This window comes from Pseudophryne corroboree, chromosome 8, assembly GCF_028390025.1.
Source record: "Pseudophryne corroboree isolate aPseCor3 chromosome 8, aPseCor3.hap2, whole genome shotgun sequence".
In the NCBI taxonomy this organism is placed as follows: domain Eukaryota; kingdom Metazoa; phylum Chordata; class Amphibia; order Anura; family Myobatrachidae; genus Pseudophryne; species Pseudophryne corroboree.
The window spans coordinates 453,723,008-453,776,956 of record NC_086451.1 but is presented as its reverse complement, the minus strand read 5'-3'; the positions used below and the strand labels follow the sequence as shown (position 1 = coordinate 453,776,956).

Below are 53,949 nucleotides of genomic sequence, written 5' to 3'. Positions count from 1 at the left end.
GCAGCAGCACTACAGGGACTGAAGACTGAAGGAGTCAGATACTAGAGGTGAGACACCCACCAGCAAACGGAGGACACATTAGGGATTGCTGCAATGGCACGAGATAATGGGGGGGCTGTAGTGATACATGGGGGTGGGCTAGAGTGACACATGGTATAGCTGGCTGGAGAGACACAGGAGGGTCCTGGCAGGAGTGACCTAGGAGGGTGCTGGCAGGAGTGACACATGGGAGAGCTGGCTGGAGTGACACAGCAGGGTCCTGGCAGTAATGACACATGGGGGAGCTGGCTGGAGTTACATAAAGTGGTAGCAAGAGGGACACATGGGAGAGCTGGCTGGAGTGACACGGGGGTGCTGGCAGTAATGACACATGGGGGAGCTGGCAGTAGTGACACATGGGAGAGCTGGCTGGAGTGACGGGGGTGCTGGCTGGAGTGACACGGGGGTGCTGGCTGGAGTGACACATGGGGGAGCTGGCAGTAGTAACACATGGGAGAGCTGGCTGGAGTGACACAGGGGTGCTGGCTGGAGTGACACATGGGAAGCTGGCTGGAGTGACAGGAGCGTTCTAGAAGGAGTGACACATGGGGGAGCTGGCTGGAGTGACAGGAGCGTTCTAGAAGGAGTGACACATGGGGGAGCTGGCTGGAGTGACACATGGGGGAGCTGAAGTTTATTATGTGAATCTGGCTTTTTTAATGGATATGGCTAGAAAAAAATTATTTTATGTCGTTCTGGCTTTTTCAATGTATTTTATACCAGGGGCGTGGTCTAGCAGGCACAAGGCGCACAAGGCACATTCCATTTTTGCATGCGCGCCATCGGCTTGATGTCGGCTCTTTAAAGTACCTAACAAGGTTTATTGGCTCTTTGTCATTGACTGGTTGGCCACCCCTGATATAAAGGTCCACCTCCCTGAACAGGTATATCTGTTTGAGATACATATTTGTCAGTAGATGGTTCAGTTGTGACTCTCATGTTTATTCCTGAAGTTATATTTTCATTTTGATGGTCAACTACTTTTAAAATGTCTGATACTCTGGTAGGCCCTACACACTGGGCGACATGAGTGAAAGATGAACGATCTCGTTCATTAATGAACGAGATACCATTCATATCTTTCAGTGTGGAGGTACCAGCGATGAACGATGTGCGGCCCCACGCTCGTTCATCGCTGGTGCCCCGTCGGCTGTGCATGCAGGCCAATATGGACGATCTCGTCCATATTTGCCTGCACTGCTATGGAGCCGGGTGACGGGGGGAGTGAAGAAACTTCACTCCCCGCGTCACTGCCCCACGCCATGTCGCCTGTTGGCCGTATCCGCCGTCGGGCAGCTCGGCGGCGCATCGCGCAGTGTGTAGGGCCCTTAAGAGTGCTGTTATCCAGGAATGTGGGAACCACGGCTGTAAACGCTAGCTCATATACATAAGGCTTTCATGCTAAGCGTTAGGCCCTAAATATGGACAGGTGTCTGTGTCTATACAGCACAGTTCCCGCCAATGGGGGTCATTCAGACCTGATCGCTCGCTAGCTATTTTTTGTAGCGCTGCGATCAGATAGTCACCGCCTATAGGGGAGTGCATTTTCGCTGTGCAAGTGTGCGAACGCTTGTGCAGCCGAGCGGTACAAAAAGATCTTTTGCAGTCTCTGAGTAGCCCAGGACTTACTCAACCACTGCGATCACTTCAGCCTGTCCGGCTCCAGAATTGACGTCAGACACCCGCCCTGCAAAGGCTCGGACACGCCTGCGTTTTTCCAACCACTCCCAGAAAACGGTCAGTTGCCACCCACAAACACCCTCTTCCTGTCAATCTCCTTTGCGATCGGCTGTGCGAATGTATTCTTTGTTAAACCCATCGCTCAGCAACGATCCGCTTTGTACCCGTGCGGCGCGCCTGCTCAGTGTGGTGCAGGCGCAGTTCTGACCTGATCGCAGCGCAGTGAAAAAAACTAGCGTGCGATCAGGTCTGAATTACCCCCAATGTACGAATGGAGCACATGTGCGCGCCTTCATGGTGGGAGAGATCCAGTTTAGCATCATGTGACCAGTCAGCGCTTGCACCACTGAGGTTCTTCAGGCTACCAAAGCAGATAATTGGCTGAGCCTCAGCAGTGGCTTTCCACAACTGATCACAGCGCCGTCGCTATCGTGGCAAGCGGTTATCCCTGAGTAAGTGGGATGGAGTATCTCTGGAACAACAGTGCACCAAAGCGGAGGTGTCCCCTGTGGTTCTAATAGTTGGATAATTTGAAAATTTAATATTGGTAACATGTTTGGCTAGGGTTCCCCTGCAAGTGATAATCGTTCAAAAGCGCCTGTTCCCATTGTAACGTTCCAGCCACGTAACGTAAACTTCCCTGTAGTCTGAGAAGAAAAGCAATGAAAAGAAAAGCAATGAAAACAAAAAGCAAAAGAAAAGCAAAGAAAAGAAGAGCAATGAAAAGAAAAAAGTTACAAAAATAAAGACAGGCTCCGTTTATGTAAAAGAGAGAACGATACCTCACGATGTCTTCATGGTGTAAACAAAACCATCTGCGCTTACACAGCACTACAGAATGTGCAGGTGCTATATAAATCTTAGTAGCTCGCAGCTGGTGTGCCATGCAGTACAGTAACCAGTAGGTGCCGCCTGTAACACTGTTCGGTAAACGTGTCATGTTTATGAGAAGCAATGCACATGATAATTGTCTAGTAAACACAATGCTAATTACGTATAATTGTAACATAATATCAATCATTTCACATAACAAAGTGTCTAAACAGGTATGCTAATGACTGTGCGAGAGATAGGCCTGGCGATGGCGGTGATGACTCAGACAATATTATCATATCAGAGTGATTACAGTTCCGGCATCCTAAGATCACAGTGACTCATTATAATATACAATACGCTCTCTAGAGAATAAGGATCCGATTACTTTCTGTAATGGGACCAGTATATACAGAAAAATGAGACGCATGTGAGACTAAGGATAATTATGTTCCTTTATATGCCACCCATGTAGTAGATATCATGTGATATCACGTCTGAATCTATCTACATCTCAAGTGCAAGCGATAAGTGCTGATTGGCTGATGCAGGTCGGTGTACTGTTTGCACCTGAATACGATGTTAGTGTTTCGGTTCTAAAACTAAAATGCCCTTATTTATCAATGAGTGATAAATTTCACTGTGAGTGATAAATTACACCAGCCAATCCGCTCCTGTCATTTTTCAAACCCAGCCTGTGACATGGAAATTAGGAGCTGATTGGCTGGTGCAATTTATCACTCACAGTGAAATTTATCACTCATTGATAAATAAAGGTGTTTATTTGTTAACTGCTACATTCATGTGCCCCCCTCCCCATTGTGATGTCATATGTTTGGTCGCCCCCACCTTCCTGAGTCATTTTAATAATGACTTTTTCTGAAATACTGCATCTTTGGGTCTGACTTATGTCTCACGTGATAGATGTATAGGTACCTCAGGATTGTACATATTGTCTACATTTCAGTCGTTTATTTACTTTGTTATGTTAGGAAGATGTATTCAGTTATCAAGCCTGTGGTCATAACATTCACCTCACTGTTATATTGTGTAGCAGGGCTCCTCACAGTGAGTGTTGGAGGAGGAGCTTAGTGGCCGTGTGTATGATATTCTCCTTGCCATTAGTGTGTAGCAGGGCTCCTCACAGTGAGTGTTGGAGGAGGAGCTTAGTGGCAGTGTCCGTGTGTATGATATTCTCCTTGCCATTAGTGTGTAGCAGGGCTCCTCACAGTGAGTGTTGGAGGAGGAGCTTAGTGGCAGTGTCCATGTGTATGATATTCTCCTTGCCATTAGTGTGTAGCAGGGCTCCTCACAGTGAATGTTGGAGGAGGAGCTTAGTGGCCGCGTCTGTGTGTATGACATCCCCCTTGCCATTAGTGTGTAGCAGGGCTCCTCATAGTGAGTGTTAGAGGAGGAGCTTAGTGGCAGTGTGTATGATATTATCCTTGCCATTAGTGTGTAGCAGGGCTCCTCACAGTGAGTGTTAGAGGAGGAGCTTAGTGGCAGTGTCCATGTGTATGATATTCTCCTTGCCATTAGTGTGTAGCAGGGCTCCTCACAGTGAGTGTTAGAGGAGGAGCTTAGTGGCAGTGTCCATGTGTATGATATTCTCCTTGCCATTAGTGTGTAGCAGGGCTCCTCATAGTGAGTGTTAGAGGAGGAGCTTAGTGGCCGCGTCTGTGTGTATGATATTCTCCTTGCCATTAGTGTGTAGCAGGGCTCCTCATAGTGAGTGTTAGAGGAGGAGCTTAGTGGCAGTGTCCATGTGTATGATATTCTCCTTGCCATTAGTGTGTAGCAGGGCTCCTCGTAGTGAGTGTTAGAGGAGGAGCTTAGTGGCCGCGTCTGTGTGTATGACATCCCCCTTGCCATTAGTGTGTAGCAGGGCTCCTCATAGTGAGTGTTAGAGGAGGAGCTTAGTGGCAGTGTCTGTGTGTATGATATTCTCCTTGCCATTAGTGTGTAGCAGGGCTCCTCATAGTGATTGTTAGAGGAGGAGCTTAGTGGCCGCATCTGTGTGTATGACATCCCCCTTGCCATTAGTGTGTAGCAGGGCTCCTCATAGTGAGTGTTAGAGGAGGAGCTTAGTGGCAGTGTCTGTGTGTATGATATTCTCCTTGCCATTAGTGTGTAGCAGGGCTCCTCACAGTGAGTGTTAGAGGAGGAGCTTAGTGGCAGTGTGTATGATATTCTCCTTGCCATTAGTGTGTAGCAGGGCTCCTCACAGTGAGTGTTAGAGGAGGAGCTTAGTGGCAGTGTCCGTGTGTATATTCTCCTTGCCATTAGTGTGTGGCAGGGCTCCTCATAGTGAATGTTGGAGGAGGAGCTTAGTGGCCGCGTCTGTGTGTATGATATTCTCCTTGCCATTAGTGTGTAGCAGGGCTCCTCACAGTGAGTGTTAGAGGAGGAGCTTAGTGGCAGTGTCCATGTGTATGATATTCTCCTTGCCATTAGTGTGTAGCAGGGCTCCTCATAGTGAATGTTGGAGGAGGAGCTTAGTGGCCGCGTCTGTGTGTATGACATCCCCCTTGCCATTAGTGTGTAGCAGGGCTCCTCATAGTGAGTGTTAGAGGAGGAGCTTAGTGGCAGTGGCCGTGTGTATGATATTCTCCTTGCCATTAGTGTGTAGCAGGGCTCCTCATAGTGAGTGTTAGAGGAGGAGCTTAGTGGCCATGTGTATGATATTCTCCTTGCCATTAGTGTGTAGCAGGGCTCCTCACAGTGAGTGTTAGAGGAGGAGCTTAGTGGCAGTGGCCATGTGTATGATATTCTCCTTGCCATTAGTGTGTAGCAGGGCTCCTCACAGTGAGTATTAGAGGAGGAGCTTAGTGGCAGTGTCCGTGTGTATGATATTCTCCTTGGCATTAGTGTGTAGCAGGGCTCCTCACAGTGAGTGTTAGAGGAGGAGCTTAGTGGCCATGTGTATGATATTCTCCTTGCCATTAGTGTGTAGCAGGGCTCCTCATAGTGAATGTTGGAGGAGGAGCTTAGTGGCCGCGTCTGTGTGTATGATATTCTCCTTGTCATTAGTGTGTAGCAGGGCTCCTCACAGTAAGTGTTGGAGGAGGAGCTTAGTGGCAGTGTCCATGTGTATGATATTCTCCTTGCCATTAGTGTGTAGCAGGGCTCCTCACAGTGAATGTTGGAGGAGGAGCTTAGTGGCCGTGTGTATGATATTCTCCTTGCCATTAGTGTGTAGCAGGGCTCCTCACAGTGAGTGTTAGAGGAGGAGCTTAGTGGCCGCGTCTGTGTGTATGACATCCCCCTTGTCATTAGTGTGTAGCAGGGCTCCTCACAGTGAATGTTAGAGGAGGAGCTTAGTGGCCGTGTGTATGATATTCTCCTTGCCATTAGTGTGTAGCAGGGCTCCTCACAGTGAGTGTTAGAGGAGGAGCTTAGTGGCCGTGTGTATGATATTCTCCTTGCCATTAGTGTGTAGCAGGGCTCCTCATAGTGAATGTTGGAGGAGGAGCTTAGTGGCCGCGTCTGTGTTTATGACATCCCCCTTGTCATTAGTGTGTAGCAGGGCTCCTCACAGTGAGTGTTAGAGGAGGAGCTTAGTGGCCGTGTGTATGATATTCTCCTTGCCATTAGTGTGTAGCAGGGCTCCTCACAGTGAGTGTTAGAGGAGGAGCTTAGTGGCCGTGTGTATGATATTCTCCTTGCCATTAGTGTGTAGCAGGGCTCCTCATAGTGAATGTTGGAGGAGGAGCTTAGTGGCCGCGTCTGTGTGTATGACATCCCCCTTGCCATTAGTGTGTAGCAGGGCTCCTCATAGTGAATGTTAGAGGAGGAGCTTAGTGGCAGTGTCCATGTGTATGATATTCTCCTTGCCATTAGTGTGTAGCAGGGCTCCTCACAGTGAGTGTTAGAGGAGGAGCTTAGTGGCAGTGTCCATGTGTATGATATTCTCCTTGCCATTAGTGTGTAGCAGGGCTCCTCACAGTGAGTGTTAGAGGAGGAGCTTAGTGGCAGTGTCCATGTGTATTATATTCTCCTTGCCATTAGTGTGTAGCAGGGCTCCTCATAGTGAGTGTTAGAGGAGGAGCTTAGTGGCAGTGTCCGTGTGTATATTCTCCTTGCCATTAGTGTGTGGCAGGGCTCCTCATAGTGAATGTTGGAGGAGGAGCTTAGTGGCCGCGTCTGTGTGTATGATATTCTCCTTGCCATTAGTGTGTAGCAGGGCTCCTCACAGTGAGTGTTAGAGGAGGAGCTTAGTGGCCGTGTGTATGATATTCTCCTTGCCATTAGTGTGTAGCAGGGCTCCTCACAGTGAGTGTTAGAGGAGGAGCTTAGTGGCAGTGTCCGTGTGTATGATATTCTCCTTGCCATTAGTGTGTAGCAGGGCTCCTCATAGTGAATGTTGGAGGAGGAGCTTAGTGGCCGTGTGTATGATATTCTCCTTGCCATTAGTGTGTAGCAGGGCTCCTCACAGTGAGTGTTAGAGGAGCTTAGTGGCAGTGTCCATGTGTATGATATTCTCCTTGCCATTAGTGTGTAGCAGGGCTCCTCATAGTGAATGTTGGAGGAGGAGCTTAGTGGCAGTGTCCATGTGTATGATATTCTCCTTGCCATTAGTGTGTAGCAGGGCTCCTCATAGTGAGTGTTAGAGGAGGAGCTTAGTGGCAGTGTCCGTGTGTATGATATTCTCCTTGCCATTAGTGTGTAGCAGGGCTCCTCATAGTGAATGTTGGAGGAGGAGCTTAGTGGCCGTGTGTATGATATTCTCCTTGCCATTAGTGTGTAGCAGGGCTCCTCACAGTGAGTGTTAGAGGAGGAGCTTAGTGGCAGTGTCCATGTGTATGATATTCTCCTTGCCATTAGTGTGTAGCAGGGCTCCTCACAGTGAGTGTTAGAGGAGGAGCTTAGTGGCCGCGTCTGTGTGTATGATATTCTCCTTGTCATTAGTGTGTAGCAGGGCTCCTCACAGTGAGTGTTAGAGGAGGAGCTTAGTGGCCGTGTGTATGATATTCTCCTTGCCATTAGTGTGTAGCAGGGCTCCTCATAGTGAATGTTGGAGGAGGAGCTTAGTGGCAGTGTCCATGTGTATGATATTCTCCTTGCCATTAGTGTGTAGCAGGGCTCCTCATAGTGAGTGTTAGAGGAGGAGCTTAGTGGCAGTGTCCGTGTGTATGATATTCTCCTTGCCATTAGTGTGTAGCAGGGCTCCTCATAGTGAATGTTGGAGGAGGAGCTTAGTGGCCGTGTGTATGATATTCTCCTTGCCATTAGTGTGTAGCAGGGCTCCTCACAGTGAGTGTTAGAGGAGGAGCTTAGTGGCAGTGTCCATGTGTATGATATTCTCCTTGCCATTAGTGTGTAGCAGGGCTCCTCACAGTGAGTGTTAGAGGAGGAGCTTAGTGGCCGCGTCTGTATGTATGATATTCTCCTTGTCATTAGTGTGTACCAGGGCTCCTCACAGTGAGTGTTAGAGGAGGAGCTTAGTGGCCGTGTGTATGATATTCTCCTTGCCATTAGTGTGTAGCAGGGCTCCTCATAGTGAGTGTTACAGGAGGAGCTTAGTGGCAGTGTCCATGTGTATGATATTCTCCTTGCCATTAGTGTGTAGCAGGGCTCCTCACAGTGAGTGTTGGAGGAGGAGCTTAGTGGCAGTGTGTATGATATTCTCCTTGCCATTAGTGTGTAGCAGGGCTCCTCACAGTAGAGTGTTAGAGGAGGAGCTTAGTGGCAGTGTCCATGTGTATGATATTCTTGCCATTAGTGTGTAGCAGGGCTCCTCACAGTGGGTGTTAGAGGAGGAGCTTAGTGGCCGCGTCTGTGTGTATGATATTCTCCTTGTCATTAGTGTGTAGCAGGGCTCCTCACAGTGAGTGTTAGAGGAGGAGCTTAGTGGCCGTGTGTATGATATTCTCCTTGCCATTAGTGTGTAGCAGGGCTCCTCATAGTGAGTGTTAGAGGAGGAGCTTAGTGGCAGTGTCCATGTGTATGATATTCTCCTTGCCATTAGTGTGTAGCAGGGCTCCTCACAGTGAGTGTTGGAGGAGGAGCTTAGTGGCAGTGTGTATGATATTCTCCTTGCCATTAGTGTGTAGCAGGGCTCCTCACAGTGAGTGTTAGAGGAGGAGCTTAGTGGCAGTGTCCATGTGTATGATATTCTCCTTGCCATTAGTGTGTAGCAGGGCTCCTCACAGTGAATGTTAGTGGAGGAGCTTAGTGGCAGTGTCCATGTGTATGATATTCTCCTTGCCATTAGTGTGTAGCAGGGCTCCTCATAGTGAGTGTTAGAGGAGGAGCTTAGTGGCAGTGTCCATGTGTATGATATTCTCCTTGCCATTAGTGTGTAGCAGGGCTCCTCATAGTGAGTGTTAGAGGAGGAGCTTAGTGGCAGTGTCCATGTGTATGATATTCTCCTTGCCATTAGTGTGTAGCAGGGCTCCTCACAGTGAGTGTTAGAGGAGGAGCTTAGTGGCCGTGTGTATGATATTCTCCTTGCCATTAGTGTGTAGCAGGGCTCCTCATAGTGAATGTTGGAGGAGGAGCTTAGTGGCAGTGTCCGTGTGTATGACATCCCCCTTGCCATTAGTGTGTAGCAGGGCTCCTCACAGTGAGTGTTGGAGGAGGAGCTTAGTGGCAGTGTCCGTGTGTATGATATTCTCCTTGCCATTAGTGTGTAGCAGGGCTCCTCATAGTGAGTGTTAGAGGAGGAGCTTAGTGGCCGTGTGTATGATATTCTCCTTGCCATTAGTGTGTAGCAGGGCTCCTCACAGTGAGTGTTGGAGGAGGAGCTTAGTGGCAGTGTCCGTGTGTATGATATTCTCCTTGCCATTAGTGTGTAGCAGGGCTCCTCACAGTGAGTGTTGGAGGAGGAGCTTAGTGGCAGTGTCCGTGTGTATGATATTCTCCTTGCCATTAGTGTGTAGCAGGGCTCCTCACAGTGAATGTAGAAGGAGCTGCTCCGTGATCACAATATACCACCAAAATAAATAAACAAAAAATGTATCACACAATATAGAGTCTATCTACAAAACGCAGCACAATTGTGTTCTGTATAAAACTGTTTTGCACAGATTGCTTTTATTAGGTAAGAGCAGTTTTTGCACTTAATGTATTAACACAAACATCCAAATGTCACAATGACACTGACTAATAAACAGCAGTAATAATAATAATCACATTCTGTATACATATATAAGTGCTGTTCTCGGCTTGGTATGTGGGCACCCTGCTGGCTCCCTGAATTATTTAGTGCGCTGGATAAATCCTTTCTGACTGCTGGAGAGCGGCAGAGACGGAGGATGCGGCAGACGAAAGTCAGGTGAGGGGATTTTTTAACCATTTGGGCACCAGGTGGCATTTGGTGTGGGCGGTGGGAACGGGTCACAGTGGGTAATAAAGACATATATGCAGATGGGAGATACTTTTGATTAAACACAAAAGGTGACACTTCTGTAATGTGCCGCTGACACCAGACGTCTGCTACCGTATTTCTAACCGATAATAGAAAATACCAAGTGTCATATACTGTGTTGTTTTACATGCCAACAATATAAAAAACAGTGACCGTATTCAGGGGGTCATTCCGACCTGATCGTAGCTGTGCAAGGGGACGCCCCGCCTGTCAGGTCGGCCCCGCCCAAACAAGTCCAAAAGCATCGCTCAGCGGCGATGCTTTTGTACTTGTAGAGTAACTCCCGGCCAGCGCAGCTCCTGCAGCTGGCAGGGAGTTAGTCGTCGCTGGCCGTGTCGCAGGGGCTGCGGTGCATGCGCAGTTCCGACTTGATCGGCTGCTGTGCAAAAACGCACAGCACCGATCAGGTCGGAATGACCCCCTTAGTTACGCCATGGATTATACATTATATATTGTATGTATTATCCTATCTTTTACTCCTGCGAATCTCATAATTTTACATCAGCTCAGTGCCGACACCGTGCTGTATCGCCAGCTCATTCCGACACCGTGCTGTATCGCCAGCTCATGTTGACACCGTGCTGTATCGCCAGCTCATTCCGACACCGTGCTGTATCGCCAGCTCATTCTGACACCGTGCTGTATCGCCAGCTCATTGCCGCCATTGTATAATCTCACCATACAGTACAGGAGCATCTATAGATTTTGCAAGTCAGTGTCTAAGTCCTTCATTCCCATTCATACGCACGGATATACGCAGGGGGAGGGCTTTGTAACGGGGATTGTGTAAAGCTGCAGGCATGACTGCAGCAAAAGACGATTAAGCGTCAGCTTCTGCGTGCGATTCGGAGTCAGGCCCAATGAGTGAGACCCTCTGACGGGAAGAAGTGTTTCACTGACGGAACCGAGCAGGAGTTCAGAATGAACCTGGGCAATATGATGGCAATAATGCATCCAGCCGCTGCAAGTCCTCCTACTATCACAAACGTAATGAGATCCCGGTACCAACATAATAAAATCCATAAACTGGCTCAGAGAATTCATGGGTGAAGGTGTAGAGGTGATCGTAGGATTCCACGTCGTAGAATGAGACCTTTCCGTTGTCGTAGTCTAAAAACGTCCCCACTCTCTGTATTCGCCTAGGCTCATACGTTCCTCTGTCACTCAGTAAGCTAGACTCGCCCGGCACGGAGTACTGGGAGAACGTGATGGGCTCATGAGGGTCAGAGAGAGCCAAATAACCCTCATCCGTTGCCCTAATGGCCCATATTCCAGATTCGGGGCACTCACGCTGGCCCCCTGTCCGTCTCACCGACTGATTGGCTATACCAACCGACCAGAACTTTCCGTTCTGCTCCCGGATTTCGGTCTCCCAGTAGTGGCTGCCTGAGGAAATGGGGGCTTGAGTAAGTACGCAAGGCTCCGTGTCAAACCTCTCCGGCAACTGGGATTCATGATAAGCCACATCGCTGGTTGTAATGTTACGGCCGTCCGGAGAGACCACCAGGCCCCAGTAAGCGGTGAGGGGATCAAACAACATGGATTCTGTGAGGATTACAGTAACAGGCTGGTTACATAAAATGGTCATCAAACCGGAGACAAGACAAGATGTAAGTGGGTAATGTCAGGAATGGGGTCTGAAGGCAAGCCGACCAACAGAATGGAGAAGCGAGCAGAAAATGATTTACATACATACCCTTTCTGACAGAAACTTTCCTCCATTCTGGACAGAAAGAAAAATACAGTGATTAAATGACATTTGTGGTATTTTCATCTACATGAGGCCTAGCAATTCACAGAAGCTTTAGGGGCCTATTTTTGAAGATTATCTGGAGTTTTCGTGGGGGTTACCTGGGAATATGAAGCATTCCCTCCATTTCCGATCGCAAAGCATCCCCATAGGCTTCCAATGGGCGCGCTATGCTGTTACGATGACCGATGTTCACACAAAACCATCAAGTTTGCGTACAACAATGAATCAGGCCTTGCATAAGCGGCAGGATCATTGCTCAATCTTACCTACAAGTGCCCCGCAGCGGGCCGTGCCAGCTGATTCGCTCCAACGGAACAATAATCTGATATACGTCTCTTCAGCCCGATTCTTATACAGTGTGTAGCCAGCATTACTCTGCTGGGAATAGCTACACCCAGTATATATCACTGACGTGGTACATATAGCGATGGTTAATAATGAATCATTAGCCATTAATCGGTGTATTCAGGGTGAACGCAGGTATTCGCATTTACTAGTGCTAAGTAGCGGTGGGGGTTTGACCAATGCACACTTTAAAAAAACAAAACACGCTCATATTACCATGTTGCGTCACTTGCATCTTTATTATTCCAATCGTACAATTATATTATTCCAGTGGAGACACTCACCAATCTCACGTCTCAGGCGCTCTGAAAATAGAACACAGACAGCATATATCAGACATAGATACCGGAGTGCAGCACATACATACAGGTAGAGTGCAGGAAAGTACTTGCGGCTCAGGGGTCTATTTGCTAAGCTTTGGACAGAGATAAAGTACCAGCCAATCAGCTACTAACTGCCATGTCACAGGCTGGGTTTGAAAAAAATGACAGGAGCTGATTGGCTGGTACTCTATCTCCATCCAAGGCTTAGTAAATAGACCCCTAAACTTCTTAAAACAACTTATACAGATGGAGCTTTGCTCATCTAGCCTTCTCTGCTGCACCTAGGTGCACCAAGGCTTATTAGCATAAACCTTTCATCTATTGTTCTCAGCCGCAATACAATACAGAGAGGACAATACAGCAGGGGATTAAGTCCGACTGCTTCAGTGTAATACTATTGCCACAGGAAATAGAGGCTGGGGCGGCCTTCTCACCACATCCTGTGGCTGAGGGAGATATACAGTATTGGGCCGCACTGGAGTCTTATGATTTGATACTGAGAGTGACATGATACATAACCCTCATCCCCAGCATTTATCAGTCTCACTAGTGTGTCCGATTGCCAGTGTGGGGGGGGGAGGAGGGGGGGTGACTACACTTCACCTCATAAATCAGTAATCAGAGAAATAGCAGAACGCGTGAGGCTTTTTATTGGAATGCATCCAGGGCTGTAGATGATTAATATTTAATGCATGCCCTTTATTGGGTATACTTTTTAAAATGTCAAAAGATATGAATGTGAATTGGTCAAACTGCAAGATAAAAAGATAACAAACGCGGAAGGTAGGAAAAGGTGTAACCACAATACTGCGTGTAAAGTATAATTATACCTATTGCCCTGGATACTGTGTGTATTATTTCTAATTCAGAAAGGTTCACTGACACCATTTCCAGGCTTCCAAAATGTTGCACAGTGATCTTCATCTACAGCACAGGTTCTCAAACTCTGTCCTCAGGACCCCACACAGTGCATGTTTTGCAGGTCTCCTCACAGAATCGCAAGTGAAATAATTAGCTCCACCTGTGGACCTTTTAAAATGTGTCAGTGAGTAATTAATACACCTGTGCACCTGCTGGATTACCTGCAAAACATGCACTGTGTGGGGTCCTGAGGACCGAGTTTGAGAACCACTGATCTACAGTAATTGTAAGCAGCTCAAATGCAATGGCCTGATCTGCTCTGTTACAGGCATGCTGCAGTGGCACACTTTAGGGGGAGTTTCAGAGTGCCCGGTACACCCCCCTTCATACATATACACAAAACATGGACCAAAATGTATCTTTATACAGAGACAGCTTTGTCTCCCTGTCTACACTGGCCAGTAGTATATATGCCTGGGATACACCAGGAGACAGTGTCGGACTGGGGCATGAAGGGTCCACCGGGGGAATGCAGTGGTATGGGCCTATGTGTAGGGGTGTGGCCAGTCTCCACAGAGGTTTGGCTAATCATTAGAGTATATACACCCCCTGACCAAAACGTATACATCTGTGTGGTGATCTGGCTGAGTGGCATTTGCCTAAACACACCTTTACGCTTCTTACGTGCCCCCTCCCGACCCACAGTCCTTGAACTATTGGGAGCCATAAGCGCACAATGCAACTGAATCCCCCTGCGGAACGGCGAGGAACACTTCTTTGTGCTGATGTGCAAACACCCACATCTGGCCGAGACCCTGAGCTCATCGCCGGTATAGAGCGTCGAAGTGGGGATACACAGGACAGGAGTTGGACCTGGAGGGGCAGAGCGTGGCCCCAGTAGCGGATCTTGCCACGGGCAAGCAGGACTTTTGCCCGGGGCGCCGCCTTCCGGAGGGCGCCGCACCATGGCAAGATCCGCTACTGCTGTGTGCCCCCAGCTGCCCGCTGTATCCCCCGCTGGTCCCGCTGTCCCCCACTGTGAAGGGAAACTAGACGCTACGCGTCTAGTTTCCCTTTGTGTAGAGGACCATTGCTGTGCGGTGCGCGGTGACGTCATCGCGCACCGCACAGCATTGTGGGACTGACAGACGCTAGGGGTCATAATTGACCTCTAGTGTCTGTCATCCGAGGAAAGGAGCGGCGCCGGCGGAGATCTGCAGCGGACGGGAGCGGGGATAGTAAATATTTTTCAGCGGCGCTACTCCACTGTACAGGGAACGTAACTGATCACGCCCCCTGTATGAAGCCACGCCCCCCATTTTCCGCCCGGGGCGCCAAAGGGTCTTGAAGCAGCAATCCGCCCCCTATGCGCACACACCCTGGTAGCCTCACCTGTGTATATGGATCATTCATTTTTATTACATAATATCATTTAGCTTTGTCAGAACAGAAGCAGCAATGTGTACTCTAGGCTGCTTCCATACTAAAGGTGAGAACGGTGGACAAACACTGGCAGACTACAGGGATTACTGGCGAGTTTATTTTATTGCACTGCAATTCCACAGCTTAACTAGAAAAGCAACAAAACCCTTCACCATCCGGCTGTAACGAGAATGAACCAGTGCCTGCCTTCTCCAATATAAAGTATCTGCGTAACTCAGGGCAGGGCCGTGATCTGACCAAGGCAGGCCTGTTACCGACAAGGCCACGGGAAACCAGGACTGTCATACGGTAGCAATACAACACAAGTACAGCCGCCAATACGTCTAACCTATTAGTGGTGCTTAGTCCTCCCCTCAGCCAAAGCTGATTATTCGCCATGAATTAATGCACTTTGCATCTATGTTTGCAAATAACACCCTGGAGGTCGCTAACTAGGCGCAGGGCACCGTAACCGGTCTTTGTGCTGCCGCACCTAGGGGGTAATTCAGAGTTGATCGCAGCAGCAAAGTTGTTAGCAGATGGGCAAAACCATGGGGGTCATTCCAAGTTGATCGCTAGCTGCCGTTGTTCCCAGCGGAGCGAGCAGGCTGAAAATCGGCACTTGTGCGCATGCGTATGGTGCGCAGTGCGCACGCGCGATGTGCACTGCAGGGGGGGCAGATGTAACATGTGAGAGAGTTAGATTTGGATATCAAGCCTTGGATCAAGAGGAGCTGATTCCTTGTTTTGGGCAACTTCTCCACTTTATTTCTCTCCAAGGGGTATATTTACGAAATTGCTGGTTTTTAGAAGTAGAGCTGTTGCTCGTAGCAACCAGTCAGATTCAAGCTATTATCTTCTAAAATGTGCTAGATAAATAAGTAGCATCTGATTGGTTGCTATAGGCAACCGCTCCATTTCTAAAAACCCGCACTTTAGTAAATATGCCCCTTAAAGGCTTGATGCAACCTGCCCTCAGCCGCAGCCCCTATGACTGTGATACACATCAGTAATATAGGTCATACGCCGCATTGTCCCAGCAGGTGCAGACACCCAGCCACAAACACACCCACAGGCGGATACAGAGTTACTATACACACAAGCTCGTCTCACAACTTTCACATAGGTTTAAAGAAGACGTAGGCCCAGACCCTGATACAGCAACATGAAATGGGTCCAGTGTGTTGGCCTGTCTATGGAACGTATTCCATATTGTGTAATGCACACAGGCTTAATGTTTGTGTTATTTGCCGTTTTATCATCTGCTGTTACTGCGGGCCTGTCAGCCCATGGGCCAATGACTCCGGCCTAGCAGTGAGTCAGGAGACCGGGGCGGCCGCTGTGTTAGGGGGAGTACGGAACTGGTAATTACAGCTGTTGCATTATGTGTTTAGCACGTATTCCTCTATAGTCTTATTTGATGTTTTATGTGAGGATAACAGGCTCGCTTTAATGAGCCTCACCCCGACACCTGATCACTGATAATAAGCAGGTCCTAGCCATGACACAGGTCCCCCGAGAGTGACAAACATGCCCGGAATTAGGGATTAACGTTGCAACAAAGAAGTGGAGCCACCGATAGCGACAGAGCAATACTCACCGATGCAGTCATCCTTTATCATCAGTTGTCTCACTGCAATGACAAAAATATAAAAAAAAAATAACAAATTGGTAATGAGGGTAATGTCATTCAGACATCTGCGGTGTCTCAGTAGAGCAGAAAGTATCTCATTCCAGAGTTCTGTGCAAATGGGAATGCGGCCCAAACTCTGAATACTCCATTTTTGGAGTTTTGGCCGCATTTTCAAGCAGAATGTACTGCTGTGGATTTATGAAATACACTTACATTTTACACATCGAGTCACATTATTATGACCACCTCCTACATGTGACGTTGGCATGAAGTACGTCACGTGTCATGCACTGGCTTGGTGGGTGTATAAGGTGTGTGATGGGCCGTCTACACACATACCACTCGTTGCTGTCTTGGGTAAAAGGGGTGATTTCAGGATGGCTTTCGGGCCAAAGGCGGCAGTATTTCTGACACAGCGCAGTTTGTAGACTGTCCGTGTGCTGCTGTGGTGACGGTGTATCGTGACTGGACAAATGGCACCACTGCGAATAATCGTCGTGGAAACTGTGGAGAACCACGTGCCATTGATGTGAGAAGTGAACGTCGGCTAGGAAGGTGCGTGAGGGCCGACCGACACGCTACAGCAGAGCAGCTCACCGTCACAATGAACCTGGGGGTTACCAGACGTGTGTCTAAAACAACAGTTCAGTCTGTCTAGCCGCTGTCTGTGCTGCACACGGCGGTGACTCTGGCTTCTAGCCGGTGGTCATAATAATGTGACCCCACCGTGTATGAGGCATGTAAGTAATTAAGCAGTAGTATACTATGTGTATTTTTTTCAAAGTATGTAGCACTGAACTTCACAGGGACTTAACGTATGACTTTCATATATAACACAACACACTGAATAGAAAACTGACAAAATGGCTCCGGCACTACGTAATGCCCTAATTGGTCTTCCCGCGTCCCACACTACCTTTCTCCTTTCGTTTTGAGACGAAGAACCAGACCGCCACTAGGGAGGCGATGATGATGACACAAAAGAGTAGCCAGAAGCCGATCGCCCAGGAAGAGGTACGAGGAAACATGGCATCTGTGTGATATGGACAAGAAGAAGAGAGACCATCACCGGGACACAGAGTACAGTAGTCACAAGGAAGGTGACACTAACAGGAAGACTTGACAGAACTCTAACTTAGGGGTACATTTACTAAGCAGTGATAAGAGCGGAGACGTGAGCCAGTGGAGAAGTTGCCCATGGCAACCAATCAGCACTGAAGTAACATCTATAATTTGCATACTATAAAAATATACAGAGCTACTGATTGGTTGATGGGGAAATTTCTCCACTGGCTCACTTCCCTGTTCTGATCACTGCTTAGTAAATGTACCCCTTAGTATGATGTGTGTGTATTGTTTTCTGCTGTCAGGTGGGAGAGCGGGAGCCGCCTCTGAGCTTAATACCATGTGTTATCTATGCTCCCTCCACCTGTGCCCCCCACCCCAATTAAACCACCTGCGCTGTTATGTTTAAATAACTTGTTTGAAATTCCTCTTATAAATAAACTTGGGGGACGTAGGGGACATGGGGGAGGTGTATCAAATCTCTGAGGAAAATAAAGTGGAGAAATTGTCCGTAGCAAGGAATTAGCTTATAACTATCAATTCACAGCCTGTGCTAGATAAATGGTAGCTGGAATCTGAGTGGTTGCTATGGGAAACTTCTCTGCTGTCCCTGGTAATCCTTCTGATTACCAGTGGGCAGAACTGCACGCCAGGCCGGCACAGTGATAACACATTGATGAAAAATGGATGAAAAAGTCAACAAATATGTATCGGTCATCTGTGAATGTAATATACATATATAGGCACTAAGGGGTCTATTTAATAAGCCTTGGATGGAGATAAAGTCACTGATGATAAAGTACCAGCCAATCAGCTCCTCACTGCCACGTCACAGGCTGGGTTTGTAAAATGACAGGAGCCGATTGGCTGGTACTTTATCTCCAGCGACTTTATCTCCATTCAAGGCTTAGTAAATAGACCCCTAAACTTCTTAAAACAATTTATACAGATGGAGCCTCGCTCATCTAGCCTTCTCTGCTGCACCTAGGTGCACCAAGGCTTATTAACATAAACCTTTCATCTATTGTTCTCAGCTGCAATACAATACAGAGAGAACAATACAGCAGGGGATTCAGTCTGACTGCTCTGGCTCAATTAATCCCATTAAAGGCATATATGAGCAGGACTCCATCTGTATCTGAAGGAATCAATGACATGACACAGAAGCAATGGTAATCATTATAACCATAAGCTAAAAGTAAAATAATCTAGCAAAAAATATTTATAATAGAAAATGTAGCTGTTAGTGTGTACTAGTTACTAATAAAGCCTATTAAATGTATATATACATAATAACAGTATATATATTAATAACACAGTATGTTTATAGCCTATGCTTTACACACAGCGCGATAACTATAATTTCTCTGACGTCCTAGTGGATGCTGGGAACTCCGAAAGGACCATGGGGAATAGCGGCTCCGCAGGAGACTGGGCACAATTAAAGAAAGCTTTAGGTCACCTGGTGTGCACTGGCTCCTCCCACTATGACCCTCCTCCAAGCCTCAGTTAGATTTTGTGCCCGGCCGAGGTTGGATGCACACTAGGGGCTCTCCTGAGCTTCTAGAAAGAAAGTATATAATTAGGTTTTTTATTTTACAGTGAGACCTGCTGGCAACAGGCTCACTGCAGCGAGGGACTAAGGGGAGAAGAAGCGAACCTACCTGCTTGCAGCTAGCTTGGGCTTCTTAGGCTACTGGACACCATTAGCTCCAGAGGGATCGACCGCATGGAACTGGCCTTGGTGTTCAGTCCCGGAGCCGCGCCGCCGTCCCCCTTACAGAGCCAGAAGCAAGAAGAGGTCCGGAAAATCGGCGGCAGAAGACATCAGTCTTCACCAAGGTAGCGCACAGCACTGCAGCTGTGCGCCATTGCTCCTCATGCACACTTCACACTCCGGTCACTGAGGGTGCAGGGCGCTGGGGGGGGGGCGCCCTGAGCAGCAATAAAAACACCTTGGCTGGCATATATATCACAATATATAGCCCCAGAGGCTATATATGTGATAAATACCCCTGCCAGAATCCATAAAAATGCGGGAGAAAAGTCCGTGAAAAAGGGGCGGAGCTATCTCTCTCAGCACACTGGCGCCATTTTCTCTTCACAGTGCAACTGGAAGACAGCTCCCCAGGCTCTCCCCTGTAGTTTTCAGGCTCAAAGGGTTAAAAAAAGAGGGGGGGGCACTAAATTTAGGCGCAATATTGTATATACAAGCAGCTATTGGGAAAAATTCACTCAATATAGTGTTAATCCCTAAATTATATAGCGCTCTGGTGTGTGCTGGCATACTCTCTCTCTGTCTCCCCAAAGGGCTGTGTGGGGTCCTGTCCTCAGTCAGAGCATTCCCTGTGTGTGTGCGGTGTGTCGGTACGGCTGTGTCGACACGTTTGATGAGGAGGCTTATGTGATGGCAGAGCAGATGCCGATAAATGTGATGTCGCCCCCTGTGGGCCGACACCAGAATGGATGGATAGGTGGAAGGTATAAACCGACAGTGTCAACTCCTTACATAAAAGGCTGGATGACGTAACAGCTATGGGACAGCCGGCTTCTCAGCCCGCGCCTGCCCAGACGTCTCAAAGGCCATCAGGGGCTCAAAAACGCCCGCTCCCTCAGATGGCAGACACAGATGTCGACACGGAGTCTGACTCCAGTGTCGACGAGGTTGAGACATATACACAATCCACTAGGAACATCCGTTACATGATCCCGGCAAATAAAAAATGTGTTACGCATTTCTGACATTAACCCAAGTACCACTAAAAAAGGGTTTTATGTTTGGGGAGAAAAAGCAGGCAGTGTTTTGTTCCCCCATCAAATGAGTGAATGAAGTGTGAAAAAGCGTGGGTTCCCCCGATAAGAAACTGGTAATTTCTAAAAAGTCACTGATGGCGTACCCTTTCCCGCCAGAGGATAAGTTACGCTGGGAGATATCCCCTAGGGTGGATAAGGCGCTCACACGTTTGTCAAAAAAGGTGGCACTGCCGTCTTAGGATACGGCCACTTGAAGGTACCTGCTGATAAAAAGCAGGAGGCTATCCTGAAGTCTGTATTTACACACTCAGGTACTAGACTGAGACCTGCAGATAGTGCTGCTGCAGCGTGGTCTGTAACCCTGTCAAACAGGGATACTAGTTTGCGAACATAAGACGTCGTCTTATATATGAGGGATGCACAGAGGGATATTTTGCCGGCTGGCATCCAGAATTAATGCAATGTCCATTCGGTCAGGAGGTTATTAGAGACCCGACACTGGACAGGTGATGCTGACTTTAAAAGGCACATAGAGCCTTATAAGGGTGAGGAATTGTTTGGGGATGGTCTCTGGGACCTCTTATCCACAGCAACAGCTGGGAAGAAAAATTTTTACCTTAGGTTTCCTCACAGCCTCAGAAAGCACTGTATTATCAGGTACAGTCCTTTCGGCTTCAGAAATGCAAGCGTGTAAAACGAGGGAAGAGGGAAAAAGCTGCACCAGTCAGCCAGTTCCCAGAATCAAAATTCTTCCCCTGCTTCCTCTGAGTCCACCGCATGACGCGGGGGCTCCACAGGCGTAGCCAGGTACGGTGGGGGGCCGCCTCAAAAATTTCAGCGACCAGTGGGCTCGCTCACAGGTGGATCCCTAGATCCTTCAAGTAGTGTTTCAGGGGTACAAGCTGGAATTCGAGGCGTCTCCCCCCCGCCGTTTCCTCAAATCTGCCTTGCCGACAACTCCCTCAGGCAGGGAGACTGTGCTAAAGGCAATTCACAAGCTCTATTCCCAGCAGGTGATAGTCAAGGTGCCCCTACTTCAACAAGGACGGGGTTACTATTCCACACTGTTTGTGGTACCGAAACCGGACGGTTCGGTGAGACCCATTTTATATTTGAAATCCTTGAACACATACATAAAAAAATTCAAGTTCAAGATGGAATCGCTCAGGGCGATTATTGCAAGCCTGGAGGAGGGGGATTACATGGTATCCCTGGACATCAAGGAGGCTTACCTACATGTCCCCATTTACCATCCTCACCAGGAGTACCTCAGATTTGTGGTACAGGATTGCCATTACCAATTCCAAACACTGCCGTTTGGACTGTCCACGGCACCGAGGGTCTTTACCAAGGTAATGGCAGAAATGATTATACTCCTTCGAGAAAGGAAGTTTTAATTATCCCATACTTGGACGATCTCCTTATAAAAGCGAGGTCCAAGGAGCAGTTGTTGGTCGGGTGTAGCACTATCTCGGGAAGTGCTACAACAGCACGGATGGATTCTATACATTCCAAAGTCACAGCTGGTTCCTACCACACGCCTACTGTTCCTGGGGATGGTTCTGGACACAGAACAGAAAAAAGTGTTTCTCCCGCAGGAGAAAGCCAAGGAGCTGTCATCTCTAGTCAGAGACCTCCTGAAACCAAAACAGGTATCGGTGCATCACTGCACACGAGTCCTGGGAAAAATGGTAGCTTCTTACGAAGCAAAATTCCATTCGGCAGGTTCCATGCAAGAACCTTTCAGTGGGACCTCTTGGACAAGTGGTCAGGATCGCATCTTCAGATGCATCGGCTGATAACCCTGTCTCCAAGGACCAGGGTATCTCTACTGTGGTGGCTGCAGAGTGCTCATCTTCAAGAGGGCCGCAGATTCGGCATACAGGACTGGGTCCTGGAAACCACGGATGCCAGCCTTCGAGGCTGGGGGGCAGTCACACAGGGAAGAAATTTCCAAGGACTTTGGTCAAGTCAGGAGTCGTCCCTACACATAAATATTCTGGAACTGAGGGCCATTTACAATGCCCTAAGTCTGGCAAGGCCTCTGCTTCAAAACCAGCCGGTACTGATCCAATCAGACAACATCACGGCAGTCGCCCATGTAAACCGACAGGGCGGCACAAGAAGCAGGATGGTGATGGCAGAAGCCACAAGGATTCTCCGATGGGCGGAAAATCACGTCTTAGCACTGTCAGCAGTGTTCATTCCGGGAGTGGACAACTGGGAAGCAGACTTCCTCAGCGGACACGACCTACACCCGGGAGAGTGGGGACTTCATCCAGAAGTCTTCCAACTGTTGGTAAACCGTTGGGAAAGGCCACAGGTGGACATTATGGCGTCCCGCCTAAACAAAAAACTAGAGAGATATTGCGCCAGGTCAAGGGACCCTCAGGCGATAGCTGTGGACGCTCTAGTAACACCGTGGGTGTACCAGTCAGTTTATGTGTTCCCTCCTCTGCCTCTCATACCAAGGGTACTGAGAATAATAAGAAAACGAGGAGTAAGAACAATACTCGTGGTTCCGGATTGGCCAAGACGAGCGTGGTACCCGGAACTTCAAGAGATGATCTCAGAGGACCCATGGCCTCTGCCGCTCAGACAGGACCTGCTGCAGCAGGGGCCCTGTCTGTTCCAACACTTACCGCGGCTGCGTTTGACGGCATGGCGGTTGAACGCCGGATCCTGAAGGAAAAGGGCATTCCGGAGGAAGTCATTCCTACGCTGATTAAAGCCAGGAAAGATGTAACTGCAAAGCATTATCACCGCAGATGGCGGATGTATGTTGCTTGGTGTGAGGCCAAAAAGGCCCCAACAGAGGAATTTCAACTGGGTCGATTTCTGCATTTCCTACAAGCAGGAGTGACTATGGGCCTGAAATTAGGCTCCATTAAGGTACAGATCTCGGCTCTGTCGATTTTCTTCCAGAAAGAACTAGCTTCACTACCTGAAGTTCAGACGTTTGTTAAGGGAGTGCTGCATATTCCGCCCCTTTTGTGCCTCCAGTGGCACCTTGGGATCTCAACGTGGTGTTGAGTTTCTTAAAATCACATTGGTTTGAGCCACTTAAAACCGTGGATCTAAAATATCTCACGTGGAAAGTGGTCATGTTATTGGCCTTGGCTTCAGCCAGGCGTGTGTCAGAATTGGCGGCTTTGTCATGTAAAAGCCCTTATCTGATTTTCCATATGGATAGGGCAGAATTGAGGACTCGTCCCCAGTTTCTCCCTAAGGTGGTATCAGCTTTTCACTTGAACCAACCTATTGTGGTGCCTGCGGCTACTTGGGACTTGGAGGATTCCAAGTTACTGGACGTAGTCAGGGCCTTGAAAATGTATGTTTCCAGGACGGCTAGAGTCAGGAAAACTGACTCGCTATTTATCCTGTATGCACCCAACAAGCTGGGTGCTCCTGCTTCTAAGCAGACTATTGCTCGCTGGATTTGTAGCACAATTCAGCTGGCGCATTCTGCGGCTGGACTGCCGCATCCTAAATCAGTAAAAGCCCATTCCACAAGGAAGGTGGGCTCATCTTGGGCGGCTGCCCGAGGGGTTTCGGCTTTACAACTTTGCCGAGCTGCTACTTGGTCAGGGGCAAACACGTTTGCAAAATTCTACAAATTTGATACCCTGGCTGAGGAGGACCTTGAGTTCTCTCATTCGGTGCTGCAGAGTCATCCGCACTCTCCCGCCCGTTTGGGAGCTTTGGTATAATCCCCATGGTCCTTTCGGAGTTCCCAGCATCCACTAGGACGTCAGAGAAAATAAGATTTTACTCACCGGTAAATCTATTTCTCGTAGTCCGTAGTGGATGCTGGGCGCCCGTCCCAAGTGCGGATTGCCTGCAATACTTGTATATAGTTATTGCCTAACTAAAGGGTTATTGTTGAGCCATCTGTTGAGAGGCTCAGTTGTTTTCATACTGTTAAACTGGGTATTGTATCACGAGTTATACAGTGTGATTGGTGTGGCTGGTATGAGTCTTACCCGGGATTCAAAATCCTTCCTTATTGTGTCAGCTCGTCCGGGCACAATGTCCTAACTGAGGCTTGGAGGAGGGTCATAGTGGGAGGAGCCAGTGCACACCAAGTGACCTAAAGCTTTCTTTAATTGTGCCCAGTCTCCTGCGGAGCCGCTATTCCCCATGGTCCTTTCGGAGTTCCCAGCATCCACTACGGACTACGAGAAATAGATTTACCGGTGAGTAAAATCTTATTATAACATGTCGCCTGTTACAGGAAGTGCTGTCAGCCGTTTGTGCCGAGGTAAAACTAGGAACAGAACATATCTGGGAGGAAGACGGATTAAAGGTGACAGCACAGGAGGCGCTATTCTGGTATTCCGCGGTGACTCATGGCACAGTAACGGCTCAGAGTAACTGATACACCTCTGCTATAAGAGGCACTTACAGAAATGCGGCTCGCAGGTGAAAACATCCTTTCCTATTAGCACTACATGCAAAACTGGGACCAAGATACACATCTGATGAATGGTTCCCTTCGTGGAGAGGACTTTTGCTGTGCGGTGCGCGATGACGTCAACGCGCACCGCACATCATTACAGTTAAGGTCCTCTCCAGGAAGGGAAACTAGACGCGTAGCGTCTAGTTTCCCTTCACAGCGGGCAGCCCACGAAGGGAAACTAGATGCGTAGCGTCTAGTTTCCCTTCACAGGGCAGCGGGGGGCACCACAGCAGCAGCGGATCTTGCCATGGTGCGGCGCCCTCCGGATGGCGCCGGCGCCCTCCGGAAGGCGGCGCCCCGGGCAAAAGTCCTGCTTGCCCGTGGCAAGATCCGCTACTGATTGGTTGCTATGGGCAACATCACCAATATTCTGTTTTAGAAGCTTTAGTAAATTTACCCCTATGGCTCTAAACAACATGTGTGTAATAAAGCGAAACACGTTAGTCTGTTTGTTGCACTATTGCGCTGTCTGTAGTTGCATCAGTGGAGACATTGGCCCTCAATCTGAGTTGATCGCTCGCTAGCTACTTTTAGCAGCCGTGCAAATGCATAGTCGCCGCCCACGGGGGAATGTATTTTCGCTTTGCAAGTGTGCGAACGCCTGTACAACCGAGCGACACAAAAACATTTTGTGCAAAACAAGACCAGCCCTGTAGTTACTTATTCTGTGCGATGATTGCTGCGATGAAGGTCCCGGAATTGACGTCAGACACCCGCCCTGCAAACGCATGGATACGCCTGCGTTTTTCCAAACACTCCCAGAAAACGGTCAGTTGACACCCATATACTCCCACTTCCTGTCAATCTCCTTGCGATCGGCTGTGCGAATGGAATCGTCACTAGAAGCAGTGCAAAACAACGATGCTCTTTGTACCCATACGCCGCGCGTGCCCATTGCGGCCCATACGCATGCGTAGTTTTGCAGTTTTTTTAAATGATCGCTACACAGCAAACAACGGCAGCTAGCGATCAACTCGGAATGAGGGCCATTGTACATACTTAAGATAGCAGAATTGAGTCTATATATGTTTTGTACTTTTTTATGCATTTATTGTCCCCCATACTGGGAGACTTATATTATGGTATAGCCTTGCTGCTATATCATCTCTTCCTGTCATTGTACTGGAGCGGAGAGCCGCTGGATAGTAACAGGATACTCTGCTAGCTCACGTTCCGCAGCTCTCCTTCCTCCTCTGGATCTCTAAACACTGGGAAACAGGATATTTTTCAGCATATTTTTTTCCCTTACTTGTTACCTTGGAATTTATATATTTATCATTGTGATTCATTGCGTTCTGGATGTTGTGTTTCTGGAGCTTTGTTCCACATAGAGTAATACAGGCAGCAAGATGTACCACCAGCACTGGGGATTGGTTCCCTGCCAGCAGCACTACTGTATACTGAATTCAGCTTGAGGCATATTTATTATGTTTTCGGGGGATCCCCATAAAAGTATCTCCTGGTTTTGTTTCAGGGGTTCTCTTTTTCCCCTCTTACCTATGTGAGGTATTCTCCCTTTACAGTTGATTATGTCTTTTTAACATACTAACGGGTGTACAGTATTCACTAAGCCTTAGGGGGACATTTACTAAGCAGTGATAAGAGCGGAGAAGTGAGCCAGTGGAGAAGCAGCTCTGTATACTTTTATAGTATGCAAAGTATAGATGTTACTTCAGTGCTGATTGGTTGCCATGGGCATTTCTCCACTGGCTCACTTCTCCGCTCTTATCACTGCTTAGTAAATGTCCCCCTTAGAGAGATAAAGTGGACGGAGATAAAGTACCAACCAAACAGCTCCTAACTGCCATGTTACAGGTTGTGTTTGAAAAATGACAGTTAGGAACTGATTGGCTGGTACTTTAAGGCTTAGTAAATAGACCCCCTAAGAGCCTTATTGAGGATTCTTTTCTTTTGACTTTTACACACCTGAGACTGTGACATAGAGACCAGTCTCCTTCCCGGTCACGGCATGTCTCAGTCCACAGTAGACCTGGTCTTCTGAGGAGGCATTCAGCAGAATTCTGCTCTGTACAGTGTAGAGTCCATTAGCATGGTCCTTCTGTGTCTCTAGATCTGCCGGCACCGCATCTCCATCCTTTCTTCTCCAGACCGTTCTGGGCTCCGGAAACCAGCCAGACGAGGAGCAGGAGACAACCACAGCGCTGTCATGTAGCCCAACAGCTATGAGCAGGGGTGATCCCAGGCCTGTGAGATACAGAGGGTCAGAAGCAAAGTTAGGACCCAAAATCTTCACTGAGAGTTGTGTAGGAATGGTAAAGGGTTTGCCGGAAAGGGATGAGATAAGGAAAGGTGAATGGCCATAAGTGGAAATAGATAGCCCTGCTCTTACATAAAGTGCAATGAGAACTATTTGTGGGGCCCAAGGGCTGATTTCTAAATAGTGAATATACAGTATTTTGAGGAATGTTTTGTAGAAGCCCAGGTGACACTGAGAGGTTCTACCCCAAGCATAACTACGGCATTTTATCACTAACTTTGGGATTTGGAGTTGCGGTGACTTGGCACAAGTTTTTGTGGATGAATTTGGGTCTAGTCTGAATCCTGGAACACCGTTTTGGATCTAGAAGTAGAAAATATCACCAGGGAAAGAGAAATGGCGATGAGGGTGGACAGTGACAGCAACACCCCCCCCCCATTATTTCTGAATACTAAACCTTTGCTGTGACTAACCCACGACATTAAGGTCCAGGATGGCTTCCTCAAAGAATTCAGCCGTGCTGTTCTCTACAAAGCAGTGGTATCTCCCGGCGTCGGAGAGACGGACCTTGCGCAGAATAAGTGACAAGTTTCCACTGTCAGGCCCCCCCTCCAGGAAAGTTCTGCCACGGTAATCTGCGTTCTGTTGCTGTCGGTCCTCACGTCCATCTTTAAGCAAGAAGGCTACAATGTGGAGCTGATCGTGGAACCAGCGCACCTCCAGCCCCTTAGCGCTCAATGGCGGCGACACAGTACAAGGCAATAGCACATCTGATCCCACTTCTGACACCAGGGAGTTCTCTTCAGAGTTTACCCGAAACAACCCTGTAATACACAGAAAGACTCTCAGATACTGAAAAGAAAAAAAAAAGTATGAAAAAATGAATAAAACGTAGCTTTCATTATGTTACCCTCTAAAAATACCATAAAGTGGTGTATACAGATAACATTTAAAACAGTATTAAATACATGTGAAAATCACATTGTTGATGTGAAATGCAAATTTTCGCAATTATATATATTATTCAAAAATACATATCTAGGTAATATAACAGTCACTTAGGTACAGACAGTAGCAGCATCTGGTTTTTTTTTCTCCCTCTCCTAGGATTGTGTAGTCAACACTCTCTCACCCGTTGTCCAATGTGTGCAAACAGCAGACAGCAGAAGTAATGAGACACTTTCCATATCCTGACTCTGTTCTATCCCTTTCTCTCTCTCCATCCAAATGTCTGTTTATTTACAATACTGTTGAATTGATAATGCAAATTTTTTCTGCAATGCTTTATCTAACATATGCCTTTACCAATACAGGTTGAGTCTCCCTTATCCAAAATGCTTGGGACCAGAGGTACTTTGGATATGGGATTTTTCCGTATTTTGGAATAATTGCATGCTATAGTGAGATATCATGGTGATGGGACCTAAATCTAAGCACAGAATGCATTTATGTTACATATACATCTTATACACACAGCCTGAAGGTCATTTTAGCCAATATTTTTTATAACTTTGTGCATTAAACAAAGTGTGTCTACATTCATACAATTCATTTATGTTTCATATACACCTTATACACACAGCCTGAAGGTCATTTAATACAATATTTTTAATAACTTTGTGTATTAAACAAAGTTTGTGTACATTGAGACATCAAAAAAACAAAGGTTTCACTATTTCACTCTCACTCATAAAAGTCCGTATTTCGGAATATTCCGTATTTCGGAATATATGGATATGGGATACTCAACCTGTATTGCATTATAAGTACTACAAGTGTCAGATGCACTGAACAAGGACACTTACTAGCATACCCCGAATCGATAGGTGAGAACTGTTGTCAGCATTAGGATTGTGTTAAATATCAGCTAATATCTACCTGACAATAATTTACAGGTTCATAAATAACCAATGTATTAGGATGATAACAACTGCTATGTATGTGCTGTATAAAGGACTGTTTGTTCAAATACTGATTGACTACTCTGAAACACTAGAACTTATGGCATTTGCCTGCGGCCTCACTCACGTGGATGTCTGTCATTGCTCAGTGGAACTCATTTTACAAAAACAGTAGTGCCATCTAATATTGTGATGTACTGTACATTTTACACAGTACACCTTGATCACAATGGGGGTAATTCCAAGTTGATCGCAGCAGGACATTTTTTAGCAACTGGGCAAAACCATGTGCACTGCATTTGGAGGCAGATTTAAAATTTGCAGAGAGAGTTAGATTTGGGTGTGGTGTGTTCAATCTGCAATCTAATTTGCAGTGTAAAAATAAAGCAACCAGTATTTACCCTGCACAGAAACAAAATAACCCACCCAAATCTAACTCTCTCTGCACATCTTATATCGGCCTCCCCTGCAGTGCACATGGTTTTGCCCAACTGCTAAAAAAATTTCCTGCTGCGATCAACTTGGAATTACCCCCAATGTTTCTTTGTAAACAATATTTGCAGTTTTTCCTTCAGGGATTAACACAAAAAGATGGTTGGGGCTACTAACTCGTCAGCGAGCTGCGTAAAGCTGCCCATGGGAGAAGCAGCTGGTCCTGAGATATATGCCTGCAGCTCTGAGCGTTTGCGACTTGTTGATCGTCATAGCGAAGCAGGTGCTTACAGGCAGGGCCGTCTTTTCATATGGGCTCTTGCCCAAGGGCCCCATGAGTATAAGGGCCCTAGGCTGATAGCTGAGGGTCCCCTCTTTCCAGGGGTACCAGATTTTTGAAAATTGGACCTGGGGAACTTGAGATATCCGACTTGAAAGCAGTGGTCCCCATCTAAGCCTGTTAATTGCTCTTCCCAGCCAGATATGTCGGGTTCTGTCTGACTTAGATTTTTTCTGAGCATATAATCCAAAAGCTGAGACTCTCCCCTTTTGGTGGAAACTGGCAGCTTGTCTCTACTATGCCCAGAACCAGAGATATCAGCCTTCCAGCAGCTGGTCCCCGCTCCAGCTCCACATGCCTAATATGCAGTTTTAGATTTCCGTTGGTGAATTGCTCTGACTTCTAAACTCTGATCCACAAGTCCCCAGAACCTCCTGAAAGGTCGGACTCTCTAGTTTTTTTTTATCCCATTCAAAGCTATGAAATATATTTTCAGGAACTTGAGATATCTGCAGTCAAGCAAGCTACCCTCCCACTGGAAAATTATAAATATTAAGCCCACTCCACTATCCACCCCTTCCCTACGCCTACCACCATGGAAGTCATGTACCAGGGCTTCTTCATTCAACCCAATGCCCCCTCTACAGTTTAGCCCCATCTGTGCAGTAAAGGAGTAATTAGCAGAAATTACTGCTCCAGGTCCTACATGCTGAGCGGAAGATAGAACACCCCCTACCGCCCGAGGGACATCAAAGTTGCCACTGATAGCACCCCCACCCCTACCGCTGGAGGATGGGTAGGGAGCCCAGTGCATTGCTGTGCCCAGGGGCCTACACTGCTGTTAAGACGGCCCTACTTACAGGAAACTGCAGGCGCTTGAATTGAAAAGGAAAATTGTTGCGGATAAGGGGTATGCGTGGTATAAACACAGTCTCACCTGCGCCAGATCCGGTTAGAATTTCAGGCCCATCTAGTTTCCCCCCCTATCTGATGCTCTGTAAACGTCATCGTGTACTTCTCATCCCCCTCTTTGTCTTATGTCTTTCTACTTTTATCTTTTCTGTCTTTTATTGCTTTTATTTATCTTAATCAGTATTCTCTATATAGTTGTATTGATGCTGTCTGTTTATATTATGTTTTTTATACTGACAACTGCATCTCTGATTGTATAGTTATGTTCATTGGAATATTGATTGATTTTGTGTTTATCTGTTTGCAGCCTTGACGGCTCTTGACTGTTTATTTGCTTTTTCTATATTAATTAAAAATAGATTGTATAAAAAAAAAGAATTTCTGTCCCAATTAGGTTCCGGTCTCAGTCACTGTAAGTCGGGTTCCGTTGCATAACTTGGGTGGAGTCAGGTTCCGCAGAAGCATGTTTCAGAACACCAACTTTCAGTGTGCAAAGTGTCAATCGTCAGTTTTTTTCCTATTTTGCTCCTCTCCCTGATATCACATTGAGATCATACATACCTCAGTGTACTTCTAGGCCACTAAGCTATACAACAGTGAATTGTATAACATCCAGTAGTTGTAGCGTGATGCCGTGACGAGCAGAGAGACAGCTAAAAATTCACACAAAAAAAAATTCCGTCTCCATAGCTCATGAACAGTCCCTAGAAATGTATTTCTAAAAACAAAAAAAATTGCTACGTACAGACACAACCCTTAGGGTGTGTACACACGGTGAGATCCTTGCTATGCCCGATTTTCACTTGCGATTTCCCTTGAACTCCCCGGAGCCCAGCACCACCAAGTTTGACTAACTTTCTTGAGATATGGACTATAGGGGTAATTCTGAGTTGATCGCAGCAGGATTTTTGTTAGCAGTTGGGCAAAACCATGTGCACTGCAGGTGGGGCAGATGTAACATGTGCAGAGAGAGTTAGATTTGGGTGGGTTATATTGTTTCTGTGCAGGGTAAATACTGGCTTCTTTATTTTACACTGCAATTTAGATTGCAGATTGAACACACCACACCCAAATCTAACTCTCTCTGCACATGTTATATCTACCCCCCTGCAGTGCACATGGTTTTGCCCAACTGCTAACAACTTTGCTGCTGCGATCAACTCAGAATTACCCCCAATGTGTGCTTACGATTTTGTCTTATGTGAGATTTTGGTTTATGTGAGATTTTGGCTTATGTGAGATTTTGGAATATGTGAGAGGTCATTGACATGTGAGATGAACTAGATAGTACACCGATCTAGCAAGGATTGACTTGCCTGCACAGTCTATCTTTTCTTGCGATGCCGACCTGGCGGGACCGCGCATCGGGATAGAATCGGAATCGCAAGGTGACTTTCACCTTGCGATCTGCACTAACTTTTCTTGTGATTTTGACTATATAGTCAAAATCGAAAGAAAATATCTCACCGTGTGTACACACCTTTACAGTTTTATTATATGTACAGATTGGACACAAATTAAATATTATACTGTTATAACCAGTTTATGATAAACTGGATTTATTTAGATTATCTTCTGTTTTCTGGCTTCAAAGTGTGATAGAAGCCCGGTGTTATACTGAACTTAGGGCGTAATTCAGAGTTCATCGCAGCAGCAAATTTGTTAGCAGTTGGGCAAAACCATGGGGGTCATTCCGAGTTGTTCGCTCGCTAGCTACTTTTAGCAGCATTGCACACGCTAGGCCGCCGCCCTCTGGGAGGGTACCTTAGCTTAGCAGAATAGCGAACGAAAGATTAGCAGAATTGCGAATAGAAAATTCTTAGGAGTTTCTGAGTAGCTCCAGACCTACTCACAGATTGCGATCAGCTCAGGGCGTTCGTTCCTGGTTTGACGTCACATACACGCCCTGCGTTCGGCCAGCCACTCCCCCGTTTCTCCAGACACTCCCGCGTTTTTCCCTGACACGCCTGCGTTTTTCCGCACACTCCCAGAAAACGGCCAGTTTCCGCCCAGAAACACCCACTTCCTGTCAATCACACTCTGATCACTTCAACGATGGAAATTCTTCGTTCGGACGTGAGTAAATCCACTAAGTTTTGTGCTAAAATACTTACCGCATGCACACTGCATGCCATGCGCATGCGCATTTTTGCCTTAATCGCTCCGTTGCGAATATCGGCAACAAGCGAACAACTCTGAATGACCCCCCATGTGCACTGCAGGTGTGGCAGATGTAACACGTGCAGAGAGAGTTAGATTTGGGTGGGTTATATTGTTTTTGTGCAGGGTAAATACTGGCTGCTTTATTTTTACACTGCAATTTAGATTTCAGTTTGAACACACCCCGCCCAAATCTAACTCTCTCTGCACGTTACATCTGCCCCACCTGCAGTGCACATGGGGGGTCATTCCGAGTTGTTCGCTCGTTATTTTTTTGTCGCAACGGAGCGATTAGTCGCTAATGCGCATGCGCAATGTCCGCAGTGTGACTGCGCCAAGTAAATTTGCTATGCAGTTAGGTATTTTACTCACGGCATTACAAGGTTTTTTCTTCGTTCTGGTGATCGTAATGTGATTGACAGGAAGTGGGTGTTTCTGGGCGGAAACTGGCCGTTTTATGGGTGTGTGCGAAAAAACGCTACCGTTTCTGGGAAAAACGCGGGAGTGGCTGGAGAAACGGAGGAGTGTCTGGCCGAACGCTGGGTGTGTTTGTGACGTCAAACTAGGAACGACAAGCACTGAACTGATCGCAGTTGCCGAGTAAGTGTGGAGCTACTCAGAAACTGCTAAGAAGTGTCTATTCGCAATTCTGCTAATCTTTCATTCGCAATTTTACTATGCTAAGATTCACTCCCAGTAGGCGGCGGCTTAGCGTGTGCAAAGCTGCTAAAAGCAGCTTGCGAGCGAACAACTCGGAATGAGGGCCATGGTTTTGCACAACTGCTAACAAATTTGCTGCTGCGATCGACTCTGAATTAGGCCCCTAGTCTGCAATATTGCTATGTATGTGGTTACGGTATCTGTGTGTATAATATTATCTGTGACACTTTATTACCAAATTGCTATGATTTGTCAAATGCCTGTTTATGATTGAGTAACCTACTGGGGTGATGTCTTGGTGGCTGGTTCTGGAAGGGTAATATAGTTATCTATGTGATCTCTGGGTGTATAAGACTATCTGTGACTCTGTATTAATTGATATTCTCCAATTACCAAGATGTTACTATTGGTCAGTTAAGGACTAATTAAGGAGATCTATCAACCAGTAACTATAATTACATTTCTCTCGCTCATTATAACAGGACACAGATTTTATATTTGTGGTCAGTGTTATCGTAAACTACTTAGGTAGTGACATTGGGGGTAATTCAGAGTTGATCACAGCAGCAAATTTGTTAGCAGTTGGGCAAAACCATGGGGGTCATTCTGAGTTGATCGTTCGCTGCCGTTTTTCGCATCGCAGCGAACAGGTTACTACTGCGCATGCGTATGCACCGCAATGCGCAGGCGCGTTGCATGAGTACAAAGCGGATTGTAGCTGGGCGATGGATTTAAGGAAGAATCCATTCGCACAGCCGATCGCAAGGAGATTGACAGGAAGAAGGCGTTTGTGGGTGGCAACTGACCGTTTTCTGGGAGTGTTTGGAGAAACGCAGGCGTGTCCGAGCATTTGCAGGGCGGGTGTCTGACGTCAATTCCGGGACCAAAAAGACTGAAGTTATCGCAGCGGCTGAGTAAGTACAGAGCTCCTCAGAAACTGCAACAAACTTTTCGTCACGCTCGGCTGAACAGGCGTTCGCACACTTGCAAAGCGAAAACCCGTGGGCGGCGACTATGCATTTGCATGGCTGCTAAAAGTAGCTAGCGAGCGATCAACTCGGAATGACCCCCCATGTGCACTGCAGGGGGGGCAGATGTAACATGTGCAGAGAGAGTTAGATTTGGGTGGGGTGTGTTCAAACTGCAATCTAAATTGCAGTGTAAATATAAAGCAGCCAGTATTTACCCTGCACAGAAACAATATAACCCACCCAAATCTAACTCTCTCTGCACATGTTATATCTGGCCATCCCCCCCCCCCCCCCCCTCCCCACACACCCCTGCAGTGCACTGGGGGGTTTATTTACTAAGGTCCCGATTTTGTCCGAGTTTTTTTTTTTTTCTAAGTGTCATCTCGGGAATTTACTAAACACAAATCTCGGCAGTGTTGGTTCCATTCGTATTGTTTTCCTCGGCTAAGTTCACAAATACGAATGAATAGACCATCGGTCAAACACGCCTGTTGTTTGATACAACTCGGTAATTTACTAAGAATTCGTATTCTCAATCACTGCCGACAATAGCCAAACACTGCCGGGAAAGCATAGACTTCGTAAAAAAAAAAACTGTTTTAAAATAGACCTGCTTTTTCATGGCGTGTTCAGATAGGCATGCACGGATCAAAAAAAAATCAAAGAAAAAAATTGCGTGGGGTCCCCCCTCCTAAGCGTAACCAGCCTCAGGCTCTTTGAGCCGGCCCAGGTTGTAAAAATACAGGGGGGGAAATGCGTACGGTCCCCCAATATGTATATAATCAGCAACGGGCTTTACATCCAGTCCTGGTTCAAAAAATACGGGCGACAAAAGATGTAGGGGTCCCCCGTATTTTTTAAACCAGCACCGGGCTCCACTAGCAATTTCTTTCCTTGATTTTTAACTATTTAAACACTTCTCAATGTACACAATGAAGCCCTGCACGGATCTCAGTGATCCGGCCGGGCTACATTGTGTTATGTCCGGCAGTGTTTTACTAATCACTCCCGTAAAACACTGCCCGACAATACGAATCACATCGACATCGGAAAATACGAAAATAGAAAACTCGGCAGCTTAGTAAATTACCGAAAATGGATTCAAAAAGTTGCAGTAAAATACATCCGATGAAAATCGAGATTAAACTCCTATCAAATCGTCCCAATCACGAATTTTAGTAAATATACCCCATGGTTTTGCCCAACTGCTAACAAATTTGCTGCTGCGATCAACTCTGAATTAGGCCTATTGTGACCTGTGAGTATGGAACGTTGGTCAGCCGTATATACCTTTAGTGAATGGTATTTTACTTAGATATGTATCTTTGAATAAGGGATCTTAATATTCATCGCCAAGGAAAATTATAAATATTTGCATTTTGCAACCATGTAATTGTCACATGTATTTACTGCTATGATAAGTGTTATTTGTACAGTGGGGCAAAAAAGTATTTGGACAGCCACCAATTGTGCAAGTTGACCCACTTAAAAAGATGAGAGAGGTCTGTAATTCCCATCATAGGTACACTTCAACTGTGAAGGTGGGTACACACTGGAAAGATATATCTGCAGATCAATTGATCTGCAGATATATCTATGGACGGATCGGGTAGTGTGTTCAGCATACACACTGTCCGATCCGTCGGGGACTGACGTCATGAACTGGGCAGGCGTGTACACACACCCGCCCTGTTCAGCTGTCAATCACCGCCGGCCGCCGCAGCATGTGTACGGGCGGGCGGCCGACCGCCATACACACACAGCGACGCGCCAATATATCGGTAGATATATTGGCCGTCGGCTGTGCTGCGGGGCCGTCGCGATACGTCTGTGAACGACGGTGTTCACAGTCGTATCGGCCGTGCACACTGGCCGATGGACACGCGATATATCGGTCGTTCAAGAGAACGGACGATATATCGGCCAGTGTGTACGGGCCTTAAGAGACAGAATCTCATTGCCCTCTCACTGTCTCTTTATGACTCTCACTGGCCCCTCACCACTCTCACTGCCCTCTCACTGCTCTCATTTCACCCTCAGCTCACTGCCCCCTCACTGCTCTTACTGCACCCTCACAGATCTGACTGCCCCCTCACTGCTCTTACTGCACCCTCATAGATCTGACTGCCCCCTCACTGCTGTCACTGGCCCCTCACTGCACCCTCATAGCTCTCATTGGCCTCTCACTGCCCCCACATGGCTCTTGCGTTTCCCGCTGCCGCCCGCCACCACCTGCCGCCTCCCGCTACTGAGAAGGCCCTCGATCTAAGTAGAGCCGAGGGAGGGCGAAGATGGGGGTTCCCCTGACAATGAGCAAAACCCCTGACAACGAGCAGAACCCCTGAGAGCAGGTACTGTGGCATAGGGCAGTTTTACTATGTGGGCATATCATAGTGACAGTGGCATAACTGTGGGGGTATAGTATGGTGACAGGGGCATTACTGTGTGGGGCATAATATAGTGACAGGGACATAACTGTGGGGGCATAATTTGGTGACGGGGCATAACTGTGGGGGCATAATATGGTGTCAGGGGCATTACTGTGTGGGGCATAATATAGTGACAGGGACATAACTGTGGGGGCATAATTTGGTGACGGGACATAACTGTGGGGGCATAATATGGTGTCAGGGGCATTACTGTGTGGGGCATAATATAGTGACAGGGACATAACTGTGGGGGCATAATTTGGTGACGGGACATAACTGTGGGGGCATAATATGGTGTCAGGGACATTACTGTGTGGGGCATAATATAGTGACAGGGGCATAACTGTGGGGGCATCATTTGGTGACAGGGGCATAACTGTGGAGGCGTAATAGGGAGTAAGGGGCATTACTGTGGGGACTTAATATGGTGTCAGGGGAATTACTGTGGGGACTTAATATGGTGTCAGGGGAATTACTGTGGGGGCTTATTATGGTGCAGAAGGTATTAATATTTTGTCAGTCCCGGGCCCCACAATTTCTGATGCCAGCCCTGCGCCTATCATCTATACACCATAGGCTGCGAAATGCGCAACGTGACCGAGACGCTCCGTGAGGAGTGGAGCACCATCTTTATCTTTATATTATGCACATTATTTGCATCGCAGACGCAGTACAAAGCCGCTGGCAGTGTACAAAGTTCGCACATTACATTGATCAGTGTGATCTAGCGGAGCAGTGTTGCCGCTTGCAGTTGTTTTAGTTGTGCGAATAAGACTCACATTTTGAATAGAAAGGACGCTCAGAGCAGCTGAGTCGCCCGGGGACCTGGCGCACGGGGGGCTGCTTGGCGAGAGCCACAGTGTATAAGGACACATCTGTACATACTATGGGCAGACGCAGCTCTATCTGCAAAATGAAAGCGTTAGAATATCTGATACAGAGACTGCCATAGAACCCTCTGACAGCAGAGACATGCCTGGTAGTGAGAGCGTTACCTGCAGCTGCTGGGATCAGGACCAGGGCGAGATATGTGAGAGGTCTCTCCATCCTGTCTTCTCCTCCTCTCCTCTGCCCGCTCTCCTGTCTCATACACCCTGAATGTCGGGCTGATGGCAGCTTGTCCTTAGGGGAAATGAATGAGAAAACACAGGAAGCGGCAGAGAGAGAATAGTTTCACTTTCAGCGAGGGGCCAGAGCGCAAAGTGAAAGCAGTCAGATCTCACAGGGAAAGAGAGAGGAAGAAGAGATAAGAGCAGCTGTACTAAGCCTTGGAGAGAGATAGAGTACCAGACACTCGGCTCCTAACTGCCAAGTCACAGGCTGTGTTTGAAAAATGAGTGAAGAGCTGATTGGTGGGCAGTTTATCTCTCTCCACTTTATCACTCTCCAAAGCTTGGTGTTTCTGCCACAAGGAGAGGAACTGGTGAGGATGGACAGTGCTTGCTGGTGTGTTCCTGTCCATAAACGCCCTAGAGATATTTTTTTTTGTCAGCAGGAAATTAAACAACCAGGGAAAATGCATCAAACCTTGCAGAGAGAGAGATAAAGTACCAACTAATCATATACTGTCATTTTACAAAAGCAGCCAGTAGAAGTACAGTTAGGAGCTGACTGGATAGTACAGCTGGCCGATAGATCAGACGTTCTATTGAACGGGATGTTGATGGGATGTTGCCCATAGCAACCAATCGGATTCCAGGTATTATCTTCTAGAAGGTGCTAGATAAATGAGAAGTAGAACCTGATTGGTTGCTATGGGCAACATCCCATCATAAATAGATATCCCATCTTAGTAAATTTACCCCATTGCATCAGCCCTGCAGCACACACGATGACCAATATATCTACAGATATACTGGTGCATCGGAGAGTGTGTACACACGCTGCAGCAGCCGGAGGTGATTGACAGCTGAACTGGACGGGCACATGATATACAGATATATCTACCAGTATGTACCCAGCTGATCTCCTATACATCCCAATCCACCCGCCCAACCCCAGGTTTTTTTTGGGAGAGTAGGAGGAAACCAGAGCACTTGGAGGAAACTCACAAACAGAGGGAGGACATACAAACCCTGCACAGAAAGAACCTTGGTGGGACTCAAACCCAAGACCTCAGTGCTGTGAGGGAGCAATGCTAACCACTACACCAAACTTGAATATAACATACCCGCCAACATTTTACACATAAAAATCGGTACAAATTAGAAAAGGGGGCGTGGCCACGGGTAAATACCACGCCCCTTTTCCTATACTTTCAATGGACGTTTGGAGAGCCAAAAATCGGTACAGACCATAAAAAAATGGTTCTGTACCTGCCAAAAAGGTGCAGCTGGAGGGTATGATATAACTGAGAGCTTTCATGAAAATCGTGCAGCATATGTGGATACTTGAATATAGCCTTTAGCTGTATAGTATTTATTTATGGAGATTACATGTTACAGTATACCAACAGCAGCATCCACGTGCCGGAATCCCGGCAGCGACTCCCCCTCCTGGGCACGCTGCACTCGTCATGCTTCGGGCCCGAGTTCTATTCCAACTTGGTTGACGGCGTGGACCTACCAACTGAGTGGATATACTGGGCGTCGGTCATGATTTCATCTGTCGGTATTTCACCGGCTGTCGGGATTCCAGCGTCGGTCTCCAGCCGGCACTTTAACTGCATCCTGCAGAACAAGTCTCAGACTTTACAGTAACAATTGTGGCTGCAGCTGTTGATTACTGCTCATCTGTCTCCCAGGCACCGTCTCCTGTCATGTTTCACTATACCTCACACTGTAGGGACTTGTATAGAAACTTGACAGCGTGTGGCACCGAGTGGAACAATTATATATCGGCTGGTGTAGGGTGATGCTTCCGACAGTTTGTTTAGTGTAATAATAAGATTTTAAACCTACCGGTAAATCTATTTCTCCTAGTCCGTAGAGGATGCTGGGGACTCTGTAAGGACCATGGGGTATAGACGGGCTCCGCAGGAGATAGGGCACCTAAAAAGAACTTTGACTATGGGTGTGCACTGGCTCCTCCCTCTATGCCCCTCCTCCAGACCTCAGTTAGAGAACTGTGCCCAGAGGAGATGGACAATACAAGGCAGGATTTAGCAATCCATGGCAAGATTCATACCAGCCCACACCAATCATACCATGTAACTTGGAACATACATAACCAGTTAACAGTATGAACAAACGACAGTAATGGTCCAAGACCGATGTCAACTGTAACATAACCCTTATGTAAGCAACAACTATATACAAGTCTTGCAGAGTTTCCGTACTGGGACAGGCACCCAGCATCCTCTACGGACTAGGAGAAATAGATTTACCGGTAGGTTTAAAATCTTATTTTCTCTTACGTCCTAGAGGATGCTGGGGACTCCGTAAGGACCATGGGGTTTATACCAAAGCATCCAATCGGGCGGGAGAGTGCGTATAACTATGCAGCACTGACTGAGCAAACGCTAGGTCCTCATCAGCCAGGGTATCAAACTTGTAGAATTTAGCAAAAGTGTTTGACCCCGACCAAGTCGCCGCTCGGCAAAGTTGTAATGCCAAGACGCCTCGGGCAGCCGCCCAAGAAGAGCCCACCTTCCTAGTGGAATGGGCCTTAACCGAATTTGGTACCGGCAATCCAGCCGTAGAGTGAGCCTGCTGAATCGTATTACAGATCCAGCGAGCAATAGTCTGCTTTGAAGCAGGAGCGCCAATCTTATTGGCCGCATACAGGACAAACAGAGCCTCTGTTTTCCTAATTCTAGCCGTCCTGGCTACATAAATTTTTAAGACCCTGACTACGTCCAGGGATCTGGAATCCTCCAGGTCACTTGTAGCCACAGGCACCACAATAGGTTGATTCATATGGAACGAAGAAACCACTTTAGGCAAAAATTGCAGACGTGTCCTCAATTCAGCTCGACCCACATGAAAAATCAAGTAGGGGCTCTTGTGTGACAAAGCCGCCAATTCTGACACTCGCCTTGCTGATGCTAAGGCCAACAACATGACCACCTTCCAGGTAAGAAATTTCAACTCAACCTTGTTAAGCGGTTCAAACCAGTGTGATTTTAGGAACTGCAACACCACGTTCAGGTCCCATGGTGTCACTGGAGGCACAAAAGGGGGCTGGATGTGCAACACTCCCTTTACAAACGTCTGGACTTCTGGAAGAGAAGCCAATTCCTTCTGAAAGAAAATCGAGAGGGACGAAATCTGTACCTTAACAGAGCCTAATTTCAGGCCCTTATCCACTCCTGTCTGTAGGAAGTGGAGAAGACGACCCAGATGAAAATCTTCCGTAGGTGCATTCTTGGTCTCACACCAAGACACATACTTTCGCCAGATACGGTGATAATGTTTTACCGTCACCTCCTTCCTAGCTTTTATTAAAGTAGGGATGACCTCTTCCGGAATCCCCTTTTCCGCTAGGATTCGGCGTTCAACCGCCATGCCGTCAAACGTAACCGCGGTAAGTCTTAAAATACACAGGGCCCCTGCTTCAACAGGTCTTCCCTCAGAGGAAGAGGCCAGGGATCTCCTGTGAGCATCTCTTGTAGATCCGAGTACCAGGCCCTTCGAGGCCAGTCTGGGACAACGAGTATCGTCTGTACTCTTCTTCGTCTTATGATCCTCAACACTTTTGTGATGAGAGGAAGAGGAGGAAACACGTAGACCGATTTGAACACCCACGGTGTTACCAGAGCGTCTACTGCTACTGCCTGAGGGTCCCGAGACCTGGCGCAATACCTCCGAAGTTTTTTGTTGAGGCGTGACGCCATCATGTCTATTTGAGGAGTTCCCCAAAGACGTGTTACGTCTGCAAAGACTTCTTGATGAAGTCCCCACTCTCCTGGATTGAGATTGTGTCTGCTGAGGAAGTCTACTTCCCAGTTGTCCACTCCCGGAATGAAGACAGCCGACAGAGCGCTTACATGATTTTCTGCCCAGCGAAGGATCCTTGTGGCTTCCGCCATCGCGACTCTGCTTCTTGTCCCGCCTTGGCGGTTCACATGAGCCACTGCTGTGATATTGTCTGATTGAATCAGAACCGGTAGGTTTCGAAGAAAACTCTCCGCTTGTCGAAGGCCGTTGTAAATGGCCCTGAGTTCCAACACATTGATGTGTAGACAGGACTCCTGGTCTGACCAAAGACCCTGAAAATTTTTTCCTGTGTGACCGCTCCCCATTCTCGGAGGCTCGCATCCGTGGTAACCAGGATCCAATCCTGAATTCCGAACCTGCGACCCTCCAGGAGGTGAGCACTTTGCAACCACCACAGGAGGGACACTCTGGTCCCTGGGGACAGAGTTATTTTCCGATGTAAGTGCAGATGGGACCCGGACCACTTGTCCAGAAGGTCCCATTGAAAAGTCCTTGCATGGAACCTTCCGAAGGGAATGGCCTCGTAGGCCGCCACCATTTTCCCCAGAACTCGAGTGCATTGGTGAACTGACACCCTTTTCGGTTTTAACAGGTCTCTGACCATGTTCTGGATGTCTTGGGCTTTCTCTATTGGGAGGAAGACCTTCATTTGTTCCGTATCCAGTATCATACCTAGGAACGGCAGTCGAGTTGTCGGAATCAACTGTGACTTCGGTAGATTTAGAATCCAACCGTGTTGCTGGAGCACTCTCAGAGAGAGCGCCACACTGCTCAGCAATTTCTCCCTTGATCTCGCTTTTATCAGGAGATCGTCCAAGTATGGGATAATTGTGACTCCATGCTTGCGCAGGAGCACCATCATTTCCGCCATTATCTTGGTGAAAATCCTCGGGGCCGTGGAGAGTCCAAACGGCAACGTCTGAAATTGGTAATGACAATCCTATACAGCGAATCTCAGGTATTCCTGATGGGGGGCATATATGGGGACATGAAGGTACGCATTCTTTATGTCCAGAGACACCATAAACTCCCCCTTTTCCATGTTGGCTATTATCGCTCTGAGAGATTCCATTTTGAATTTGAATCTTTTTATGTACAGGTTTAGGGATTTCAGATTCAAAATAGGTCTGACCGAACCGTCCGTTTCGGGACCACAAATAGGGTTGAGTAGTAACCTCTTCCCTGCTGGTGCAGGGGAACCTTGATTATCACTTGCTGTATACACAGCGTTTGAATTGCAGCTAACACTACCTCCCTTTCCGATGTGGAAGCTGGTAGGGCCGATTTGAAAAATCGGCGCGGAGGCACCTCCTCGAATTCCAATTTGTAACCCTGGGAAACTATTTCCAACACCCAGGGATTCAGGTCCGAACTGACCCAGGCCTGACTGAAAAGTCGAAGACGTGCCCCCACCGGTGCGGACTAGAGATGAGCGCCTGAAATTTTTCGGGTTTTGTGTTTTGGTTTTGGGTTCGGTTCCGCGGCCGTGTTTTGGGTTCGAACGCGTTTTGGCAAAACCTCACCGAATTATTTTTGTCGGATTCGGGTGTGTTTTGGATTCGGGTGTTTTTTTCCAAAAACACTAAAAAACAGCTTAAATCATAGAATTTGGGGGTCATTTTGATCCCAAAGTATTATTAACCTCAAAAACCATAATTTACACTCATTTTCAGTCTATTCTGAATACCTCACACCTCACAATATTATTTTTAGTCCTAAAATTTGCACCGAGGTCGCTGTGTGAGTAAGATAAGCGACCCTAGTGGCCGACACAAACACCGGGCCCATCTAGGAGTGGCACTGCAGTGTCACGCAGGATGTCCCTTCCAAAAAACCCTCCCCAAACAGCACATGACGCAAAGAAAAAAAGAGGCGCAATGAGGTAGCTGTGTGAGTAAGATTAGCGACCCTAGTGGCCGACACAAACACCGGGCCCATCTAGGAGTGGCACTGCAGTGTCACGCAGGATGGCCCTTCCAAAAAACCCTCCCCAAACAGCACATGACGCAAAGAAAAAAAGAGGCGCAATGAGGTAGCTGACTGTGTGAGTAAGATTAGCGACCCTAGTGGCCGACACAAACACCGGGCACATCTAGGAGTGGCACTGCAGTGTCACGCAGGATGTCCCTTCCAAAAAACCCTCCCCAAACAGCACATGACGCAAAGAAAAAAAGAGGCGCAATGAGGTAGCTGTGTGAGTAAGATTAGCGACCCTAGTGGCCGACACAAACACCGGGCACATCTAGGAGTGGCACTGCAGTGTCACGCAGGATGTCCCTTCCAAAAAACCCTCCCCAAACAGCACATGACGCAAAGAAAAAAAGAGGCGCAATGAGGTAGCTGTGTGAGTAAGATTAGCGACCCTAGTGGCCGACACAAACACCGGGCCCATCTAGGAGTGGCACTGCAGTGTCACGCAGGATGTCCCTTCCAAAAAACCCTCCCCAATCAGCACATGATGCAAAGAAAAAGAAAAGAAAAAAGAGGTGCAAGATGGAATTATCCTTGGGCCCTCCCACCCACCCTTATGTTGTATAAACAAAACAGGACATGCACACTTTAACCAACCCATCATTTCAGTGACAGGGTCTGCCACACGACTGTGACTGATATGACGGGTTGGTTTGGACCCCCCCCAAAAAAGAAGCAATTAATCTCTCCTTGCACAAACTGGCTCTACAGAGGCAAGATGTCCACCTCATCTTCACCCTCCGATATATCACCGTGTACATCCCCCTCCTCACAGATTATCAATTCGTCCCCACTGGAATCCACCATCTCAGCTCCCTGTGTACTTTGTGGAGGCAATTGCTGCTGGTCAATGTCTCCGCGGAGGAATTGATTATAATTCATTTTAATGAACATCATCTTCTCCACATTTTCTGGATGTAACCTCGTACGCCGATTGCTGACAAGGTGAGCGGCGGCACTAAACACTCTTTCGGAGTACACACTTGTGGGAGGGCAACTTAGGTAGAATAAAGCCAGTTTGTGCAAGGGCCTCCAAATTGCCTCTTTTTCCTGCCAGTATAAGTACGGACTGTGTGACGTGCCTACTTGGATGCGGTCACTCATATAATCCTCCACCATTCTATCAATGTTGAGAGAATCATATGCAGTGACAGTAGACGACATGTCCGTAATCGTTGTCAGGTCCTTCAGTCCGGACCAGATGTCAGCATCAGCAGTCGCTCCAGACTGCCCTGCATCACCGCCAGCGGGTGGGCTCGGAATTCTGAGCCTTTTCCTCGCACCCCCAGTTGCGGGAGAATGTGAAGGAGGAGATGTTGACAGGTCGCGTTCCGCTTGACTTGACAATTTTGTCACCAGCAGGTCTTTCAACCCCAGCAGACCTGTGTCTGCCGGAAAGAGAGATCCAAGGTAGGCTTTAAATCTAGGATCGAGCACGGTGGCCAAAATGTAGTGCTCTGATTTCAACAGATTGACCACCCGTGAATCCTTGTTAAGCGAATTAAGGGCTGCATCCACAAGTCCCACATGCCTAGCGGAATCGCTCCGTGTTAGCTCCTCCTTCAATGCCTCCAGCTTCTTCTGCAAAAGCCTGATGAGGGGAATGACCTGACTCAGGCTGGCAGTGTCTGAACTGACTTCACGTGTGGCAAGTTCAAAGGGCATCAGAACCTTGCACAACGTTGAAATCATTCTCCACTGCACTTGAGACAGGTGCATTCCACCTACTATATCGTGCTCAATTGTATAGGCTTGAATGGCCTTTTGCTGCTCCTCCAACCTCTGAAGCATATAGAGGGTTGAATTCCACCTCGTTACCACTTCTTGCTTCAGATGATGGCAGGGCAGGTTCAGTAGTTTTTGGTGGTGCTCCAGTTTTCTGTACGTGGTGCCTGTACGCCGAAAGTGTCCCGCAATTCTTCTGGCCACCGACAGCATCTCTTGCACGCCCCTGTCGTTTTTTAAAAAATTCTGCACCACCAAATTCAAGGTATGTGCAAAACATGGGACGTGCTGGAATTGGCCCAGATTTAATGCACACACAATATTGCTGGCGTTGTCCGATGCCACAAATCCACAGGAGAGTCCAATTGGGGTAAGCCATTCCGCGATGATCTTCCTCAGTTGCCGTAAGAGGTTTTCAGCTGTGTGCGTATTCTGGAAAGCGGTGATACAAAGCGTAGCCTGCCTAGGAAAGAGTTGGCGTTTGCGAGATGCTGCTACTGGTGCCGCCGCTGCTGTTCTTGCGGCGGGAGTCCATACATCTACCCAGTGGGCTGTCACAGTCATATAGTCCTGACCCTGCCCTGCTCCACTTGTCCACATGTCCGTGGTTAAGTGGACATTGGGTACAGCTGCATTTTTTAGGACACTGGTGACTCTTTTTCTGAGGTCTGTGTACATTTTCGGTATCGCCTGCCTAGAGAAATGGAACCTAGATGGTATTTGGTACCGGGGACACAGTACCTCCAACAAGTCTCTAGTTGGCTCTGCAGTAATGATGGATACCGGAACCACGTTTCTCACCACCCAGGATGCCAAGGCCTCAGTTATCCGCTTTGCAGTAGGATGACTGCTGTGATATTTCATCTTCCTCGCAAAGGACTGTTGAACAGTCAATTGCTTACTGGAAGTAGTACAAGTGGGCTTACGACTTCCCCTCTGGGATGACCATCGACTCCCAGCGGCAACAACAGCAGCGCCAGCAGCAGTAGGCGTTACACGCAAGGATGCATCGGAGGAATCCCAGGCAGGAGAGGACTCGTCAGACTTGCCAGTGACATGGCCTGCAGGACTATTGGCATTCCTGGGGAAGGAGGAAATTGACACTGAGGGAGTTGGTGGGGTGGTTTGCGTGAGCTTGGTTACAAGAGGAAGGGATTTACTGGTCAGTGGACTGCTTCCGCTGTCACCCAAAGTTTTTGAACTTGTCACTGACTTATTATGAATGCGCTGCAGGTGACGTATAAGGGAGGATGTTCCGAGGTGGTTAACGTCCTTACCCCTACTTATTACAGCTTGACAAAGGGAACACACGGCTTGACACCTGTTGTCCGCATTTCTGGTGAAATACCTCCACACCGAAGAGCTGATTTTTTTGGTATTTTCACCTGGCATGTCAACGGCCATATTCCTCCCACGGACAACAGGTGTCTCCCCGGGTGCCTGACTTAAACAAACCACCTCACCATCAGAATCCTCCTGGTCAATTTCCTCCCCAGCGCCAGCAACACCCATATCCTCCTCATCCTGGTGTACTTCAACACTGACATCTTCAATCTGACTATCAGGAACTGGACTGCGGGTGCTCCTTCCAGCACTTGCAGGGGGCGTGCAAATGGTGGAAGGCGCATGCTCTTCACGTCCAGTGTTGGGAAGGTCAGGCATCGCAACCGACACAATTGGACTCTCCTTGTGGATTTGGGATTTCAAAGAACGCACAGTTCTTTGCGGTGCTTTTGCCAGCTTGAGTCTTTTCAGTTTTCTAGCGAGAGGCTGAGTGCTTCCATCCTCATGTGAAGCTGAACCACTAGCCATGAACATAGGCCAGGGCCTCAGCCGTTCCTTGCCACTCCGTGTGGTAAATGGCATATTGGCAAGTTTACGCTTCTCCTCCGACAATTTTATTTTAGGTTTTGGAGTCCTTTTTTTTCTGATATTTGGTGTTTTGGATTTGACATGCTCTGTACTATGACATTGGGCATCGGCCTTGGCAGACGACGTTGCTGGCATTTCATCGTCTCGGCCATGACTAGTGGCAGCAGCTTCAGCACGAGGTGGAAGTGGATCTTGATCTTTCCCTAATTTTGGAACCTCAACTTTTTTGTTCTCCATATTTTATAGGCAGAACTAAAAGGCACCTCAGGTAAACAATGGAGATGGATGGATTGGATACTAGTATACAATTATGGACGGACTGCCACGGTTAGGTGGTATAAAAAAACCACGGTTAGGTGGTATATAATACAATTATGGATGGACGGACTGCCTGCCGAGTGCCGACACAGAGGTAGCCACAGCCGTGAACTACCGCACTGTACACTGGTTGATAAAGAGATAGTAGTATACTCGTAACAACTAGTATGACGACGGTATAAAGAATGGAAAAAAAAACACGGTTAGGTGGTATATATTATAATACAATTATGGTTGGACGGACTGCCTGCCGAGTGCCGACACAGAGGTAGCCACAGCCGTGAACTACCGCACTGTACACTGGTTGATAAAGAGATAGTAGTATACTCGTAACAACTAGTATGACGACGGTATAAAGAATGAAAAAAAAACCACGGTTAGGTGGTATATATTATAATACAATTATGGTTGGACGGACTGCCTGCCGAGTGCCGACACAGAGGTAGCCACAGCCGTGAACTACCGCACTGTACACTGGTTGATAAAGAGATAGTAGTATACTCGTAACAACTAGTATGACGACGGTATAAAGAATGAAAAAAAAACCACGGTTAGGTGGTATATATTATAATACAATTATGGATGGACGGACTGCCTGCCGAGTGCCGACACAGAGGTAGCCACAGCCGTGAACTACCGCACTGTACACTGGTTGATAAAGAGATAGTAGTATACTCGTAACAACTAGTATGACGACGGTATAAAGAATGAAAAAAAAACCACGGTTAGGTGGTATATATTATAATACAATTATGGTTGGACGGACTGCCTGCCGAGTGCCGACACAGAGGTAGCCACAGCCGTGAACTACCGCACTGTACACTGGTTGATAAAGAGATAGTAGTATACTCGTAACAACTAGTATGACGACGGTATAAAGAATGAAAAAAAAACCACGGTTAGGTGGTATATAATACAATTATGGTTGGACGGACTGCCTGCCGAGTGCCGACACAGAGGTAGCCACAGCCGTGAACTACCGCACTGTACACTGGTTGATAAAGAGATAGTAGTATACTCGTAACAACTAGTATGACGACGGTATAAAGAATGAAAAAAAAACCACGGTTAGGTGGTATATATTATAATACAATTATGGTTGGACGGACTGCCTGCCGAGTGCCGACACAGAGGTAGCCACAGCCGTGAACTACCGCACTGTACACTGGTTGATAAAGAGATAGTAGTATACTCGTAACAACTAGTATGACGACGGTATAAAGAATGAAAAAAAAACCACGGTTAGGTGGTATATATTATAATACAATTATGGATGGACGGACTGCCTGCCGAGTGCCGACACAGAGGTAGCCACAGCCGTGAACTACCGCACTGTACACTGGTTGATAAAGAGATAGTAGTATACTCGTAACAACTAGTATGACGACGGTATAAAGAATGAAAAAAAAACCACGGTTAGGTGGTATATAATACAATTATGGTTGGACGGACTGCCTGCCGAGTGCCGACACAGAGGTAGCCACAGCCGTGAACTACCGCACTGTACACTGGTTGATAAAGAGATAGTAGTATACTCGTAACAACTAGTATGACGACGGTATAAAGAATGAAAAAAAAACCACGGTTAGGTGGTATATATTATAATACAATTATGGATGGACGGACTGCCTGCCGAGTGCCGACACAGAGGTAGCCACAGCCGTGAACTACCGCACTGTACTGTGTCTGCTGCTAATATAGACTGGTTGATAAAGAGATAGTATACAATACTACTAATATACTGGTGGTCAGGCACTGGTCACCACTAGTCACACTGGCAGTGGCACTCCTGCAGCAAAAGTGTGCACTGTTTAATTTTAATATAATATTATTTATCATGTACTCCTGGCTCCTGCTATAACAACCTGCAGTGCTCCCCAGTCTCCCCCACAATTATAAGCTTTATATACAATACATTGATGTGCAGCACACTGGGCTGAGCAGTGCACACAGACTGAGTCACTGTGTGACTGTGTATCGTTTTTTTCAGGCAGAGAACGGATATATTAAATAAAACAAACAACTGCACTGTCTCTGGTGGTCACTGGTCACTGTGGTCGTCAGTCACTAAACTCTGTCTGCACTCTCTTCTAATCTACAGTATCACAGCAATCTCTCTCTCTCTCTCTCTCTTCTAAATCTAATCTAAATGGAGAGGACGCCAGCCACGTCCTCTCCCTATCAATCTCAATGCACGTGTGAAAATGGCGGCGACGCGCGGCTCCTTATATAGAATCCGAGTCTCGCGAGAATCCGACAGCGTCATGATGACGTTCGGGCGCGCTCGGGTTAACCGAGCAAGGCGGGAAGATCCGAGTCGCTCGGACCCGTGAAAAAAAAAGTGAAGTTCGTGCGGGTTCGGATTCAAAGAAACCGAACCCGCTCATCTCTAGTGCGGACTCCCTCAGGGGAGCCCCACGTCATGCTGTGGGTTTTGGAGCAGTCGGGGAGGACTTTTGTTCCTGTGCTCTCTTGCCTCTGCCCTTACCTCTGGCGAGGAAAGAGGATCCCCGACCTCTTTTGGACTTGTGCGACCGAAAGGACTGCATCTGATAGGGTGTTACTTTCTTTTGCTGTTGGGGAATATATGGTAAAAAATTTGATTTACCTGCTGTAGCTGTGGAAACCAGGTCCGTCAGCCCATCCCCAAACAATACATCCCCCTTATAGGGTAGTACTTCCATATGTTTCTTGGAATCCGCATCACCCGTCCATTGGCGAGTCCATAAGGATCTTCTCGCCGAGATAGACATGGCATTGGCCCTAGAAGCCAGCAATCCAATGTCCCTTTGAGCATCCCTCATAAATAAGACTGCGTCTTTAATATGGGCTAGAGTTAGGAATATAGTATCCTTATCCATATTATCAAATTGATCTGTCAGCTCATCTGTCCAACTGCAATTGCGCTACACACCCATGCCGACGCAATTGTCGGTCTTAGCACAGCCCCGTATGAGAATAAATACACTTTAAGGTAGTTTCTTGCCGGCGATCTGCAGGCTCCTTAAGGGCCGCTGTATCAGGAGACGGTAGCGCCACTTTCTTGGACAAGCGCGTCAGGGCCTTGTCCACAGTGGGGGGTGATTCCCAAATCTCCCTGTCCTGCTTAGGGAAAGGGTATGCCATATAAATTCTTTTGGGGATCTGCGGTCTCTTATCCGGAGTCTCCCAAGCTTTTCCAAAGAATTCATTTAATTCATGAGATGTGGGAAAGTTAATAATCTGTTTCTTTTCCTTAAACATGTGTACCCTTGTGTCGGGGACCAAGGGTTCATCCACAATATGCAACACATCCCTTATTGCCACAATCATACACTGAATGGTTTTAGTCACCCTAGGGTGCAATTTTACTTCGTCATAGTCGACACTGGAATCAGAATCCGTGTCGGTAGTAGTGTCTTGTGTTAAGGGACGCTTTTGAGACCCCGATGGGCCCTGTGAGTCGGTCCAATCTGAGGATTGACCCCCTGATGTCCCCCCTAAATCAGCCTTATCAAGCCTTTTATGTAAAGATGCCACACTTGCATTCAACATATGCCACATGTCCATCCAATCTGGAGTCGGCACAACCGACGGGGACACACCACTCATTTGCTCCACCTCCTCCTTGGAGAAGCCTTCCGCCTCAGACATGTCGACACACACGTACCGACACCCCACACACACAGGGATTAACCTATAAGGGGACAAAACCCCAACCAGGTCCTAAGGAGAGACAGAGAAAGAGTATGCCAGCACACACCAGCGTTTAAAAACACTGGAACGCTTTTTTATATATATTATGCCAATTCCCACTCACTGCGTCGCTAATGTGCCCCCCTCCTCTTTTTTCCAGCCTGTGAGTTCAGCAGGGGAGAGACCAGGGAGCCAGCATTTTCCTAATGCAGCTTCTGTGGAGAAAAAAATGGCGCTGGTTAATGCTGAGGATCAAGCCCCGCCCACCCGACGGCGGGCTTCGGTCCCAGTGATTTTTCAATAAAATGGCGGGGGATCATAGATTTACTGCCTCCGCAGTCTAATCCAACTGTATTTGTGCCAAAATGTGAGGTTTATTGCTGCCCAGGGTGCCCCCCCCCCCCCCCCCCCCCCCTGCGCCCTGCACCCTTCAGTGCTGCTCTGTGTGTGTGTGTGACTGGGAGCTGAAGACATCAGATCTTCATGAGGTAAGGCGCGCAGCGGTAAGCTGCGCGCCTTACCTCATGAAGATCTGATGTCTTCTGCCGCCTAAGATGTCTTCTGCCTTCTCTATCCAGCTTCTATCTTCGGCATCTGTGAGGAGGACGGCGGCGCGGCTCCGGGACAAACCCCAGGTGAAACCTGTGTTCCGACTTCCTCTGGAGCTAATGGTGTCCAGTAGCCTTAGAAGCAGTGCCCAACTTGACAAGCCAGCTCTGCTTCTCTCTCCTCGGTCCCACGATGCAGGGAGCCTGTTGCCAACAGGACTCCCTGAAAATAAAAAACCTAACAAAATTATTTTTCCACAGAAAACTCTGGAGAGCTCTCTGCAGTGCACCCATTCTCCTCTGGGCACAAGATCTAACTGAGGTCTGGAGGAGGGGCATAGAGGGAGGAGCCAGTGCACACCCATAGTCAAAGTTCTTTTTAGGTGCCCTATCTCCTGCGGAGCCGGTCTATACCCCATGGTCCTTACGGAGTCCCCTAGAGGATCTAGGACGTAAGAGAAATTGGGGGGAAGAGGGGGAATTAATTGCTGGCAATGTACTGGCAAGTATCATTGCAGTGCTTGGCTACGCACATAGCGGGCAGGTACGGTAACCCATACTTGCCTACTCTCCCAAAATGGCCGGGAGGCTCCCGATAATAGGGTGACCCTCCCGCCCCCCCCGAAAGTGCAGGCAAGTCTAACGATTTTTGCGGTCCCCCCTGCCCGGCCACCCACTTAGTGAGTAAAGTGGGCGGTCCGGGCAGTCGATGATGCGATTCTTGTTGAATCGCATCATCATAGCCACGCCCCCTGCAGTATAATGCCTGTAATATCGGCATTACAGAGTGGGTGTGTGGCTTAAATGACACGCCTTGCCAACCACGCCCCTGTACCGCCTCTGTCCCACCCCCGTTTTGCCTCCGCCTCCGCTGCCCATCATTGCCCTGCCCCGCCCCCTGCTGAGCCAACGTGGCTGCTCTCTCCCGGAGAGAGCAGCCACAAAGTTGGTAAGTATGCGGTAACCTCTGCACCGCAAGTTTTCCTGCGCACCTCTGTAAAGTACAAGGGTAGATTTGCATTGTCAAAGGACGCAGTATGCCGCTCTAGAACGGAATAATGCGTCTATTCCTTCAAATTGAATCACCTCATGAAAACACTTAGCACACATTCAAAAAAATAATAATATGCATTGGTGTGATAATTTATTTTGTTGGGTCTGTAATTGTCCCACCGGGCAGGAATCCTTAAACATGACCTGTCGGTGGTACCTGAGGATTGGAGTTGAGATCCCCGATATTTTGTCAGCTGGGCGGCGGCCTACAGGAACAACCTGTATTTGTAAACTCCCAGCAGAAGAGAAATCAAGAAAATTCTCTATTAGCCATGCACCCATTGCTGGTCGCTTACTCATACTCACTAGATATTTCCGTGGGTGTGCTTTCTCTCAGTCTGTGGTGCTACAGAGTCATTTATATCTTGTAAATGGCTATTGAGGGATCGCTGGGTTTAGCAATGGCACCAGGGTGAAGCCGGCTGGCAGAGAAAGTAGAATTTCCAGTAAGGAGTTGCTAACTCAACATGTAAAAGTACACGTACAGTGCAAGTAGTTGCTGTGCCCAGCATACCTCCACAAGGGCAAATAAGAACCTATTGTACGAGGCCATACGGGTTACATATTCTGCAAATAGACATTAAACAAAGAAGTATGACACTATCGTAAGTCCATTCGAAACACTTTTATCATTAATTTTTATTTGCACTGTTTAACCTCATCTCTTCCCCGGCTGCAGAAACACTACTGGCCAAACAATGAGGACAACGTATGGTTGGAGACCTGTCTGACCAGTTGGGAATGCTCGTCCAAAGTTAAGTCGCATCTACGTGTGAAACATTTGCTTGTTTGTCCAAAAAAAGATGGGCCCCCAGGATCTATGGGTAAATAATGTTAGCTGGGCTTCTGGCTGAAGGTCTGCATTGATGGAACGTTCCCACCCTCCTTGGTGATGGAAGGCAAGAAGTCACCAGGACAGGAAGCAAAGGCTTTGAGAGGTGGAGAAGCCAAGCAATGAAAGCTCCTAGTGCGTCCGCCTGGCCAACAAGTGGGTCCCCAGTCCATAGGAGGCACAGGACTTTCCCACATGGAGCATGACAGCAGAGCAGAGGGCATAGGCAAGGAAGAGCGGTACCCAAGGAGGAGCCACAAAGGTGTTCTATCCAGATGGAAACTACACCTAAAGGAGTCAGGACATGACGTCACATCTCCCAGGTGTTTCATGTTTTTGTTAAGTTTGCTTAACCTTATAATTTTTGGAGTGGTCTTCTTTGGGGGCTATGACCAGATGATCTACATACAAAGCAGGTACATCTATTTTTTTCTTTACAAGAACTTGGATCAGTTTGACTTTGTGCTAACTCTTCCTCTAATAAAACCTTGCTCATCGTAGAGGCCAGTGCTCTGACTGAGCCCGTAAAGTGATCTCTGTAACTTCTCCTTTTCTTGTATACCATTAACGTTGTGAGATGTCACCGCTGAGGAAGGCAG

The 53,949-nt window shown here is 47.6% G+C and overlaps 1 protein-coding gene across 1 annotated transcript; it reads right to left on the bottom strand.

Moving 5' to 3' along the window:
* Positions 1-9,544: 9,544 nt before the first annotated feature.
* Positions 9,545-37,746, bottom strand: LOC134949611 (butyrophilin subfamily 1 member A1-like). Its single transcript, XM_063938304.1, has 8 exons — positions 37,475-37,746; positions 27,208-27,558; positions 26,443-26,721; positions 17,155-17,271; positions 16,206-16,238; positions 12,284-12,304; positions 11,598-11,624; positions 9,545-11,446 (listed from the first exon to the last, which is right to left on the bottom strand). Exons 1-8 carry the CDS (start codon positions 37,566-37,568, stop codon positions 10,881-10,883), a joined length of 1,488 nt encoding a protein of 495 aa, XP_063794374.1. The 5' UTR covers positions 37,569-37,746; the 3' UTR covers positions 9,545-10,880.
* Between the last annotated feature and the right edge of the window lie 16,203 nt (positions 37,747-53,949).

Coding starts and splice junctions, on each gene's coding strand:
- LOC134949611 (XM_063938304.1), bottom strand. CDS start 37,568: ATGAGACAGGAGAGCGGGCAGAGGAGAGGAGGAGAAGACAGGATGGAG. Junction 16,239..17,154: donor CTCAAAACGAAAGGAGAAAG/GTAGTGTGGGAC, acceptor TTGTCATTGCAG/TGAGACAACTGATGATAAAG. Junction 12,305..16,205: donor GATAAAGGATGACTGCATCG/GTGAGTATTGCT, acceptor TTCTATTTTCAG/AGCGCCTGAGACGTGAGATT.